The sequence below is a fragment of the Zosterops lateralis genome (assembly GCF_965231275.1).
Source record: "Zosterops lateralis genome assembly, chromosome: 31".
Taxonomy (NCBI): Eukaryota; Metazoa; Chordata; class Aves; order Passeriformes; family Zosteropidae; genus Zosterops; species Zosterops lateralis.
This window is the reverse complement of record NC_139791.1, coordinates 555,492-618,837: the sequence shown is the minus strand read 5'-3', so window position 1 is coordinate 618,837 and position 63,346 is coordinate 555,492. Positions and strand designations below refer to the sequence as shown.

The window sequence follows — 63,346 nt, the reverse complement described above, 5'->3', positions numbered from 1 at the left end:
AGAACGCCGTGCTCAGGGCGCAGCTGCAGCAGCGGGGCCTGGACGGGACCCCCGAGGGGACCCCCCAGTGACCCCTCCCCCACCCCCCAGCCCCTCCCCCACCCCCTTTTTCCCCTCCCCCACCCCCCCCTCAAACCCCTCCCCCACCCAATTTGTAATTAAGCTCATTGTAATTAATTAATTCGGAATTTTTTTTGTGGTCGTTTTGATTAAATTTTGATTTTTTTTTTTTTTGGTATTTGTTTGAGGGTGGGGGAGGGGCGGCTCTTTATTTTTATTATTTTTATTTTTATTTTTATTTCTCCTCCCCCTATTTTTTTTGGGGGGGGGGGGGTGGGGGAGGGGAGACTCTCTCAGGAGATGGAAATAAAAAAAAAAAACAAAACACGCAGAAAAAAAATCGGGGAAAAAAAAAAAAGGGAAAAAAAATGTGAATTTTTAAAGATTTTTTGGGTATTTTTTTGGGATTTTTTGAGGGGATTTTTTTGGGAGATTTTTGGGGGATTTTGTGGGAATTTTTTGGGGAGATTTTTGGGGAAATTTTTTTTGATATTTTGGGGGGATTTTTTTTTAATTTTGGGGGGATTTTTTGGGAGAATTTTTTTGGGAAATCTTTAGGACTTTTTGGGGGGTTATTTGGGGGATTTTTTGGGGAATTTTCTGGGGATTTTTTGGGGAATTTTTTTGGTATTTTTGGGGGAGATTTTGGGGATTTTTGGGGAATTTTGGGGGGGATTTTTGAGGGGATTTTTGGGGGGATTTTTTGGGGATTATTTGGGGGGAATTTTTTGGAATTTTTTTGATTTTTGGGGATATTTGGGAGGATTTTTTTGGAAATTTTTGGGGAATTTTTTGGGGATTTTTCGGGGAATTTTTGGGATTTTTGGGGGGATTTTTTTGGATTTCTTGGGGATTTTTGGGGGGGATTTTTTGGGAATTTTGGGGGATTTTTGGGGGAATTTTTTGGGAATTTTTGGGGATTTTGGGGGGATTTTTTTTGGGAGATTTTTTGGGGATTTTTTGGAAATTTTTAGGGGGATTTTTTTGGTTTTGAAAATTTTTGGGATTTTTAAAGGGATTTTTGGGAAATTTTTTGGGTTTTTTGAGGGGATTTTTTGGGGAAATTTTTGGGATTTTTTGGGGATTTTTTTGGGGGAAATCTTTAGGATTTTTGGGGGGATTATTTAGGGATTGTTTTGGAGATTTTGGGGCATTTTGGGGGGAATTTTTTTAAGGATTTTTGGGGGATTTTTGGGAGATTTTTTGGGAATTTTTGGGAGATTTTTTGGGGATTTTTTGGGGATTTTTTGGAAATTTTTGGGATTTTGGGAATTTTAAGGGATTTTTGTGGGATTTTTGGGGGGATTTTTGGGAATTTTTGTTTTGGAATTTTTTTGGAAATTTTTGGGAGATTTTTGGAAGATTTTTTGGAGATTTTTGGGGGATTTTTGGGGGATTTTTGGGGGATTTTTGGGGGATTTTGGGGGAATTTTGAGAATTTTTAGAATTTTTGGGAATTTTTGGGGAATTTTTGGGAAATGTTGATTTTTGGAATTTGGATTTGTTTTTTTGGGATTTTATTTTTTAGGGATTTTTTGGGGATTTTTTTGGGAATTTTTGGGGGATTTTTTTGGATTTTTTTGGGTTGGATATTTTGGGGTAATTTTTGGGAATTTTTGGATTGTTGTTTTGGAATTTTTTTTTGGAAATTTTAGGAAATTTTATAATTTGGGATTTTTGGGGGGAATTTTTTAGGAATTTTTTGGAAAATTTTTTTTTGGTGTTTCGGGAAAAGGGGGAGGGGGGGGGAGGGGGCGAGCCCTGACCCGAGGGGGGGGATGGGGGGGGACAAATGTCGCAATTGTCACCGTCAGCGGCGGCGACAGAGCGGCGCCAGTGCCACCCCCCCCTTGGGGACATTGTCACAGTGCCACCCCCCCTTGGGGACAGTGCCACCCCCCCCTTGGGGACATTGTCACAGTGCCACCCCCCCCTTGGGGACATTGTCACCCCCTTGGGGACAGTGCCACCCCCCCCGGGGGACAGTGTCACAGTGCCACCCCCCCTTGGGGACATTTGCACCCCTCTGGGGACATTGTCACAGTGTCACACCGTGTCACCCTCTTTGGGACATTGTCACCTCCTTGGGGACAGTGTCACCCCCACACTCCCCTGGTGTCCCCATCCCTGTCCCCTGTCCCTTTGCCTTGTCCCTGTTCTCTGTCCCTTGTCCCCGTCCCTGTCCCCGTCCCTTGTCCCCTGTCCCCGTCCCTGTCCTCATCCTCCTGTCCCCATTTCTGTCCCCATCCTTGTCCCATCCCTGTCTCTTGTCCCGTCCCTGTCCCCATGTCCCTGTCCCTTGTCACTGTCCCTCTGTCCCCGTCCCTTGTCCCCTGTCCCCTCTCCTGTCCTCATCCTCCTGTCCCCATTTCTGTCCCTGTCCCATGTCTGTCCCCATTTCTGTCTCGTTCCTTGTCCCTCTTCTCTGTCCCTTGTCCCCATCCCTGTCCCCATTCCTGTCCCCCTTCTTGTCCCCCTGTCCCTTGTCCCCTGTCCCTGTCCCTTGTCACTGTCCCTGTCCCCGCATCCGTGTCCCTTGTCACTGTCCCTCTGTCCCTCTTCTCTGTCCCTTGTCCCCATCCCTGTCCCTTGTCCCTGTCCCCACATCCGTGTCCCTTGTCACTGTCCCTCTGTCCCTCCCCTGTCCCCTCTCCTGTCTGTCCCTTGTCCCTGTCACTGTCCCTTGTCCCCATCCCCCTGTCCCTTGTCCCAACCCTGTCCCCATGTCCCTGTCCCTTGTCCCCAACCCCATCCCTGTCCTCATCCTTTTGTCCCCCTTCTTGTCCCTTGTCCCTGTCCCCACGTCCCCTGTCCCCACATCCCTTGTCCCTGTCACTGTCCCTCTGTCCCTTGTCCCCTCCCTGTCCCATTCCTGTCCCCTCTCCTGTCTGTCCCCTGTCCCTGTCCCCTGTCCCTGTCCCTCTGTCCCCATCCCTGTCCCATTGTCCCCTGTCCCCTCCTTGTCTCCCTCACCATCAGTGCCACCACTGCCACTGTCACCATCGGTGCCACATCAGTGTCACCATCACTGTCACATCAGTGTCACCATCAGTGCCACATTGGTGCCACATCATTGTCACCGCCAGTGCCACATCAATGCCACCGTCCCTGTCACATCAGTGCCACCATCAGTGCCACATCGGTGCCACCGTCCCTGTCCCCGCCGCTGTCCCCGGTGCCACCCTCGGTGTCCCCGCCGCTGTCGCCGCCGCTGCCACACCCGGGTCACCCCGGCGCCACCTCAAGGCCACCAGCGCGGCGCCACCGCCGCTGTCACCGCCCCCGGGGCCACCGTGTCCCCATCCCAGTGTCCCCAAGGCCACCGTGTGTCCCCCCCACAGTGTCCCCAAGGTCCCCGAGGCCACCGTGGCCCCGTTCCCGATGTCCCCGCAGTGTCACCCCCGTGTCCCCCAATGTCCCCCCCCCGTGTCCCCCTCCTCTGTCCCCACCTGTCCCTGCGCTGTCCCCTCTGTCCTCCCCTGTCCCTCTGTCCCCCCAGTGTCCCCTCCTCTGTTCCCGTGTCCCCCCCGTGTCCCCCCCGTTGTCCCCAATGTCCCCCTAATGTCCCCTCTGTCCCCGTGTCCCCCCAATGTCCCCAATGTCCCTTCTGTCCTCCCTCAACGTCCCCCTTCCTGTCCCCCTCCTCTGTCCCCAGTGTCCCCAATGTCCCCCCCGTGTCCCCCTCCTGTGTCCCCCCAATGTCCCCTCGCTGTCCCCGTGTCCCCGCGTGTCCCCTCTGTCCCTCCAGTCCCTGTGTCCCCCCCCGTGTCCCCCAATGTCCCCTCCTCTGTCTCCCCAATGTCCCCCCACTGTCCCCGTGTCCCCCCCCGTCCTCTCTGTCCCCCCCAATGTCCCCCCTCAACGTCCCCCTTCCTGTCCTCCTCCTCTGTCCCCACTGTCCCCTCTGTCCTCCCAATGTCCCCTCCCTGTCCCCCGGTCCCCTCTCTCCGTGTCCCCTTCCTCTGTCCCCGCGCTGTCCCTGTGTCCCCTTCAATGTCCCCCCCAATTACCCCCCCGTGTCCCCCCCGCTGTCCCCTCTGTCCCCTCGTCCCATCTCCCCATGTCCTCCCCTCTGTCCCCGTGTTCCTCTCAATGTCTCCCTCAATGTCCCCCTCAGTGTCTCCCAATGTCCCCCTCCTCTGTCCCCGTGTCCCCCTCAATGTCCCCCCCTCTGTCCTCACTGTCCCCAATGTCTCCCCGCTGTCCCCAATGTCCCCAATGTCCCTCCTGTCCCCCTCCTGTCCCCACTGTCCCCAATGTCCCCAATGTCTCCCCGCTGTCCCCAATGTCCCCAATGTCCCTCCTGTCCCCCTCCTGTCCCCACTGTCCCCAATGTCCCCAATGTCTCCCCGCTGTCCCCAATGTCCCCAATGTCCCTCCTGTCCCCCTCCTGTCCCCAATGTCCCCAATGTCCCCAATGTCCCTCCTGTCCCCCTCCTGTCCCCACTGTCCCCAATATCCCCCACAATGTCCCCTCTGTCCCCAATGTCCCCCTCCAATGTCCCTCCAATGTCCCCCCGTGTCCACCCCAATGTCACCTCAATGTCCCTCCCCGTCCCCCCAATGTCCCCTCAGTGTCCCCAATGTCCCCCCCACTGTCCCCACTGTCCCCACTGTCCCCACTGTCCCCACTGTCCCCAATGTCCCCCCCACGCTGTCCCCAATGTCCCCCCTCTGTCCACACTGTCCCCAATGTCCCCAATGTCCCCCCACTGTCCCCACTGTCCCCACTGTCCCCAATGTCCCCAATGCCCCCCCACTGTCCCCAATGTCCCCCCCACGCTGTCCCCAATGTCTCCCCTCTGTCCACACTGTCCCCAATGTCCCCATGTCCCCCCAATGTCCCCAATGTCCCCCCACTGTCCCCAATGTCCCCAATGTCCCCTCACTGTCCCCACTGTCCCCACTGTCCCCAATGTCCCCAATGCCCCCCCGCTGTCCCCCCTGTCCCCCCCCTCCCCGCGGTGGCGCCGCCGGGTCTGGCCCGGGGGTGACCTCGGGAAGGGACAACAAACACCGGCCGGGACACGGCGGGGACACCTGGGGACACCTGGGGGACACCTGGGGATACCTGGGGACACCTGGGGGAACCCCTGGACACACCTGGGGGACACCCTGGACACACCTGGGGGCACCTGGGGGACACCTGGACACACCTGAGCCCCTTTTGAGGGGTCCTGGACACACCTGAGCCCCCCCTGGACACACCTGAGCCCCTTTTGGGGGGTCCCGGACACACCTGAACCCCCCTGGACACACCTGGATCCCCCCAAACACACCTGAGCCCCTTTTTGGGGAGTCCCAGACACACCTGAGCCCATTTTGGGAGTCCCAGACACACCTGAACCCCCCCTGGACACACCTGAGTGACCCCTGGACACACCTGAGTCCATTTTGGGGGTCTCAGACACACCTGAGCCCCTTTTTGGGGGGTCCTGGACACACCTGAACCCCCCTGGACACACCTGAGTCCCTTGAGTCCCATTTTGGGGGGTCCTGGACACACCTGAACCCCCCTGGGGACACCTGAGTGACCCCAGGACACACCTGAGCCCCTCTTGGGGGGTCCCAGACACACCTGAGCCCCCCCTGGACACACCTGAGACCCCCGGCCACACCTGAGCCCATTTTGGGGGGTCCCGGACACACCTGAGCCCCCCCGGCCACACCTGAGCCCATTTTGGGGGTCCAAGACACACCTGAGCCCCTTTTGGGGGGTCCCGGACACACCTGAGCCCCCCCTGGACACACCTGAGCCCCCCCCATCCCTCCCCTCCCCCCCTCGGAATTGGCGGGAATCCCAAATTTGGCTTTTTTTCCACCCAATCCGGGAAAAGGGGGGCGTGGCCAGAGGTGGGTGGGCGTGGCCAGGTGTGAGAGGGCGGGGCCTGGGGGGGGATAAAGGTGCGGAGGGGCCGCGGCCCCCCCGGGAGGCGATGGGGGCGCTGCAGGTGCTGCTGGTGCTGCTGCTGCTGGTGCTGGGCCCCGGGACACGGGCAGCACACCTGGGACAGGTGAGGGGCACACCTGGGTTTGGGGGGGTTTATAGCTGGGACAGGTGAGGGGCACACCTGGGTTTGGGGGGGTTCACACCTGGATATAGGGGGGATTCACACCTGGATTTAGTGGGGTCACACCTGGGACAGGTGAGGGGCACACCTGGATATAGGGGGGGTTCACACCTGGGACAGGTGAGGGGCACACCTGGGTTTGGGGGGGTTTATAGCTGGGACAGGTGAGGGGCACACCTGGGTTTAGGGGGATACAGGTGATTCACACCTGGGTTTGGGGGGGTTCACACTTGGGACAGGTGAGGGTCACACCTGGATTAGGGTACACAGCTGGATTTGGGGTTCACACCTGGATTTGAGGGGGTTCACACCTGGGTTTAGGGGGGGATACAGGTGATTCACAGCTGGATTTGGAGGGTCACACCTGGGACAGGTGAGGGGCACACCTGGATTGGGGGGATACAGGTGATTCATACCTGGGTTTGGGGGTTCACACCTGGGACAGATGAGGGGCACACCTGGGTTTAGGGGAATACAGGTGATTCACACCTGGGACAGGTGAGGGGCACCTGGATTTGGGGGGTTCACACCTGGGACAGGTGAGGGGCACACCTGGATTGGGGAGGGTCACAGGTGGATTTGGGGGGGTCACACCTGGATTTTGGGAGGATATACCTGGATTTGGGGGTTTACACCTGGGACAGGGGCTGCACACCTGGGACAGGTGAGGGGCACACCTGGATTGGGGGGGTTCACACCTGGGACAGGTGAGGGACAACACAGCCGGGACAGGGGCAATACACCTGGGACAGGTGAGGATGGCACACCTGGATTGGGCTTCACAGGTGGATTTGGGGGGGTTCACAGCTGGATTTAGGGGGGGATTTACACCTGGGACAGGTGGGGATCACCTGGGTATGGGGGGTCGCACCTGGGACAGATGAGGGGCACACCTGGATTGGGGGGTTCACACCTGGGACAGGTGAGGGGCACACCTGGGTTTAGGGGGCATTTACACCTGGGACAGGTGAGGGGCACACCTGAATATAGGGGGGGTTCACACCTGGGACAGGTGAGGAGGGCACACCTGGGTTTGGGGGGGTTCACACCTGGGACAGGTGAGGGGCACACCTGGATTGGGCTTCACAGGTGGATTTGGGGGGGTTCACAGCTGGATTTAGGGGGGGATTTACACCTGGGACAGGTGGGGATCACCTGGGTATGGGGGGTCGCACCTGGGACAGGTGAGGATTGCACCTGGATTTGGGGGATTCACACCTGGATTTAGAGGGGATTTACACCTGGGACAGGTGAGGGACAACACGGCTGGGACAGGTGAGGGACACACCTGGATTTAGGGGGGTTCACAGGTGGATTTTGGGGGAGATTCATACCTGAGACAGGTGAGGATGGCACCTGGATTTGGGGGGGATTCACACCTGGGACAGGTGAAGGACAACACGGCTGGGATAGGTGCAGCACACCTGGGACAGGTGAGGGACACACCTGGGTTTGGGGGTTCACACCTGGATTTGGGGGGTCACACCTGGGACAGGTGAGGGGCACACCTGGATTTGGGATACACCTGGACTGGGGGGGGGGCCCACACCTGGATTTGGAGGATCCAGGTGACCTCATCCACATTTTGGATCACCCCAGGTGAGTCTTTGGGCTCCCAGGTGCATTTTGGGCTGTCCCAGGTGTATTTTGGGTGTCCCAGGTGTATTTTGGGGGGTCCCAGGTATATTTTGGGCTGTCCCAGGTGTATTTCGGGTGCCCCAGGTGAGTTTTGGGCTGTCCCAGTTGTGTTTTGGGGTCCCAGGTGAGTTTTGGGCTGTCCCAGGTGTATTTTGGGGGGTCCCAGGTGAGTTTTTTGGGTCCCAGGTGTATTTTGGGTACCCCAGGTGTGCTCACCCCCCTCTCTCCCCTCCCCCAGCCCCAGGTGGCCCCGGAGTCGCCGCTGGAGCCGAAATCCCCCACCTGGAGGGGGGATGGGCAGGTGAGTGACACCCCCAGGTGTGAGGGGACCCTCACCTGGGGCTGGGGGGGTCCAGGTGTCCCTTACCTGGGGCTGGGGGCTCCAGGTGTCCCTTACCTGGGACTGGGGGGGTCCTAGATAACCTGGAACTGACCCCCACCTCACCTGAGCCCCATTTCTCTCACCTGTAGCCCCATTTCTCACACCTGTCCCTGTTTCTGTCTCACCTGTGCCCATTTCTCTCACCTGTAGCTCACCTGGAGTCCCATTTCCCTCACCTGGGCCCTGTTTCTGTCTCACCTGTCCCTGTTTCTCTCACCTGTAGCTCACCTGGAGCCCCATTTCCCTCACCTGGGCCCTGTTTCTGTCTCACCTGTCCCTGTTCCTGTCTCACCTGTCCCCGTTTCTCTCACCTGCAGCTCACCTGGGCCCTGTTTATGTCTCACCTGTACCTGTTTCTCTCACCTGTAGCTCACCTGGGGCCCCATTTCTCACACCTGGGCCCTGTTTCTGTCTCACCTGTCCCTGTTCCTGTCTCACCTGTAGCTCACCTGGTCGCGCAGCCGCCGGCACAGCCCCCATTTCCCGCTCTGCTCCTTCTGCTGCGGCTGCTGCAACAACCGCGGCTGCGGCTTCTGCTGCCGCACCTGAGCTCACCTGGGCACACCTGGGATACACCTGTGCCTCACCTGAGCTCACCTGGGCACACCTGGGATACACCTGTGCCTCACCTGAGCACACCTGGGCACACCTGGGCACAGCTGAGAACATCTGAGTCTCACCTGAGGACACCTGGGCTCACCTGAGCCTCACCTGGGCACACCTGAGCTCACCTGTGCACACCTGAGAACATCTGAGCCTCACCTGGGCACACCTGGGCACACCTGAGACTCACCTGGGCTCACCTGAGCTCACCTGGGCACAGGTGAGCCTCACCTGGGCACACCTGAGACTCACCTGAGCCCCACCTGGGCACACCTGACCCCTCCTATTTATTACCTGGCCCCTCCCCCAGACATTAAAATTGTTTTTTTAATAAAAAATAAAAAGTCTCGTGTCATTTTGGGGGGTCTGGGGTCCCAGGTGGATTTTGGGGGTCCCAGGTGAATTTTGGGAGGTCCCAGGTGAATTTGGGGGGTCTCAGGTGGATTTGGGGGGGTCCCAGGTAGATTTTGGGGGGTCCCAGGTGAATTTGGGGGGTCCCAGGTGAATTTGGGGGGTCCCAGGTGGATTTTGGGTGTCTCAGGTGAATTTTGGGGGGTCCCAGGTGGATTTTGGGTGTCTCAGGTGAATTTTGGGGGGTCCCAGGTGGATTTTGGGTGTCTCAGGTGAATTTTGGGGGGTCCCAGGTGGATTTTGGGGGGTCCCAGGTGAATTTGGGGGGTCTCAGGTGAATTTGGGGGGGTCTCAGGTGGATTTTGGGGGGTCCCAGGTGAATTTTGGGGGGTCCCAGGTGGATTTTGGGGGTCCCAGGTGGATTTTGGGGGGTCCCAGGTGGATTTTGGGTGTCTCAGGTGAATTTTGGGGGGTCCCAGGTGAATTTGGGGGGTCTCAGGTGAATTTGGGGGGGTCTCAGGTGGATTTTGGGGGTCCCAGGTGGATTTTGGGGGGTCCCAGGTGAATTTTGGGGGGTCCCAGGTGGATTTTGGGAACATTTGAGGAATTTACACCATTTTTGCTGGTTTTTAACCCAAAATCCTTCAAGGGGAGGCCTCAAAATCCGGGAAAAAATTGGGAAAAATTTGCATCAAAGGGGTTTTATTTCCCCAAATTGGTTTTTTTTTTTTTCCCCAAAAACCGACTCTAATAACAATAATATTGTTAATATTAATATTAATATTAATATTAGTGCTGGACACAAAATTTATCTTTTTTCCCCCTCACAAACTCCTGCTCTGCCCCTTAAGCATAGAGGGGGGATAAAAAAAATTAAAAATAGCTTAAAATATAATAATAATAATGATAATAATAATAATAATAAATAATGGTGCTGGAAATAAAATTTGCCTTTTTTCTCCCCTCACAAACTCCAGCTCTGCCCCTCAAACATAGAGGGGGGACAAAAAAAAATTAAAAATAGCTTAAAATATAATAAAAATAATGATAATAATAATAATAATAATAAAAATAAAGCTGCTTTCCCTTCCAAAATTCACCAAGAAGGTGCAAAAATTTGGAGCTTTGGGGCTTTTTTTACGGAGAATTTTGACTTTTTTTGTGGAGGGATCTGAGGAGGATTTTGGGGGGGGGTTTTTGGGGAAAATTTCACAAACTTTGGGACAATTTTTGCGGGGGGATTTGGAGGGAACTTGGGGACACTCTGAGAGAAAACTTTGAGGTGATTTTTGGGCGAATTTAGAGGGATTTTGGGCAATTTTTGGAGATTTTTGGGTCCCTCCCCTCACGGCCCCTTCCCCTCCTTCTCCGGCCGCCATCTTGCAACAACGGCCCGGCCCGCGCTCGGCGCTGATTGGCTGCCGCCCGTCACGTGGGTGCGCGCTGATTGGCTGTTGCTTCCCGCCCTTTTTTCCGTTTCCCGCCCTTTTTGTTTTCCCGCCCTTTTCTCCCTCCCCTCACGTTTCCCGCCCTTTTTTATTCGCGTTTTTTCCGCCGTTTAAAATTCACTTTTTTTGCCCTTTTAAAGCTCTTTTTTTTTTTGCCCTTTTTAATTCACATTTTCTGCCCCTTTTTTACTCATTTTCTGCGCCTTTTTTACTCACATTTTCTGCCCTTTTAAAAATAATTTTCCGCCCTTTTTTACTCATTTTCTGCTTTTTAAATTCACAATTTTTGCCCTTTTTTACTCACATTTTTCTGCCCTTTTTTACTCATTTTCTGCCCTTTTTTTACTCATTTTCTGCCATTTTAAATTCACATTTTCTGCCCTTTTTTACTCACATTTTCTGCCCTTTTTACTCACAATTTTTTTACTTTTTTCAGCCCCATTTTTGGGCTCCTTTTCCTCATTTTTTGGGGTGTTTTTTCCCCCATTTTCCCCATTTCTCAGCCCCATTTTTGGGCTATTTTTCCTCATTTTTTTTGGCTATTTTTCCTCATTTTTGTGGCTATTTTTCCTCATTTTTGTGGCTGTTTTTCCTCATTTTTTGGGCTATTTTTCCTCATTTTTGGGGCTATTTTTCCTCATTTTTGGGGCTATTTTTCCTCATTTTTGGGGCTATTTTTCCTCATTTTTGTGGCTGTTTTTACTCATTTTTTGGGCTATTTTTCCTCATTTTTGGGGCTATTTTTCCTCATTTTTGGGGCTATTTTTCCTCATTTTTGTGGCTGTTTTTTCCTCATTTTTGGGCTATTTTTCCTCATTTTTGGGGCTGTTTTTACTCATTTTTGGGGCTATTTTTCCTCATTTTTGGGGCTATTTTTCCTCATTTTTGGGGCTATTTTTCCTCATTTTTTGGGCTATTTTTCCTCATTTTTGTGGCTGTTTTTACTCATTTTTTGTGGCTGTTTTCCCTCATTTTTGGGGCTATTTTTCCTCATTTTTTGGCTATTTTCCCTCATTTTTTGGGCTATTTTTCCTCATTTTTGTGGCTATTTTTCCTCATTTTTTTGGCTGTTTTTCCTCATTTTTGTGGCTATTTTTCCTCATTTTTGTGGCTGTTTTCCCTCATTTTTTTGGGCTATTTTTACTCATTTTTTTGGCTATTTTTACTCATTTTTTTGGCTATTTTCCTCATTTTTGGGGCTGTTTTTCCTCATTTTTGGGGCTATTTTTCCTCATTTTTGGGGCTATTTTTCCTCATTTTTGGGGCTATTTTTCCTCATTTTTGGGCTGTTTTTCAGCCCCATTTTTTGCCTTTCTCAGCCCCATTTTTGAGCTTCTTTTCCTCATTTTTTGCTGTTTTTCAGCCCCATTTTTTTTGTTTTCTCAGGCCTATTTTTAGGCCACTTTTGCTCATTTTTTCGCCATTTCTCAGCCCATTTTTGATCAATTTTTTTTTTGTTGTTTTTCAGCCCATTTTGGGGGTTTTCAACCCATTTTTTGAGCTCTTTTTCCTCATTTTTCCCCATTTCTCAGCCCCATTTTTGGGCTATTTTTCCACATTTTTGGGGCTCTTTTTACCTCCATTTTTTTGCTTTCTCAGCCCCATTTTTGGGCTCCTTTTCCTCATTTCCCCTCCCATTTTTCAGCCGCATTTTTGGGCTATTTTTCAACATTTTTTTCGCTGTTTTTCACCCCATTTTTTCCCATTTTTCCCCCATTTTTTCCCTTTTTTCATCCCCATTTTTTCCCTTTCTCACCCCAATTTTTAACCTTTTTTCCTCATTTTTTTCCCCCATTTCTTCCCTTTTTCATCCCCATTTTTCCCTTTTTCATCCTCATTTTTTTTCCTTTCTCACCCCAATTTTTGAGCTTTTTTCCTCATTTTTTTTCCCTTTTTCATCCTCATTTTTTCCCTTTTTTCATCCCCATTTTTCATCCCCATTTTTTCCCTTTTTCATCCCCATTTTTCATCCCCATTTTTTTCCTTTCTCACCCCAATTTTTCCCTTTTTCATCCCCATTTTTCCCCATTTTTTCCCCATTTTTTCCCTTTTTCATCCCCAATTTTTGACCTTTTTTCCTCATTTTTTCCCCATTTTTTTCCCTTTCTCACCCCAATTTTTGACCTTTTTTCCCCATTTTTCCCTTTTTCATCCCCATTTTTTCCCTTTTTCATCCCCATTTTCCCCCATTTTTCCCCATTTTTTCCCCATTTTACCCTTTTTCATCCTCATTTTTTCCCTTTTTCATCCCCATTTTTTTCCCATTTTCCCCCCAGTTTTTCCCTTTTTATTCCCTTTTCCATCCCCATTTTTCCCCATTTTTTTCCCCATTTTTCACCTTTTTCATCCCCATTTTTTCCCCATTTCTCACCCCAATTTTTCCGTTTTTCATCCCCATTTTTCCCCATTTTTTCCCTATTTTTTCCCCCTTTTTCATCCCCATTTTTTCCCTTTTTCATCCCCATTTTTTTGGGTTCTTTTTCCTCATTTTTTGGCCGTTTTTCATCCCCATTTTTTCCCTTTTTCATCCCCATTTTTTCCCTTTTTCATCCCCATTTTTTCCCTTTCTCACCCCAATTTTTCCCTTTTTCATCCCCATTTTTCATCCCCATTTTTTTCCCATTTCTCACCCCAATTTTTCCCCATTTTTTCCCCATTTTCTCCCCTTTTTCCCCATTTTTCCCCCCAAAAACCACCGAGACCCCCAGCCCACCAAGGCCTGATTTATTTTTGGATTTTTGGGGCGTCTCTGGGGGGTCTCAGTGCTCCCCCTGCCACCAGTGGTAGAGCTGGTCCGTCAGGATCCCCGTGTACGTCACCACCGCCGTGGCCCCCTGCTCGTACGCCGTCCTGGGGGCGAAAAAATTCAATTTTTTGGGTCATTTGGGGGAAATTTGGGGGTTCAGGGGTGCCTGGAGAGATTTGGGGGAGAAAATCACAATTTTTTGGGGGAAAAATCGCAATTTTTGGGTGAAAAATCCCAATTTTGGGGGAAAAATCCCAATTTTGGGGGAAAAAAATCCCAAGTTTGGGGGGAAAAATCCCAATTTTTGGGGAAAAATCCCAATTTGGGGTAGAAAAATCTTGATTTTGGGAGAGAAAAAATCTCAATTTTTGGGGGAAAAAAAATCCCAATTTTAGGGGGGAAAAATCACAATTTTTGGGGAAAAAATCCCAATTTGGGGGGAAAAAATCCCAATTTTTGGGAGAAAATCCCAATTTTGGGGGGGAAAAAAAATCCCCATTTTTGGGTCATTTTGGGGAATTTTGGGGGTTCAGGGGGTGCCTGGAGAGATTTGGGGAAAAAAATCCCAATTTTGGGGGAAAAATCACAATTTTGGGGCAAAAATCCCAATTTGGGGTAGAAAAGTCTTGATTTTGGGGGAGAAAACCCAATTTAGGGCGTGAAAACCCAAATTTTTGGGGAAAAAAAACCCAATTTTTTTGGGAAAAGAACAGTTTTGGGGAGAAAAGCCTGATTTTTGGGGGATTTTGGGGTGGATTTTGGGGCTCTTTGGGGTTGATTTTGAGGTGGATTTTGGGGCTCTTTGGGGCAAATTTTGGACTTTTTGGGGCAGATTTTGGGGCTCTATTTGGGGCTCTTTGCGATGAATTTTGGGGCTCTTTGGGGCAGTTTTTTGGGCTCTCAGGGCGGATTTTGGGCTGGATTTTGGGGCAGATTTTGGGGCTCTTTGGGGTGGATTTTGGGGCTCTTTGGGATGGATTTTGGAGCTCTCAGAGTGGATTTTGGGGTTGATTTTGGGGCTCTTTGGGGCAGATTTTGGGGAGAATTTTGGGGCTCTCAGGGTGGATTTTGGGGCAGAATTTGGGGCTCTTTGGGGCAAATTTTTGGGGCTCTTTGGGGCGAATTTTGGGACTCTTTGGGGTGAATTTTTGGGCTCTCAGAGTGGATTTTGGGGCAGATTTTGGGGTGAATTTTGGGGCTCTTTGGGGTGAATTTTGGGACTCTTTGTGATGGATTTTGGGGCAGAATTTGGGGCTCCTTGGGGCGGATTTTGGAGCTCTTTGGGTTTGATTTTGGGGCAGATTTTGGGGCAGATTTTGGGGCTCTTTGAGGTGGATTTTGGGATAAATTTTGGGGCAGAATTTGGGGCTCTTTGGGGCAGATTTTGAGGTGAATTTTGGGGCTCTTTGAGGCAAAGTTTTGGGCTCTCGGTGAATTTTGGGGTGAATTTTGGGATGGATTTTGGGGCTCTCTGGGATGAATTTTTGGGCTCTTAGGGTGGATTTTGGGGTGAATTTTGAGGCTCTTTGAGGCAGATTTTGGGACCCTTTGGGGCAGATTTTGGGGTGGATTTTTGGCCACTCTTTGGGATGAATTTGGGGTGGATTTTGAGGCTCTCAGAGTCGATTTTGGGGTGAATTTTTGGGCTCTTTGGGGCAGTTTTTTGGGCTCTTTTTGAGGCACATTTTGGGGTGAATTTTGAGGCTCTTTGGGGCAGATTTTGGGGCTCTTGGGGCAGATTTTGGGGTTCTTTGGGGTGGATTTTGGGGTGGATTTTGGGGCTCTTGGGGCAGATTTTGGGGTGGATTTTGGGTCTCTCAGAGTCAATTTTGGGGCTCTTTGGGGTGGATTTGGGGGCTGAATTTTAGGTCTTTTTGGGTTGAATTTTTGGGGCTCTCAGAGTCGATTTTGGGGTGAATTTTGGAACAGATTTTGGGGCTCTTTGGGTTGAATTTTTGGGGCTCTTGGGTTGAATTTTGGGGTAGATTTGGGACTCTTTGGGTTGAATTTTTGGGCTCTCAGGGTGAATTTTGAGGCCGATTTTGGGCTCGATTTTGACACGACCCCAAATTTGTGCTTGATTTTGGTGCGACCCCAATTTCAACCCAAACCCACCAACAAAAACAACATTTTTTTGGGTTTCCTCACCTGATCCTCTGCTGCGTCCGGGGCAGGTCCAGCCCCTCCAGGAGGGTCCCGGCGGCCGAACCCACCTGGCCCAGGTACCCCCGGAGCTGCCCCAGGGGCCCCGGCCCAGGAGCGGCCGCCGTGGGCGCCGCCGCCGAGCCTGAGGGGATTTGGGGGAAATTTGGGGGATTTTGGGGGGATTTGGGGGAGTTTGGGGGGGATTTTGGGGGTTTTGGGGGTTTGGGGGGATTTCAGGGGGATTTGGGGGGATTTTGGGGAGAATTTTGAGGGAATTGGGGGGGGATTTAGAGGAGATTTGGGGGGATTTAGAGGAGATTTTGGGGGATTTGGGGGGAAATTTGGAGTTTTGAGGGGATTTCAGGGCGATTTGGGGGATTTTGGGGGGAATTTTGGGGGATTTGGGGGATTTTTTGGGAATTTTGAGGGTTTTGGGAGGAATTTCGAGGGGAATTTGGGGGAAAATTGGGGTTTGGGGGATTTTGGGGGGAGATTTGGGGGGATTTGGGGGAGAATTTGGGGGATTTTGGGGTATTTCAGGGGGATTTGGGGGGATTTGGGGAGGGTTTTAGGGGGATTTGGGGTGAAATTTGGGGTTTTGGGGATGAGATTTGGGGAAGTTTGGGGGATTTTGGGGGGAATTTGGAGGGATTTAGAGGAGATTTGGGGGGATTTGGGGGAAATTTGGGGGAAAATTGGGGTTTGGGGAGGGTTTTGGGAGGATTTTGGGGGAGATTTTGGGGAAAATTTGGAAATTTGGGGATTTGGGGGGATTTGGGGAAATAGAGGGTTTGGGGGAAATTTGGGGATTTTGGGGATGAGATTTGAGGAGATTTTGGGGATATTTTGGGAATTTTTGGAGGATTTTGGGATTTGGGGGGATTTGGGGAGATTTGGGGTGAGATTTGGGGATTTTGGGGGAAATTTTGGGGGATTTTGGGGTTTTGGGGGAGATTTTGGGGGGGTTTAGGGTGAGATTTGGGGCATTTTGGGGAAGTTTGGGGGTGAATTTTGGGGGTTTGGGGAGGGTTTGGGGGATTTTGGGGGGAGATTTGGGGAGATTTTGGGGGTTTGGGGGAATTTTGGGGGGATTTTGGGAGGGTTTGGGGGATTTTGGGGGGATTTTTGGGGGTTTCGGGAGGAATTTGGGGGGAAATTTGGGTTTGGGGAGGGTTTTGGGGGGAATTTTGGGGGATTTGGGGGATTTGGGGGGATTTCAGGGGGATTTCAGGGGGATTTGGGGGGATTTTGGGGGAATTTCGGGGATTTTGGAAGAGATTTGGGGGGATTTGGGGGATTTGGGGGGAAATTTGGAGTTTTGAGAGGAGATTTGGGGAATTTGGAGGAATTTCGGGGGTTTGGGGAGGAATTTTAGGGGTTTTGGAGGAGATTTTAGGGGGGATTTTGGGGAGATTTGGGGAATATTTTTTGGGGTGTTTGGGGGGGATTTTGGGGCTGAGATTTTGGGGGGAATTTTGGGGAATTTTGGGGGTTTGGGAACATTTGGGGGAGATTTTGGGGGGTTTGGGGGGGTTTTGAGGGTCAGATTTGGGGATTTTTTTTTGGTTTTGGGGTGAGGTTCGGTGGGTTCTGGGGGATTTGGGGGAAACTGGGTGGATTTAGGGGAAATTTGGGGGGGTTTAGGGGAAATCTGGGATTTTTGGGGAGGATTTAGGGGCAATCTGGGGTATTTAAGGGGCATTTGGGGGATTTTGGGGAATTTTGAGGTGATTTAGGGGATTTTTTTGGGAATTTATGTGAAAATTGGGATTTTTTTGGGGAGGATTTAGGGGAAATTGGGGGGATTTAGGGGAAACTTGAGGTATTTAAGGAAAATTTTGGGGGGATTCAGGTGAATTTTGGGGGAATTTAGGGGAAAATTGGGATTTTTTGGGGGGAGATTTAAGGGAAATCTTGGAGAATTCGGGTTTTTTTAGGGGGATTTTTGGGCAGAACCAGATTTGGGGGGTTTGAGGTTGCTGGGAGGGGCTCAGGGACCCCCAAAATTTGTGGAAATTTCCCCAAAATTTGGATTTTTTTTGGGGAAGGGTCTCACCCCAGCAGAGCAGCAACAGCAACAACAGCGCCCCCAACAGGCGGGGCCGGGTCTGGGCCATGCTGGTCCTGGGGAGCCCAAAATTTCAGAATTTTACCCCAAAAATTCCAGAATTTTACACCCCAAAATTACAGGATTTGACCCCGAAAAATTTCTGGATTTTTACCCAAAAATTCTGGAATTTTTCCCAAAAATTCCGGATTTTTTTCCGCAAAAATTCTGGAATTTTTTTTTTTTTTTTTTTTTTTCCCCTTCCAAAAATTCTGGATTTTTTTTTTTTTGCAAAAATTTGGATTTTTCCTCCAAAATTCCAGAAATTTACCCTAAAAATTAAACTATTTTTTGCCCAAAAATTCCGGATTTTTTACGCAAAAATTCTGGATTTTTTTTTTGCAAAAAATTCTGGAATATTACCCCAAAAATTCTGGATTTTTCCCCAAAAATTCCACCATTTTGCCCCCAAAAATTCCGGGATTTCCACCCAAAATTCCACCATTTCCACCCCAAAAATTCCGGATTTTTTTCCCCCAAAAAATCTGGATTTTTTCCCCAAAAATTCCACGATTTTTCACCCCAAATTTGGATTTTTCCCCCAAAAAATTGTGATTTTCTCCCCCAAAATCCCTTCGGGGACCCCCAGAATTGGGAACTTTTTCCCAAAAAATTTGCATTTTCTTCCCCAAAATTTGCATTTTCCCCCCCAATTTTGCATTTTTCCTCCCCAAATTTTGATTTTTCCCCCCCAAAATTCCAAACTTTTTTCCCAAATTTTGAATTTTTCCCCCCAATTTTTGATTTTTTCCCCAAAATTTCGATTTTTTCCCCCAAATTCTGCATTTTCCCCCGTTTTTTGATTTTTTTTTCCCAAAACTCCAATTTTTTTCCCCAAATTTGGATTTTTTTCCCTCAAAATTCCAATTTTTTTCCCGAAATTCTGAATTTTCCCCCCCAATTTTTGATTTTTTCCCCCAAAATCCCAATTTTTTTCCCCCAAAATTCCAATTTTTCCCCAAAATTTCAGGGTTTTTTCCCAAAATTCCGATTTTTTCCCCCAAATTTGTCTCCCCCCTTGCCCACCTTTGGTCCCGGCGGCTCCTTTGCCCCTCCCCCCCCCCGGGCGGGTCCATTTATGGGGGAGGGGCGGGGGGAGGGTGGGGGAGGGGCGGGGGGAGGACAAAGTCCAGAAAAACAAACCCGGGGGGGGGGGAGGGGCAAAAATAGCCCCGAATTTGGGGAAAAGGTCCCTGAAAAATTGAGGAAAAAATTCAGAAAATTCTTTAAAAATTGGGGGGAAAGTCTTCAAATTACGTAAAATTTTTTGGGAAAAAAAAATCCTCAAATTTTGGGGAAAAAATTCCCCAAATTGGGGGGAAAAAAATTCCCCAAATTGGGGGGAAAAAATTTGTCAAATTGGGAGAAAAATTCCTCAAATTTGGGGAAAAAAATCCCCTCAAAATTGGGAGAAAATTCCCCAAAAATCCCCTCAAATTTTAGGGGAAAAATTCCTGAAATTTTGGGGGAAAAAATCCCCAAATTTTGGGAGAAAAATTCCCCAAATTTGGCCCCAAAATCCCCTTAAAAAATGGGAGGAAAATCCCCAAAATCTGATCAAAGTTTGGGCGGAAAATTGTTCAAATTTGGGGGAAAAAATTCCTCAAATTGACTCAAAATTTAGGGAAAAATTTCCCAAAATTGGGGGAAAAAATCCCCTCAAAATTGGGGGGAAATTCAGAAAATTTGGATAAAAAGTTCTCAAAAAATTGGGGGAAAATTCTTCAAATTATGTAAAATTTTTGGAAAAAAAAAAATCCTCAAATTTGGGGGAAAAAATTCCTCAAATTTGGGAAAAAATTCCCCAAATTGACTCAAATTTTGGAGGAAAAAAAATCCCCAAATTTGGCCAAAAATCCCCTAAAATTGGGGAGAAATTCCCCAAAATGACTCAAATTTTGCGGGAAAATTCTCAAATTTTGAGGGGAAAAAAAATCCCCCAAATCCACTCAAATTTTGGGGGAGAAAAATTCCTCATATCCTCTCAAATTTGGCCTTTCTGATCCATTTTGGGTCATTTCCATCCCATTTTGGGACCTTTTGATCCATTTTTGGGACATTCTGGTCCCACTTTGAGGTGTTTTGATCCCATTTTTGGGTGTTTTGATCCCATTTTGGGACCTTTTGATCCATTTTTGGGTGTTCTGGTTCCATTTTGAGACATTTCCACCCGTTTTTAGGGTATTTTGATCCCATTTCGGGGGTTTTGATCCCTTTTTTGAGTATTTTGATCCCATTTTGAGACAATTCCATCCCTTTTTGAGTTTTCCAATCCCATTTTAGGATGTTCTGATCCCATTTTGGGGTATTTTCATCCCATTTTGGGACTTTTTGATCCCATTTTGAGATGATTCTTCCCTTTTAGGACCATTCCCATCCCATTTTGGGACAATTTCAGCCCTTTTTGAGTATTTTGATCCCATTTTGGGACCTTTTGATCCATTTTTGGGACGTTTTGATCCATTTTTGGGACCTTTTGATCCATTTTAGGGTGTTCTGGTCCCATTTTGAGACAATTCCATCCCATTTTGAGGCATTTTAATCCCATTTTGAGACCATTTGACCCCATTTATGACCATTCTCACCCCATTTTGGGACAATTTCAGCCCTTTTTGTGTCTTCTAATCCAATTTTGGGGTCTTCTGATCCCATTTTGGGGTATTTTCATCCCATTTTGGGACATTTCCTCCCCATTTATGACCATTCCCACCCCTTTTTGACCCGTTTTGACCCATTTTAAGCCATTTTCACCCCTTTAAATCCACATTTTCCACTTTTTTTTTTGCTTTTTTTCCATCCAATTTTTATTTTCCCATCTCAGGGTCTCTCCCCTCAATCCTCCTGTGCCTTGGACGTCTCAGGGACCCCCCAAATTTCTCTGCTGGCAGCAGCTCCCCCCTCCCAGCGCCCCCTGAGCTCCTCCTGGGCCCTCCCGAGGCCTTGGGGGCCTTTGGCTCAAACTGTGGGACCTTTTGATCCATTTTTGGGACCTTTTGATCCATTTTGGGACCTTTTGATCCATTTTTGGGTGTTCTGATCCCATTTTGGGGCATTCTCATCCCGTTTTAGTTTGTTTTGGTCCCATTTGGGACATTCTGATCCCATTTTGGGATGTTTTGGTCCCATTTTGGGACCTTTTGACCCATTTTTGGGTGTTTTAGTCCCATTTTGGGGTATTTTCATCCCATTTTGGGACCTTTTGATCCCATTTTGGGACAATTCCACTCCTTTTATGACCATTCCCACCCCATTTTGGGTCTTCTCATCCCATTTTGGGGCATTTTGATCCCATTTTGAGACACTCTGAGCCCTTTTTGAGTCGTTTGATCCCATTTTGGGACAATTCCACCGCCTTTTGGGGCGTTTTGATCCCATTTTGGGTCTTCTAATCCCATTTTGAGATATTTTGATCCAATTTTGGGACGTTTCTATCCCATTTTGGGTCATTCTGATCCCATTTTGGACGTTCTGATCCCATTTTAGGGTGTTTTGATCCCATTTTGAGGCATTTTAATTCCATTTTGACCCATTTTGACCCATTTTAATCCACATTTTTTGCATTATTTTTTGCTTTTTTTCCATCCAATTTTTATTCCTCCATGTCAGGGTCTCTCCCCTCAATCCTCCTGTGCCTTGGGGCTCTCAGGGACCCCCTTTGACACCTCCGGGACCCCCCAGATCTGTCTGAGTGTTTGTGCTCCCCCCTCCCAGCGCCCCCTGAGCTCCTCCTGGTCTCGGCCGAGGCGTTTTGGTCAAATTTTGGGATGTTTTGATCCATTTTGGGTCTTCCAGTCCCATTTTGGGACCTTTTGATCCATTTTTGGGTCTTCTGATCCCATTTTGAGGCATTTTCATCCCATTTTGGGGTATTTTCATCCCATTTTAGCTTGTTTTGATCCCATTTTGGGACATTCTGGTCCCATTTTGGGACCTTTTGATCCCATTTTGAGGCATTTTCATCCCATTTTGAGTCTTCTGGTCCCATTTTGGGTCTTCTAATCCCATTTTGGGACCTTTTGATCCCGTTTTAGGACATTTCCACCCCATTTTGACCCATTTTAAGCCATTTTAACCCATTCAAATCCACATTTTCTGCCATTTTTTGCCTCTTTTCTCCAACCATTTTTATTTCTTTAATTTCAACAACTCCCTGTTCAATCCCCTCCATCCTTGGGGCTCTCAGGGACCCCCCTGGGGCTCTCAGGGACCCCCCAGATCATTCTGAGTGTTTGTGCTCCCCCTCCCAGCGCCCCCTGAGCTCCTCCTGGGCCCTCCCGAGGCCTTGGGGGCCTTTGGCTCAAACTGTGGGACCTTTTCATCCATTTTGGGACCTTTTGATCCATTTTGGGACCTTTTGATCCATTTTTGGGTGTTCTGATCCCATTTTGGGGCATTTTCATCTCATTTTAGTTTGTTTTGGTCCCATTTGGGACATTCTGATCCCATTTTGGGTGTTTTGGTCCCATTTTGGGGTATTTTCATCCCATTTTGGGTGTTTTGGTCCCATTTTGGGTGTTTTGGTCCCATTTTGAGGCATTTTCATCCCATTTTGGGGCACTCTGAGCCATTTTCAAGGGTTCTGATCCCATTTTGGGGTGTTTTGGTCCCATTTTGGGGCATTTTCATCCCGTTCTAGTTTGTTTTGGTCCCATTTTGGGACATTTTGATCCCATTTTGAGTCATTTTCATCCCGTTTTAAGCCATTTTAACCCATTTTGACCCATTTTAATCCACATTTTTTTGCTTTTTTCCATCCAATTTTTATTTCTTCAATTTCAACAACTCTCCCTTCAATCCTTGGACGTCTCAGGATCCTCCTTGGGGCTCTCAGGGACCCCCTTGGACACCTCCGGGACCCCCCAAATTTCTCTGATGGCAGCAGCTCCCCCCTCCCAGCGCCTCCTGAGCTCCTCGTGGTCTCGGCCGAGTCTTTTGCGCAGTTTCCTGGCGAAGGCGGCTCCGCGGGCGCGCAGATCGGCCGCGCTCAGCTCCAGCAGCGCCCGCGCCTCCGCCCCGTACTCGGAAATTCGGCTCTGCGCCTCCCTGTGCAGGTCACGGAGCTCCTGGAGGGTCGTGCTGGGGGAAAAAATGGGATTTTTTTAAAAAATTGGATTTTTCTAGGATTTTTTGGGGAAAAAATTGGAATTTTTTGGGTTTTTTTGGGGAAAAAATTGGATTTTTTGGGTTATTATGGGGAAAGAACGGGATTTTTTTGGTGATTTTAGGGAAAAAAATGGGATTTTTTGGGGAAAAAATGGGATTATTTTGGGGAATTTTTTTTTATTTTTTGGGGGGGAAAAATGGGATTTTTTGAGGAATTTTAGGGGGAAAATTGGATTTTTTGGTTTTTTTTTTTTTGAGAAAAAATGGGATTTTTTTAGGAATTATTTTGGGGAAAAATGGGATTTTTTTGGTGATTTTTTTTTGAGAAAAATGGGATTTTTTTGGGTGATTTTAGGGGAAAAAATGGGATTTTTTTGGGAAAAAAATTGGATTTTTTGGGGACTTTTTTGGGGGAAAAATGGGATTTTTTGGGGTTTTTTGGGGGGGAAAATAATGGGATTTTTTTTGGTTATTATAGGGGAAAAAATTGGAATTTTTCTTGGGAATTTTGGGGAAAAAAATGGGATTTTTTGGGTTATTATAGGGGAAAAAATGGGATTTTTTTGGTAATTTTCTCCCCAAATTTCACCATATTTTCCCCAATTTTTTGCTATTTTTTTCCTCCAATTTTTGACCTTTTTTTCCCTTTTTTTCCCCAGTTTTTCCCCTCACTGGCTTTTCTCTCCCGCCGCCACTGGGGGGCGCTCTCGGCCAATTCTTCATTTCCACCCCAATTTTCGTCATTTTTTCCCCCAAATTTCCACATTTTCACCGCCAATTTTCGATTTTTTTTCCTCCAACTTTCAAGTTTCGTTCTCCCATTTTTTGGGAAAATTTTCCCCAATTTTCACTATTTTTTCCCCTTTTTTTTTTGTATTTCCCCCCCTTTTTTTTGACATTTTTTCCCCCAAATTTTCCTTATTTTTATCCCAAATTTTCACTATTTTTTCCCCAAATTTTCCTTATTTTTATCTCAAATTTTTCGGTATTTTTTCCTCCAATTTTCGCTATTTTTTTTCCCCAATTTTTGACCGTTTTTCCCCCATTTTTTGAGTTCTTTTCCCCCATTTTTTGACCTTTTTTCCCCCTTTTTTTTTTTTTTTTTTTCCCCAATTTTTTTCCCTTTTTCCCCCGAATTTTTCACTCACTGTATTTTGACCACCAGGGGATTTTCTTTAATCCTCTCGGTGGCGTTCCAGTTTTCCCTATTTTTTCCCCAATATTTTGTATTTTTTCCCCCATTTTTTTGCTATTTCCCCCCAATTTTTTGACATTTTCACTCCCAATTTTCGACATTTTCCCCTCCAATTTTTTTTTGTATTTTTCACCCATTTTTTGACCTTTTTCCCCATTTTTTGACTTATTTTTTCCCTCACTGGCTTTTCTCTCCCGCAGCCACTGGGGGGCGCTCTCGCCCAATTCACTTTAATTTTCGTTATTTTTTTTTTACCCAATATTTTGTATTTCCCCCCTTTTTTTTTGCTATTTTCCCCCCAATTTTGGACCTTTTCCACTCCAATTTTTTTTTTTGTATTTTTCACCCATTTTTAAAAGTTTTTTCCGTCCATTTTTTGACCTTTTTTCCCCAAATTTTGACCTTTTTTCCCCCAATTTTCACTATTTTTTTCCCGTTTTTTTTCTATTTCCCCCGAAATTTTCTCCATTTTCTGACTCACTGTATTTTGACCACGAGGGGATTTTCTCTGATCCTGTTTGTGGCGTTCCCGGCCGCCTCCCCCAGGAGCCCCAGGAGCCCCCAGAGCCTGGCGGGGGTCCCTGGAGGGGCCGTGGGGGGCGGATCCGCCCCACAGACTGAAAAAGGAAAAAAAAAATTAAATTTTAAAATTAAAAAATGGGATTCTTACACCCAAAAATGGGGTTTGGCGGAAAAAAAAAAAATGGGATTTTTACACCCAAAAATGGATTTTTTACAACCAAAAATGAGATTTCTTGGAAAAAAAAAATGGATTTTTTTACTCAAAATATGGGATTTGTGCTAAAAAATGAGATTTAAACTGAAAAAATGGGATTTATTACTCAAAAAAGGGATTTATTGTAAAAAATGGGATTTATAGTTTAAAAATGGGTTTTATAGTTAAAAAAATGGGATTCAAACCCCAAAAATTGGATTTATTACCCAAAAATTTGGTTTAGACCCCAAAAATGGGATTTTTACACCCAAAATGAGATTTATTACCCAGAAATGGGATTTATCCTAAAAAAAGGGGATTTATTAATGAAAAATGGGATTTTTACACCCAAAAATGGGATTTGTCCGAAAAAAAAATGGGATTTGTGCTTAAAAAAAAAATAAATAAATGAAAGAGAAAATAAAATTATAAAATAAAATAAAGCAGAACAAAAAGAAAATATTAAATAAACTTTAAAAATATAATATAAAATAAAATATAAAGTACAATAGAATGTAAATGAAATGAAATAAAGAGTATAATATAATATAATATAATATAATATAAGTGAAATGAAATGAAATATAAAAAAAGAAATGAAATAAAATAATAAATAAAAAAATAAAAATTAAAATAAACTAAGAAAATAAATTAAAAAATAAATTAAATAAAATACAAAAGAAAAGAAAAGAAAAGAAATGAAATAAAATATAGTAGAGTACATGAAATAAAATAAAATAAAATTAAATTAAAAAAATAAATTTAATAAAATAACAAACAAAAAATAAATAAAATTAAATAAAAAATAAAATAAGAAATATAAAATAAAATAAAATAACATAAATCAAAACAAAACAAAAAAAATCCCCCAAAAAACCCTCAAAAATTTCCCTTAAAATCCCCTAAAATTTGAATTTTTCTTGATTTTCCCAAACCCCCCGAGTTTCTCCCCAAAAGGGCGACGCCGTCACCGACCTGCCCCCAGCGCCAGCAGCGCCAGCAGCGACACCAAAACACGCATGGCCCGGCCTGGGGGGAGAAAACACAGAAAATGTCAATAAAAACCCCTAAAATCACCCCAAAAATGACACCAAAACACGCATGGCCCGGCCTGGGGGGAGAAAACACAGAAAATGTCAATAAAAACCCCTAAAATGGCACCAAAACACCCAAAAAAGGGCCCTAAATGGGCCTAAATGGCACCAAAATGTCACTAAATGTCACCAAAATGTCACTTAATGGCTTCAAAATGAACCGAAATGGGTCCAAAATTGTCCCAAATGGCACCAAAAACCCCAAAAATGTCACTAAATGTCACCAGGACCAGCATGGCCAGGCCTGGATGGAGAAAAAATGGCAAAAAATGTCAATTAAAACCCCAAAAATGGCACCAAAACACCCAAAAATGTCAATAAATGGCACAAAAACCCCCAAAAATGTCACTAAATGGGCCCAAAATGGGCCCAAAATGGATCCAAAATGGCCCAAAATGGCCCCAAAGTGTCAGTAAATGGCCCCAAAATGGTCCAAATGTCACTAAATGGCACCAAATGGTCCCAACGTGGCCCCAAATGTCACCAAATGGCCCAAAAAATGGCACAAAACCACCCCAAAATGGCCCCAAAACACCCAAAAAATGTCACTAAATGTCACCAGGACCCGCATGGCCAGGCCTGGAATGGGATAAAAACCCCAAAAATGTCAATAAATGGCACCAAAAATGGCACTAAATGTCATCAAAAACCTCAGAAATGGCCCCAAAATGGCCCCAAATGGCCCTAAAATGTCACCAAATGGTCCCGAAGTGTCACAAAATGGCCCCAAATGGCCCAAAATAGCCCCAAAATGTCACCAAAAGTCACAGAATGGCCCCAAAATGTCACCAAGTGGTCCCAAAATGCCCCAAAATGTCACCAAATGTGCCCAAAATGTCCCACGATGTAAAAAAAAAGTCCCCAAATTGTCACAAAATTGTCCCCAAATGTCCCAAATCATGCCCAGACCGTCCGAAATCTCTGAAAATTGTCCCCAAATTGTCCCCAAATCCCCTCAAAATGTCCCAAAATTGTCCCCAAATGTCCAAAACTGTCCCAAAATTGTCCCCAAGCCCCTGAAATTGTCCTCAAATCCCCAAATCGAGCCCAGACAGCCCCAAATGTCCCAAAAATTGTCCCCAAATGCCCCCAAACCCCCCAAAATTGTCCCCAAATGCCCCCAAATTACCCCAAAAATTGTCCCCCAAACCCCTGGAATGGCCCAAAATGTCCCCAAAAATTGTCCCCAACCCCCCAAAATTGTCCCCAAAATGTCATCAAAACATCTGAAATTGTCCCCAACCCTCCGAAATTGTCCCTAAATCACTCCCAAATGTCCCCAAAGTGTCCCCAAACGTCAAAAAATACCCCAAAGTGCCCCCAAACGACCCAAAATTGTCCCCAAATAGTCCCCAAACCCCCAAATTGTCCCCAAGTCACCAAATTGTCCCCAAATGTCCCCAAATGTCTGAAATTGTGCCCAAATTGCCCCAAAATTGTCCCCAAATGTCCCAAAATTGTCCCCAAATTGTCCCCAAAAGTCCCCAAATGACCCCAAATCCCCCAAAATTGTCCCAAAATGACCCGAAATTGTCCCCAAACCCCCTAAAACTGTCCCCAAACCCCCTCAAAATTGTCCCCAAATTGTCCTCAACCACCTGAATTGTCAAAAAATGCCCCAAAATGTCAAAAAATGACCCAAAATCGTCCCCAAATTGTCCCCAAATCCCCAAAATTGTCCCAGATTGTCCCCAGACCCCCCAAAATGTCAAAAAATGTCCCAAAATTGTCCCCAAATTGTCCCAAAATGACCCAAATCGTCCCCAAAACCCCAAAATTGTCCCAAAACGACCCAAAATTGTCCCAAAATGACCCCAACCCTCCAAAATTGCCCCAAATGTCCCCAAATCCTCCCCAGCCCCCCCCAAATGTCCCAAAATGTCCCAAAAATGATCCAAAATTGCCCCAAATTTGTCCCCAAATTGTCCCCAAATGTCCCAAAATGTCAAAAAATGACCCAAAATTGTCCCCAAATTGTCCCCAAATGTCCCAAAAATGTCCCCAAATCATCCCCAGACCCCCCAAAATGTGTCAAAAAATGTCCCAAAATGACAAAAAAATGATCCAATATGTCAAAAAAAATGACCCAAAATCGTCCCCAAACCCCCAAAATCGTCCCCAAAATTGTCCCCTCCCCCCCTGACCTGTTGTGTCCCCTCGGGCTCCGGCCCCTCCCCCCCCCAAGGGCCCTTTGGGGTCCCCTAAATACCCCCCGGGGTGGGGGAGGGGCGGGGGCGGGGCCTGGGCTGACCTTTGTCCCGCCCCTCCCCCCACCCCTCCCCCCGCCCCTCCCCCACCCCACAAAACACAAAAAAATTGTGGGAAAAAATCTCAAAAAAATCCCAAAAATTAATGAAAAAAAAAATCAAAAAAATCCACAAATTTTGGAGGGGAAAAAACACCAAAAAAAAAATCCCCCAAAAATGGTGGGAAAAAACCCAAAAAAACCCCAAAATTTGGTGGGAAAAAAAAAACAAACCCAAAAAAACCTCAAAAAATTAGTGGGAAAAAAACCCAAAAAAACCCCAAAAAATTGGTGGAAAAAAAACCCCAAAAATTGGTGGGAAAATCCCAAAAAAATCCCCAAAATTGGTGGGGAAAAAACCAAAAAATCCCCAAATTTTGGAGGGAAAAAAACCAAAAAAACCTCAAAAAAAATGTGGGAAAAAACCCCCAAAAATTGGTGGGAAAAAACCAAAAAAAAACCCAAAAAAACCCCCCAAATTTTGGAGGGAAAAAACCCCAAAAAACCCCAAAAATTGGTGGGAAAAAGCCCCAAAAAACCCTCAAAAATTGGTGGGAAAAACACCAAAAAATCCCAAAAAATTAGTGGGAACAAACAAAAAAAAACACCCCAAAATTTGGTGGGAAAAAAACAAAAAAACACGCCAAAAATGGGTGGAAAAAACCAAAAAAATCCCCAAAATTTGGTGGGAAAAAACCCCAAAAAACCCCCCAAAAAATTGGTGGGAAAAAACCCCAAAAAAATCCAAAAATTGGGGGAAAAAAAGCCCTAAAAATCCCCTCCCCCACCCCCTAAAACCCCCAAAAATTTGGCGGGAAAAGACCCCAAAAAAATCCCCCAAAATCCCCAAAAAACCCCAAAATTTTGGCGGGAAAAGACCCCCCAAAAAAATCCCAAAAAACCCCCAAAAATTTGGGGAAAAAAAGACCAAAAAAAATCCCCAAAAACCCCCAAAAATTTGGGGAAAAAAAAGACCAAAAAAAATCCCCAAAAACCCCCAAAAATTTGGGAAAAGAATCCCCCAAAATTCCCAAAATTTTGGCGGGAAAAGAGTCCTAAAAAATCCCCTCCCCCAATTCCCAAAAACCCCAAAAATTTGGGAAAAAAAATCCCCCAAATCCCCAAAATTTGGGGAAAAAAAGGCCAAAAAAATCCTCCAAAAATCCCCAAAATTTTGGCGGGAAAAGAGTCCTAAAAAATCCCCTCCCCCAATTCCCAAAAACCCCAAAAATCTGGGAAAAAAATCCCCAAAATCCCCCAAAACCCCCAAAATTTAGAGGAAAAAAAGCCCCCAAAAAATCCCCTCCCCCACCCCCCAAATCCCCAAAATTTTGAGATTTTTTGGGTTTTTTTCCCGCCAAAATTTTGGGTTTTTTTGGGGGGTGGGGGAGGGGATTTTTTGGCTTTTTTCCCGCCAAAATTTTTGGGTTTTTTGGGGGATTTTTTGGGGGTTTTTTTCCCCAAAATTTTGGAATTTTTTTGGGTTTTGGGGGGAGGGTCAAGACCTCTCCCCTACCCCCCAAATCTACAAAATTTTGGGGATTTTTTTTGGTTTTTTCCCACCAATTTTTGGGGTTTTTTTTTGGTTTTTCCCACCAATTTTTTGGGGGTTTTTTTTGGGATTTTCCCGCCAAAATTTTGGGGCTTTTTCCGGGTGGGGGAGGGGATTTTTGGGGTCTTTTCCCGCCAAAATTTTGGTGGTTTTGGGGGGTTTTGGGGGAGGGGATTTTGGGGGTGGGGGAGGGGCAGGAAAACTCCCCCCTCGCCCCTCCCCCACCTTTATCCCCAAAATTTTGGGGTAAAAAAGCCAAAAAAATTCCAAAATTTTTGGGATTTTTGGGGATTTTGGGGGGTGGGGGAGGGGCGGGGGGTGGGGGGAGGGGCAGGAAACTCCCCCCCGCCCCTCCCCCACCCCCCTGGAGGCCACGCCCACTTTGGACTTGGGACACGACGTGGCCAAAAATGGGTGGGGGAGGGGCAAAGGTCCGAAGGGTGGGGGAGGGGTGGGGGAGGGGAGAAGAAAAATTTAAAAAAAAAAAAAAAGGGAAAAAAAAAGAAAAAAAACTAATTAAAAAAACTCGAATTTCACCCAAAATTGTGATTTTTTTCTCCTAAGTTGTGATTTTTCCTCCAAAATTTGGGATTTTTCCCAAAATTGTGATTTTTTTTTCCCCTAAAATTGTCATTTTTACCCAAAACTGTGATTTTTTTTTCTCCTAAATTGGGATATTTTTCTAAAATTGGGATTTTCCCCAAAAAATTTTGATGTTTTTACCCAAATTTAAGTTTTTTTCCCCTAAAATTGTGATCTTTTCCCCCCAAATTTTGTACTTTTTCCCCAATTTTGTAATTTTTTCCCCAAAATTTCTGATTTTCCCCCCAGAAAAAAAGAGCCAAGAGCCCAAAATTCTCGAGCAGTTCCTTTATTGAAGGAGGAGCCTCAAATTTCCCCAAATTTTGGGGTTTTTTTGGGGTCAAAACCTCCAAAATTCGTCATTTTTGGGACCCCAAAGTCGATCCCGTGATGGGGGAGGGGAGGGAAAATTTTTGGGAATTTTTGGGGATTTTTTGGGAATTTTTGGGGATTTCTTGAGGGTTTTTGGGGGGATTTTTTGGGGATTTTTTGGGAATTTTTGGGGAATTTTTTGGGGATTTTTTGGGGATTTTTCGAGGGTTATTTGGGGGGATTTTTTGGGGATTTTTTGGGGATTTTTTGGGGAATTTTTGGGGGATTTTTTGAGGGTTTTTTGGGGGGGTTTTGGGGGTTTTTTGGGGATTTTTCGAGGGGTTTTTGGGGGGATTTTTCGAGGGTTTTTTGGAGGAATTTTTGGGGATTTTTCGAGGTTTTTTTGAATTTTTCAAGGATTTTTGGGGGTGAATTTTGGGAATTTTTGGAAGAATTTTGGAGGGAATTTTGAGGATTTTTTTGGGATTTTTTGGGATTTTTTCGAGGGTTTTTTTGGGGGAAATTTTGAGGATTTTGGGGGAAATTTTTCAAGGATTTTTGGGGAGAATTTTTTTGGAAAATTTTAGGGATTTTTTGGGGAATTTTTTGAGGATTTTTGGGAGGGAATTTCGGGAGGATTTTGGGGGAAATTTTGGGATTTTTTGGGCGAATTTTGGGAATTTTTTGGGGTTTTTTGGGGGGGAAATTTTGAGGATTTTAGGGGGAATTTTGGGGGATTTTTGGGGAGTTTTTTGAGGGATTTTTGAGAGAATTTTGGGGGGAATTTTGGGGGATTTTTTTGGAATTTTTCGAGGGTTCTTTTGGGAATTTTTTGGGGGAATTTTTGGGGGATTTTTTGGGGGGAAATTTTGAGGATTTGGGGGGAAATTTTGAGAAATTTTTTGGTGAATTTTTTGGGAATTTTTAGGGAATTTTTTGAGGAACTTTGGGTGAATTTTTGGGAGAATATTTTGGGAATTTTGGGGGAATTTCTTGGGGATTTTTTGGGGAATTTTTTGAGGAATTTTGGGGAATTTTTCGATGTTTTTTGGGGAATTTTTAAAGGAAATTTTGGGTAATTTTTGGGTTTTTTTTCCTTCTATATTTTCACGGGTTGGGGAGGGGCTGCCGGCAGCTGGGGGAGGAGGAGGAGGAAGATTCAAATCTTCAGTCCACGGTGAGGCCGAAGGCTCAGGAGGAAGAGGAGGAGGAGGAGGATTCTCTGTCCACGATGAGGCCGAAGGCTCAACAGGAGGAAGAAACCAAATCTGATGAGGCCGAAGACCACGAGGAGGAGGAGGATCTTCAGTCCACGATGAGGCCGAAGGCTCAGGAGGAAGAGGAGACCAAGACCAACGAGGCCGAAGATTCAGCAGGAGGAAGAGGAGGAGACCAAATCCAATGAGGCCGAAGGCTCAAGAAGGGCCTCGTCCCACAGCGAGGAGGAGCAGGAGGAGGAGGAGGAGGATGAAGGCCTCTCTCTCATGTCCCGGCGAGGACGGTGAGGATGATGAGGATGATGAAGGTCAGTATGAAGATGATGATGATGACGATGATCCTCATCCGATGGTGAGGCCAAAGCCGCAGTGGAATTTCTCCTTCCTGTGGTTGACGATGATGGTGACAACGACGATGACGATGACGATGATGACAATGAAGATGACGACGATGACGACAATGATGACGATCATCCGATGGTGAGGCCGAAGCCGCAGTGGAATTGCTCCTTCCTGTGGTTGACGATGATGGTGACAACGACGATGACAATGACGATGATGACAATGAAGATGATGACAATGATGATGACGACGATGATGACGATGATGATGATCATCCGATGGTGAGGCTGAATCCACAATGGAATTTCTCCTTCCTGTGGTTGATGATGACAATGACAATGATGAAGACGACGATGACGATGACAATGACCATGACCATGACAATGACGATGACGATGAAGATGAAGATGATGACGATGATGAGGCTCATCCAATGGTGAGGCCGAATCCACAACGGAATTTCTCCTTCCTGTGGTTGATGATGACGATGACGATGACAATGACAATGACAATGATGACAATGAAGATGATGAAGATGATGAAGATGAAGATGATGATGAGGCTCATCCGATGGTGAGGCCGAAGCCGCAGTGGAATTTCTCCTTCCTGTGGTTGACGATGACAATGACAATGATAATGATGACAATGACAATGACAATGATGATGATGATGAAGATGAAGATGACAATGACGATAAAGATGATGACGATGATGAAGATGATGATGACGATGATGAGGCTCATCCGATGGTGAGGCCGAAGCCGCAGTGGAATTTCTCCTTCCTGTGGTTGATGATGACGATGATGATGACAACGATAACGATGACGATGATGAAGATGATGACGATGATGATGATCAGCCGATGGTGAGGCCGAAGCCGCAGTGGAATTTCTCCTTCCTGTGGTTGATGATGACGATGATGATGACAACGATAACGATGACGATGATGAAGATGATGACGATGATGATGATCAGCCGATGGTGAGGCCGAAGCCGCAGTGGAATTTCTCCTTCCTGTGGTTGACGATGATGATGACAATGATGAAGATGATGAAGATGATGAAGATGAGGATGAAGAGGCTCAGCCGATGGTGAGGCCGAAGCCGCAGTGGAATTTCTCCTTCCTGTGGCTGACGATGACGATAATGAAAGTCAATATGACAATGACGATGATGAAGGTCAGGTTGATGACAATGATGACGACGATGAAGATGATGATGAAGATGACGATGATGATGATCAGCCGATGGTGAGGCCGAAGCCGCAGTGGAATTTCTCCTTCCTGTGGTTGACGATGACGATGACAACGATGACGACGATAACGATGACAATGATGATGAAGATGACGATGACGATGAGGCTCAGCCGATGGTGAGGCCGAAGCCGCAGTGGAATTTCTCCTTCCTGTGGTTGATAAAGGCTCCCAGGGCCAGGGTGAGGGGGAGGGGCGGCAGCTTCTTCTCCAGCACCGCCCCCACCTGCCACGAGCTGTCCACGGAACCTGCGGAATTCCGGGAAATTTTGGGAATTTTCACAAATTTTTGGGGAATTTTCACAAATTTTTGGGAATTTTCACGAATTTTTTTGGAATTTTTTCCAGATTTTGGGGGGAATTTTCACTATTTTTTGGGATTTTTCCTGATTTTTTTAAGGATTTTTTCCCTAATTTTTGGGAATTTTCCCAAAATTTTTTTGAATTTTCCCGATTTTTTTGGGAATTTTTCCGGATTTTTGGGGGAATTTTCACGATTTTTTTGGGGGGATTTTTCCTGATTTTTTTTTTTTTAAGGGATTTTTCCCAATTTTTTTTCGAGAAATTGTCCCAAATTTTTAGGCATTTTTCCCAATTTTTGGGGGGAATTTTTCCCATTTTTTTGGGGAGAATTTTTCCCAATTTTTGGGGGGGAATTTTCCCAATTTTTTTTTGATTTTTCCAGGTTTTTCCTCCCAACTTTGGGACCTTTCTGAAAATTTGTTTTGCATTTTTCCAAATTTTGGGAATTTTCCTAATTTTTTTTTAATTTTCCTGAACATTTGGGGATTTTTTTCTATTTTTTTTTTTTTAATTTTCTTGATTTTTTTCAGAATTTTTCCTGATTTTTTTGGGAATTTTCCTAAATTTTGGGGGGGATTTTTTCACTTTTTTTTTTTTTTATTATTATTTTTTCATGATTTTTCATGATTTTTTGGGATTTTTTCACCATTTTTGGGGGGATTTTTTCACGAATTTTTGGGGGGATTTTTTCACCACTTTTTGAGAATTTTGGGGGATTTTTTTACAATTTTTTAGGAATTTTTTTGGGATTTTTTCACAATTTTTGGGGGGATTTTTTCACCATTTTGGGGGATTTTTTCATGATTTTTTTTTTGAATTTTGGGGGGATTTTTTCACGATTTTTAGAAGATTTTTGGGGAATTTTTTTTCATTATTTTTTGGGGATTTTTTCTCTATTTTTTTTTTTTATTTTTTCACAATTTTTTGGGAATTTTTGGGGGATTTTTTACAAGTTTTTGGAGGATTTTTTTGGAATTTTTTGAGATTTTTTTTGGGATTTTTGGGGGGATTTTTTCACAATTTTTGGGGCATTTTTTTCATTATTTTTGGGGGGATTTTTCAAAATTTTGGGGGAATTTTTTTCATGATTTTTTTTGGATTTTTTTTCACGATTTTTCGGGGGAATTTTCCACCATTTTTGGGGGGATTTTTTTCACTATTTTTTCAGAATTTTGGGGGGATTTTTTCACGATTTTGTGGAAAATTTTTCGCCATTTTTGGGGATTTTTTCACGATTTTTTGGGAATTTTGGGGGGATTTTTTAACAATTTTTTTGAGGATTTTTTTGGAATTTTTTGAGATTTTTTTTCACGATTTTTTGGGGAATTTTGGGGGGATTTTTTTACAATTTTTTGGGGAGATTATTTCGGTAAACTTTTTTATTTCTTCATAATTTTCTACAAATTTTTTCCCCATTTTTTTACAATTTTTTTCCCCATTTTTCACCAATTTTTTCCCCATTTTTAAACAATTTTTTTCCCCATTTTTCACCAATTTTTTCCCCATTTTTCCATCAATTCCCCCCCCTTTTTTTTTTTAAATTTTTCCCACATTTTAACCCCAATCCCCCCCCTTTCAGAACCACATTTTGGGATAAATTTGGGTTAAATTTGGGTTAAATTTGTGTGATTTTGGGTCATTTTCTCACCCCTGAAGAGCAGGTTCCCCCGGGGCAGCTCCAGCTGGTACCCGAAGGCGACACTCGAGTCCTGGAGCCTCGTGCTGGCCTCAAACTCCACCCCCACCTGCAGCTGGAAACACCTGGGGGTCACACCTGGACCAGCTTTGGGGAATTTCCCCGTTTTTGGCCATTTTTCCCATTTTTTAAAGTGAATTTTTACCAATTTTTACCAATTTTTGGCGATTTTTTACCATTTTTTACCAATTTTTCTGTGATTTTTCCCCATTTTTGGATCCCCATCCACCCCCACCTGCAGCTGGACACACCTGGGCTCACACCTGGACCAGTTTTGGGGAATTTCCCCATTTCTGGCCATTTTTGCCATTTTTTAAAGCGATTTTTTACTATTTTTTAGCCATTTTTTACCATTTTTTAATGATTTTTACCCTTTTTTTACAAATTTTTTCCCCAATTTAGAGGAAATTCGTCCCCCACCTGCAGCTGGACACACCTGGGGTCACACCTGGACCAGTTTTGGGGAATTTCCCCATTTTTGGCCATTTTCCCCATTTTTTAAAGCGAATTTTTACCATTTTTTGGTGATTTTTTACCATTTTTTGATGATTTTTTACCATTTTTGATGATTTTTTACCATTTTTTCCCATTTTTGGAGCCCCATCCACCCCCACCTGCAGCTGGACACACCTGGGGGTCACACCTGGACCAGTTTTGGGGAATTTTCCCCATTTTTGACCATTTTTCCCATTTTTTAAAGCGATTTTTTACCATTTTTTAGCCATTTTTTACCATTTTTTGATGATTTTTTACCATTTTTGATGATTTTTTACCATTTTTTCCCATTTTTGGATCCCCATTCAGCCCCACCTGCAGCTGGAAACACCTGGGGTCACACCTGGACCAGGTTTGGGGAATTTCCCCATTTTTGGCCATTTTTGCCATTTTTTAAAGCGAATTTTTACCATTTTTTAGCCATTTTTTACCAATTTTTTACCATTTTTTAGCAATTTTTTCCCCAATTTAGGGGAAATTCGTCCCCCACCTGCAGCTGGACACACCTGGGCTCACATCTGGACCACGCCCACAGCCCAATTGGCTCCTCAGGTGTGTTTTTGTGTCCCCCAGGTGAGTTTTTGGTGTCCCCAGGTGAGTTTTTAGTCTCCCCAGGTGTGTTTTTTAACCCCCCCAGGTGTATTTTATCCCCCTCAGGTGAATTCTGGGGCTCCCCAGGTGTATTTTTGGGCCCCCCAGGTGAGTTTTTAGCCCCCCTAAATATGTTTTTAGTCTCCCCAGGTGTGTTTTTACCCCCCCAGGTGCATTTTCAGCCCCGTCAGGTGTCTTTTATCCCCCCCAGGTGGATTTTATCCCCCCCAGGTGTATTTTTGTGCCCCCAGGTGTATTTTTGAGTCCCCCCCAGGTATATTTTTGGCCCCCCAGGTGTGTTTTGAGTCCCCCCAGGTGTATTTTGGGCCCCTCAGGTGTATTTTTAACCCCCCCAGGTGTGTTTTGGGGTTACCTGTTCACTGGCTCTGTGGTAGTAGGTCAGGTGAGCCCCGGCCTGGCCCAACGTCACCGTCCCGATCCACGACGGGGCTGGGGGGGAAATGTGGGGTCACCTGGGGCAGGTGAGGCCTCACCTGAGGGTTTGGGGTCACCTGGGCAGGTTTGGGGTCACCTGGAGGGGTTTGGGGTCACCTGGGGAGGGTTTGGGGTCATTTCAGGGGGGTTTGGGGTCACCTGGAGGGTTTGGGGTCACCTGGGGCAGGTGAGGCCTCACCTGGGGGTTTGGGGTCACCTGGGGGGGTTTGGGGTCACCTGGGGGGGTTTGGGGTCACCTGGGGGGTTTGGGGTCACCTGGGGCAGGTTTGGGGTCACCTGGAGGGGTTTGGGGTCACCTGGGGGGTTTGGGGTCACCTGGGGCAGGTTTGGGGTCACCTGGAGGGGTTTGGGGTCACCTGGGGGGTTTGGGGTCACCTGGGCAGGTTTGGGGTCACCTGGGGGGGTTTGGGGTCACCTGGGGGGGGTTTGGGGTCACCTGGGCAGGTTTGGGGTCACCTGGGGGGGTTTGGGGTCACCTGGGCAGGTTTGGGGTCACCTGGGGGGGGTTGGGGTCACCTGGGGGGGGTTTGGGGTCACCTGGGCAGGTTTGGGGTCACCTGGGGGGGTTTGGGGTCACCTGGGCAGGTTTGGGGTCACCTGGGGGGGGTTGGGGTCACCTGGGCAGGTTTGGGGTCACCTGGGCAGGTTTGGGGTCACCTGGGGGGGGTTTGGGGTCACCTGTGGATTTTTTGGGCTCTCACCTGAGGGGATTTTGGAGTCTCACCTGTGGATTTTTGGGGTGTCTCACCTGTCCAGGTTTTGGGATTTCTCTACAGGATTTTTGGGCTCTCTGGTCTGGATTTTTGGGATGGATTTTGGACTCTCACCTGTATATTTTGGGCTCTCACCTGGATGGATTTTGGCTCTCACCTGAGGATATTTTGGGATGGATTTAGGGGTCTCACCTGTGGATTTTTTGGGCTCTCACCTGAGGGTTTTTGGGGCTCTCACCTGGATGGATTTTTGGGCTCTCTGGTCTGGATTTTTGGGATGGATTTTGGACTCTCACCTGTATATTTTGGGCTCTCACCTGAGGGGATTTTGGGTCTCACCTGAGGATATTTTGGGATGGATTTTGGGGTCTCACCTGTGGATTTTTTGGGCTCTCACCTGAGGGTTTTTGGGGTCTCACCTGGATGGATTTTTGGGGTCTCTGGTCTGGATTTTTGGGATGGATTTTGGACTCTCACCTGTATATTTTGGGCTCTCACCTGGATGGATTTTTGGCTCTCACCTGTGAGTTTCTGGGTCTCACCTGAGGGGATTTTTGGGGTGCCTGTACAGGATTTTTGGGCTCTCACCTCTATATTTTGGGCTCTCACCTGGATGGATTTTGGGTCTCACCTGAGGATATTTTGGGATGGATTTTGGACTCTCACCTGTGGATTTTTTGGGCTCTCACCTGGATGGATTTTTGGGGTCTCTGGTCTGGATTTTTGGGATGGATTTTGGGGCCTCACCTGTGGATTTTTGGGCTCTCACCTGAGGGGATTTTGGGCTCTCACCTGGATGGATTTTTGGGGTCTCTGGTCTGGATTTTTGGGATGGATTTTGGACTCTCACCTGTGGATTTGGGGTGTCTCACCTGGATGGATTTTTGGGCTCTCACCTGAACAGGTTTTGGACTCTCACCTGCATAAATTTTGGGATTTCTCTACAGGATTTTTGGGTGTCTCACCTGGATGGATTTTTGGCTCTCACCTGGATGGATTTTTGGGATGGATTTTGGGCTCTCATCTGTGTATTTTGGGCTCTTACCTGTGGATTTTTTGGGTCTCACCTGAGAATATTTTGGGGTGTCTCACCTGTATATTTTGGGCTCTCACCTGAGGGATATTTTGGGTCTCACCTGTGGATTTTTGGGTCTCACCTGAGGGGATTTTTGGGCTCTCACCTGGATGGATTTTTGGGGTCTCTGGTCCGGATTTTTGGGATGGATTTTGGGCTCTCACCTGAGGGATTTTTTGGGTCTCACCTGTGGATTTTTGGGGCTCTCACCTGTGGATATTTGGGGCTCTCACCTGAGTACCTGCCGGCCAGGGAGAGCACAGCCCCCTCCTCCCCCGGGCGTCGGTGATAAACCAGCTCCGCCCCCAGCGCCAGGTGAGCTGTGACACTCTGCAGGTAATGGGCCACCAGGATACCTGGGGGAATTACAGGTAATTAGAGAGATTTTGGGGAAATTTGGGAGAATTTGGGGGATTTTGGGGGAATCTGGGGGATTTCAAAAAATTTGGGGGAATTTGGGGAGAATTTTGGGGACATTTCGGGGAATTTTGGGGAAATTTGGGAGAAAAATTGGAGAAATTTGGGGGAAAAATTGGGGAATTTGGGGGGGAAATTGGGGAATTTGGGAGAATTTGGGAAAATTTAGGAAAATTCGGGAGAATTTGGGGGAATTCGGGAGAAAAATTGGGGAAATTTCAGGGAAAAATTGGGGAAATTTGGGGGAAAAATTGGGGAATTTGGGGGATTTGGGGAAATTTGGGGGAAAAATCAGGAGAAAAATTGAAGAATTTGGGAGAATTTGGGAGACAAATTGGGGAATTTGGGGGAAAAATTGGGGAAATTTGGGAGAATTTGGGGGAATTTGGGAAAATTGGGGAATTTTGGGAGATTTCGGGAGAATTTGGGGGAAAAACTGAGAGTTTTGGGCTTTTTGGGATCATTTTTGGGGGGATTTTGTAATTCTAGGGGGATTTTTAAAGGGATTTTTGGGGTCATTTTTGGGGAATTTTTGGGGTCATTTTTTGGGGAATTTTTGGGGTAATTTTGGGGCGGATTTTTTGGGTCACTTTGGGCTTTTTTTTGGGAGGATTTTTAGGGTTTCTTGAGGTAATTTTGGGTGATTTTTGGGGTTTTCTGGGGTAATTTTGGGGCTTTTTTTGGGTCATTTTGGGGCGAATTTTTTTGGTCATTTTTGGAGTTTTTATGGGGGAAATTTTTAGGGTTTCTTGAGGTAATTTTTGGGTGATTTTTGGGGTTTCTGGGGTCAGTTTTTGGAGGTTTTGGGCTCATTTTTGGCGGAATTTTTTGGGTAATTTGGGGTAATTTTGGGGGGGTTTTTTGGGTCATTTTGGGGATTTTTGGGTCATTTTTGGGTGCTTTTTTGGGATAATTTTTGGGAATTTCTGGGGTCATTTTTGGGGTCGTTTGGGGGATTTTTGGGGGGATTTTTAGGTCATTTTTGGGGGCTTTTTTGGGATAATTTTTGGGAATTTCTGGGGTCATTTTTGGGGTCGTTTTGGGGTTTTGGGGGGGAATTTTTGGGTCATTTTTGGGACAATTTTTGTGGATTTCTGGGGTCATTTTTGGGGGGTCCCAGAGATTATTTTGAGGTCATTTTTGGGATAATTTTTGGTGGTTTTTAGGGTGATTTTGGGGTCAAACCTGATCCCATGAGGATGTCGGGGTTGCCCAGGGTGAGCGCGGCCGTGAAATCCCCTCCCCGATATTCCCCGTCCACCTGCCAGTTCACAAACTTGGACTGCTGGGTCTGGGGGGAAATAAAAAAAAAAAACACAATTTTTAGGGAAAAAATCGTGATTTTGGGGAAAAATTTCAATTTTGGGGGAAAAGCTCCGAGTTTGGGGAAAAAAATCACAATTTTGGGGGAAAAAATTCTGATTTTTGGGGAAAAAATTCTGAAAATTCCCTTAAAAAAATCCCCAAAAATCCTCAAAATTCCCCCTAAAATTCTGCAAAAAATCCCCAAATTTCCCTTAAAAGATTCCCAAAATCCTTCAAAAAATCCCCAAAAATCCTCCCTAAAATTCTCCCTAAAATTCAAAAAAAAAATCCCCAAAATTCCCCCTAAAATTCCCAAAAAAACCCCAAAAACTGCTCAAAAATCCCCCAAAATTCCCAAAAAAATCCCTCTAAAATTCCTCCTAAAATTCAAAAAATCTCAAAAAAAACCCCAAAAGTTCCTCAAAAAATCACCAAAAAAATCCCCAAAAATCCCAAAAAAACCCCCAAAATCCTCCAAAAAATTCCCAAAATTCCCCCTAAAATCCTCCAAAAAATCCCCAAAATCCTTCAAAAAATCTCCCAAAAATCCCCAAATTTCCCCCAAAAATCCTCCAAAAAATCCCTAAAATTCCTCAAAAAATCCCAAAAAAAATCCCCAAAATACCTCAAAAAATCCCCAAAAAAATCCCTAAAATTCCTCAAAAAATCCTCCAAAAAAATCCCTAAAATTCCTCAAAAAATCCCCAAAAAAATCCCTAAAATTCCTCAAAAAATCCTCCAAAAAATCCCCACAATTCCTCAAAAAATCCCCAAATTTCCCCCAAAAATCCTCCAAAAAATCCCCAAAATTCCTCAAAAAAATCCGCCAAAAAATCCCCAAAATTCCCTCAAAAAATCCGCCAAAAAATCCCCAAAATTCCTCAAAAAATCCTCCAAAAAATCCCCAAAATCCCTCAAAAAATCCCCCAAAAATCCCCAAAAAATCCCCAAAAACCCCCTAAAATTAAAAAAAAAAATTTCCAAAAAAATTCCAAAAATTCCCCCAAAACCCCAAAAATTCCCAAAATTCCCAAAAATTCCCCCAAAATCCCAATTTTTTTTTACCTGGAAGGCGATTTTGGATCGGATCCTGGAGGTGACCTGGTGAACCACCTGGGCATTGAGGCTCCCACTGTTGTCCATGTCCCCAACCAGGACTGGAAATGCCTGAAAATTTTGAAAAATTTGGGAATTTTTGGGAATTTCAGGAAATTTTGGGAATTTTTGGGGATTTTTGGGGAATTTTTGGGGAATTTTTGGGGATTTTTTGGGAATTTTTTGGGAATTTTTTGTGAAATTTGGGGGATTTTTCTGGGATTTTTGGGGGGATTTTTTTTGGAATTTTAGGAGGAATTTTGGGGATTTGGGGAGAAATTTGGAGGAATTTTTTGGGATTTTTCCCCAAGTGTGAAAATTCCCAATTCCCCAAAATCCTCAATTCTTAAAATCATCCAAATTTGAAAATATCAAAGTTAAATTTCGATTCCCCAGAATTTTGAGTCCCAAAATCCCCAAATTCTTCAATTCCTAAAATCTCCCAAATTCCAAAATTAATTTTTGACTCCCCAAATCCCCCAAAATTTTGACTCCCAAAATCCCAAATCCTCCAATCCAAAACCACCAAATTCTCTAAAAATTCCCCGAAAATTCCCCCAAAATTCCTCCAAACCCCCCAAAATCCCCCCAAATTTTCCCCAACATTCCCCCAAAAATTGGGATTTTTTCCCCCCAAAACCCCCCAAATTCCCCACCAAACCCCCAAAATTTCCCCAAATTCCCCCCAAATTTCCCCCAAATCCCCCAAATTCCCCAAAATTTCCTCCAAAATCCCCCAAAATTCCTCCCAAATCCCCCCAAATCATCCAAATTTTCCCCCAAAATCTGCCAAAATCTCCCCCCAAAATCCCTCCAAAATTCCCCCAAATCCCTCCCAAAATTTCCTCAAAATTCCCCAAATTTTCCCCAAAATTCCCGCAAAATTGTGACTTTTTCCCCCAAAACTTCCCCCAAAATCTCCCAAATTTCCCCCCAAATTCCTCCCAAAACCCCCAAAATCCCCCCAAAATTTCCCAAAATTGGGATTTTTTCCCCAAAATTTCACCCAAAACTCCCCAAATTTTCCCAAATTCCCTCCAAATCCCCCCAAAATCCCCCAAATTTTCCACAAACCCCCCAAATTTCCCCCAAAATATTCCAAAATTCCCCCCAAAATTGGGATTTTTCCCTGAAAATCCCCCCCAAAACCTCCCAAATTTCCCCCCAAAATTCTCCAAGAATTGCCAAAATTCCCCCAAATTTCCCAAACTCCCCCAAATCCCCTCAAATCTCCCAAATTTTCCACAACATTCCCCCCAAAATTGGGATTTTTCCCTGAAAATCCCCCCAAATTCCCCCCGAAACTCCTCAAAATCCTCCAAAAATTCCCCAAATCCCCCCAAATTTCCCCCAAATTTCTAAAATTCCCCAAATCCCCCCAAAACCTCCCAAATTTTCCCCAAAAATTGGGATTTTTCCCCCAAAATCCCCCCCAAAAACCCCCAAATTTCCCCACAAAATTCCCCAAAAATTCCCAAAATTTGGGAAATGTCTAAAATCCCCCAAATTTTCCCAAATTTCCCCCAAATTTCCCAATTTCTGACCTCGGTGGGGCTCAGGTGTTTGGTGCCCACGTAGGTGGCCCCAAAGTGATAATTGGACTCCCCCAAAGTGCTCAGGGCAACCGTGTGATTCACCTGCAAAAAAACAGCCAAAAACTGACCCAAAATATCCCCAAAATATCCCCAAAATATCCTCAAAATATCACCAAAATATTCCCAAATTAGTCCCAAAATAGGCCCAAAATAGGCCCAAAATAGCCCCAAAATTGACCCAAAATATTCCCAAAAATGGCCCAAAATAGGCCCAAAAATAGGCCAAAAATAGCCCCAAAATATCCCCAAAATAGGCCCAAAATTGTCCTAAAAAACACCCCAAAATAGGCCCAAAAATAGTCCAAAATAGACCCAAAATTGTCCCAAAAATAGTCCAAAAATAGTCCCAAAATAGTCCAAAAATAGTCCCAAAATAGTCCCAACATATCCTCAAAATTTCCCCAAAATAGTCCTAAAAAACACCCCAAAATAGACCCAAAATTGTCCAAAAAATATCCCCAAATTATCCCCAAAATATCCTCAAAATTGTCCCAAAATAGTCCAAAAATAGTCCCAAAATAGGCCCAAAATAGGCCCAAAAATAGTCCCAAAATTGGCCCGAAATAGTCCCCAAAAATCCCCAAAATTGTCCAAAAAATATCCCCAAATTATCCCCAAAATAGTCCCAAAATAGACCCAAAATATTCCCAAAATTGTTGCAAAATATCCTCAAAATTTCCCCAAAATAGTCCAAAAATAGTCCCAAAATAGGCCCAAAATAGTCCCCAAATAGCCCCAAAATAGGCCCAAAAATAGTCCCAAAAATAGTCCAAAAATAGTCCAAAAATAGTCCAAAATAGACCCAAAATAGTCCCAAAATAGGCCCAAAACAGGCCCAAAATAGGCCCAAAAATAGTCCCAAAATTGGCCCGAAATAGTCCCAAAAATAGTCCCAAAATTGGCCCGAAATAGTCCCCAAAAATCCCCAAAATATCCTCAAAATAGTCCCAAAATAGACCCAAAATATTCCCCAAAAAATTCCAGTAAAAATATAAAAATTCCAAGAAAATTCCAAGAAAATTGACCCCAAAAAGCCCCAAATAATCCAAAAAAATCCCAAAAAAATCCCAAAAAAACCCTCGAAAATTTCCCAAAAAATCCCTCCAAAAATAATAATAAAAAAATCAAAAAATCTCCCCCAAAAAATAAAAAAAGCAAAAAAAATCCCAAAAAAATCCCAAAAAAATCCCCAAAAAAACCCCCAAAAAATCCCCCCAAAAATAAAAAAGTAAAAAAAAAAAAATCCTCAAAACTCCCCAAAATTAAAAAAAAATCCCCAAAAAATCCCCCCAAAATCCCCCCAAAAAATCCCCCAAAATTCCCAAAAAATCCCCCCAAAATTAAAAAAAACCTTAAAAATCCCCAAAAATACAAAAAAAACCCCCCAAAAATATTTAAAATTCCACAAAAACACCCAAAACCCCCCAAAAAATCCCCAAAAATTCCCAAAAAAATCCAAAAAATTTCAAAAAAAATCCCCCCAAAATAATCTCAAAAAAAATTTAAAAATCCCCCCCAAGAAATTCCAAAAAATCTAAAAAAAACCCCCAAAAAATCCCCAAAAAATCCCCCCAAAATTCCCAAAAAAATCCCCCCAAAATTCCCAAAAAAATCCCCCCAAAATTTAAAAAAATTATTTAAAATTCCAAAAAAAATACAAAAAAAAAAATCCCCAAAAAATATTTTTAAAAATTCCACAAAAACACCCAAAAAACCCCAAAAAATCCCCAAAAAAATCCCAAAAAAAATCCCCCAAAAATTTCAAAAAAACCCCAAAAATTTTTCCAAAAAAATCCCTCCAAAATAATCTCAAAAAAAATTTAAAATCCCCCCAAAAATTCCAAAAGAATCTAAAAAAAAACCCCAAAAAATCCCCAAAAAATCCAAATAAATCCCCCAAAAAATCCCAAAAAGATCCCCCAAAAAAATCCTTGAAAACGACTCAGGAACTCGCTAAAATTCCCAAAAAATTCCCAAAAAATTCCCAAAAAATCCCCCAAACATCCTCAAAAAGTCCCCAAAAATGTCCAAAAAAAATCCCAAAAAATCCCCCCAAATCACCCCAAAATCCCAAAAAAAAACCCCAAAAAATAAAAAAAAGCAAAAAAAATCCCAAAAAAATTCCCAAAAACTCCCCAAAGTTCCAAAAAAATTCCCAAAAAATCCTCCCCAAAAAATCACCAAAAAAAATCCAAAATCCCCCCAGAATTCCCCAAAAAATTCCCCAAAAAATTCCCCAAAAAATACCCAATAAAACACCCCAAAATTCGCCAAAAAAATCCCCGAAAATTCAAAAAAACTCCCAAAAATATCCCCCAAAATTCCCAATAAAACACCTCAAAATTGGCCAAAAAATCCTCAAAAATTAAAAAAAAAATCCCCAAAAAATCCCCAAAAAAACCTTCAAAAAATCTAAAAAAAAATTCCTTAAAAATCCAAAAAAAATCCAAAAAAATCAAAAAAACCCCCCCCAAAATCAAAATAAAATTCCTTAAAAATCCAAAAAAAATCCAAAAGAAATAAATAAAAAAAAAAACCAACAAAAATCAAAATAAAATTCCTTAAAAATCCAAAAAAAAAAAAAACCCCAAAAAATCTAAAAAAAATTCCTTAAAAATCCAAAAAAAACCAAAAAAAAAATCCAAAAAAAACCCTCAAAAATCAAAATAAAATTCCTTAAATATCCAAAAAAAAAATCCAAAAAAAAATCCAAAAAAAATCAAAATAAAACCCAAAAATATCCCCCAAAATGACTCAGGAATTTCCCAAAATTCCCCAAAATTCCTGAAAATTCCCAAAATTCCCAAAAATTCCCGAAAATTCCCCAAAAATTCCCCAATTTCCTCACCTGGAAGTGGTTGCTGAGGCCTTTGTTGACCGTGAGCTTCACCCCCTCCATCTGCACCGGGAACAGCTCTGGGAAAAAACGGGAATTTTGGGGGAAAAATTTGGGAATTTTTGGAGAAATTTGGGAATTTTGGGGGAAATTTGGGAATTTGGGGGAAAATTTGGGAATTTTGGGGGGATTTTGGAGGGGAATTTGGGAAAAATGGGAATTTTGGGGGAAAATTGGGGGGGAAATTGAGAATTTCGGGGAATTTTGGGAGGAAAATTGGGGAAAAATGGGAATTTTGGGGAAATTTTGGGGAAAATTGGGGATTTTTGGGGAAATTTGGGGATTTTGGGGGAATTTTTGGGAATTTTGGGGAATTTTAGGGGGATTTTGGGGGGAATTTAGGGAGAAAATTGAGGGATTTGGGGAATTTTGGGGGGAAATCTGGGAATTTTTGGGGAAAATTGGGGATTTTGGGGGAAAATTTGGGAATTTTGGGAGATTTTGGGGGAATTTCAGGAGATTTTGGGAGATTTTTGATTGAAAAATCAGGAAATTTGGGGGGAAAAATTGGGGATTTTGGGGAGATTTTGAGGGAATTTTTGGGAAAAATTCGGGGGAATTTTTTGGGGGAAAATTGGGGAATTTTGGGGGATTTGCGGGGAATTCTGGGGGAAAAATTCAGGAAATTTGGGAAAATTTGGGAAATTTGGGGGAAAATTGGGGATTTTGGGGAAAATTGGGAATTTTGGGGAAATTTGGGGGGAATTTGGGGGGATTTTTGATGGAAAATTGGGATAAAAAAGGGAATTATGGGGGAAATTGGGAAAAATTGGGAATTTTGGGGAGGAAATTGGGGGAATTTTGGGGGGAAAATTGGGGGAATTTTGGGGGAATTTGGGTGGGGAAATCAAGAATTCGGGGAATTTGAGGGGAAATTCGGGAATTTTGGGGAAAAATGGGAATTTTGGAGGATTTTGGGGAAAACGGGGAATTTGGAGTGACTTTTGATGGGAAAATTGGGAATTTCAGGGGGATTTTGGGGTCATTTTTGATCGATTTTTGGTCATTTTTGAACCTTTTTTGGGGGGAATTTTGGGGTTGTTTTTAGACCTTTTCTGGGCCATTTTCGGGCAGATTTTGGGGCTTTTTTGGGTAATTTTTGGGGTGATTTCAGGGCATTTTTGGGGGATTTTGGGGTAGTTTTTGGCGTCATTTTCAGGGTGATTTTGGGGTTTTTTTGGCTCATATTTGGGGTAATTTTGGTGCCATTTTTTGGGTGATTTTGGGCTTTTTTGGTGTCATTTTTGAGGCCATTTTTGGGCTGATTTTGGGGCTTTTTGGAGGAATTTCGGGTCATTTTTGGAGCCATTTTTGGGGGATTTTTGAATCATTTTTGGAGGATTTTTGGGGCCATTTTTGGGATAATTTCAGGTCATTTTTGGGGGATTTTTGGGTCATTTTTAGGGCCTTTTTTGGATAATTTCAGGTCATTTTTTGGGTGACTTTGGGCCATTTTGAGGCCATTTTTGGGGCGAGTTCAGGGCTTTTGTAGGGTCATATTTGGGGCTTTTTTGGGTCATTTTTGGGCTGATTTTTGGTCATTTCTAGGGCCATTTTTGGGATGACTTTGGCCCTTTTTAGGGTCATTTCTGGGGTGATTTTGGGCTTTTTTGGGGTCATTTTGAGGCCATTTTTGGGCTGATTTTGGGGCTTTTTGGAGGGATTTCAGGGTCATTTTTTGGGCCATTTTTGGGGCTATTTTGGGGCTTTTTTAGGGTCATTTTCAGGATAATTTCGGTGTCATTTTTAGGGCCATTTTTGGGATAATTTCGGGTCATTTTTGGGTGATTTTTAGGACCATTTTCAGGATAATTTCGGGTCATTTGGGGGGCTTTTTTGGGTCATTTTTTGGGAGATTTTGGGGTCATTTTTAGGGTCATTTTTGGGCCTATTTCGAGTCACTTTTTAGGGCCATTTTCAGGATAAACCGAGTCATTTTTGGGGAGATTTTGGGGTCATTTCAGGGCTTTTTAGGGTCATTTTTGGTGCCAATTTTGGGGTGATTTGGGGGGATTTTGGGGTCATTTTTGGGGTCATTTTCAGGATAATTTCAGGCCATTTTTGTGCGATTTTTAGAACCATTTTTGGCGTCATTTCTGGTCTTTTTTAGGGTCATTTTTGGGGTGATTTGGGGGCTCTTTGGGGCCATTTTTGGGCTTATTTTGGGGCTTTTTTGGTGCCATTTTCAGGGTGATTTTGAGGTTTTTTTGGCTCATATTTGGTGTCATTTTGGTGCCATTTTTGGGGTGATTTTGGGCTTTTTGGGGGATTTCAGGGCCATTTTTTGGCTGATTTCGGGTGGTTTTTTGGGAATTTTGGTGTCATTTTTTGGGCTATTTTTGGGTTGATTTCGGGACTTTTTGAGGGCATTTTTGGGGGATTTTTGAGTCATTTTTTGGGGTGATTTGGGCCTTTTTTAGGCCCATTTTCAAGCTGATTTTTAGGTGATTTCTGGGTGATTTTCGGGTCATTTTGGGCCGATTTTTCTCACCTTTACACCTGCGGTGACACTCCTCGAAGGCTCCGGGGTTGGGCAGGGGGTCCCCGCCGGGCTCGGGGGGGCGGGAGGGGGGGAGGGGCGCCCCTCCCCCACCCCCCAACCCACTGACGGGGGGGGGCCCCCCAAACCCCGGGGGGGGCACCGGGAGCAGCGGGGGAGGGGGAGGGGGAGACCCGGCCGCCCAAACGTTGCCCATGATGAAGAAAATCTGCAAAAATATTTAAAAAAATTAAAATTTTTCGCCTTTTCAACCTCATTTTTCACCCCGAAAATTCGCGTTTTTTCCTCAAATCGCTCCCCCCACAAGGCCGACCCTTCCCCTCCCGGAATATTCAAGGAATGACCCCAAAATGGCCCAAAAAACCCCAAAATTCGCCCCAAAATCACCGCCCCCCCCTCACGCAGAACTCACGCGGCGGCGGACGGAGAGCGCCCAGCTCTGGCCACGCCCCCTCGCGCTGCCATTGGCTGCCGCTTCCCGCCCGCGCGCTTCTATTGGTCGATTTCCTCTTAGTCCCGCCCACGCGCGCTTCCCATTGGTCGACGCCTCACGGTTGAGTTCCTGTCCCGCCTCACGGGGGTCAGGGGCGGCGTAAGCCCCGCCCTTTTTGGGACAGCGCGCTCTCTGATTGGTTATTTTGGCGAATTGCCCCGCCCACCGCGCGCTCCTATTGGTCGAGGCAGCGCGGGGCGCGCAAAACCATAGAGGCGCCAAGGGCGCGCGGGGCGGAGCGGCCGCCTCAGGGCGCCGCCATCTTGGGGAGGCCGGCGCTGGAGGACCGTCGTCATGGCAACGGGAAAAAGGGCGGGAAAGGCGCTTTTATCGCCGCTATCGCGATAGAGGCGGCGTCATTTTTTGTCCCCCCCACCTTAAGCGGCGATTTTGAGCTTTTGGCGGGAGTTTTATCAAGGTTGGTGACGTCACGGCGATGGGTGACGTCATGGGTGGGGAGCATGCGTCGAAGAGGGTGGTGGTGACGTCAGCGGACGGGGGTGGTGGTGACGTCATCGGCCCAGGAGATTTTTTTAAAGGGGATTTTTGGGGGTTTTTCCAGGATTTTTTTATTTTTTGTGGAAAGTTTTTGAGGATTTTTAGAGAATTTTTGGAGAGATTTTTTGGAGGATTTTTGGGGGGAATTTTTGGGATTTTTTGGGGGATTTTTTAGGAATTTTTATTGGATTTGTGAATTTTTTGTGAATTTTGGGGGGGGATTTTTTGAGGATTTTTAGCGGATTTTTTAGTGGATTTTTGGGGGGATTTTTTGGCAGATTTTAGGGGGATTTTTTCAGGATTTTTTAGTGGATTTTCAAGGATTGTGGGGACATTTTAGGGGATTTTTGAATGATTTTTTGGGGGATTTTGGGGGTCGTTTCCAGTTCTTTTGGGACGACACTTCCTCACCTTTTTCCTTCTCCATTCTCGCGACTTTTTAACCCTTTCCCGACCGTTTTCTCCCAACTCTTGACCAATTCCAACCAGATTTTTGAGGACTTTTCAGCTGATTTATTGTCTCATCTCCCTCTCAACCTCCCCAAAAACCCCCAAACCGCCCCAAAGACCCCTCCCAGCGCCTCCCTGACCGCCCCGGACGAAAAATAAAACACCAGGGGGTCGAGGGCGGCGTTGAGGCCACTGAGCAGGGTGGCGTAGACGCGCCAGCCGGGGCTGCGGCCCTGCCAAAACCCCACCAGGTGCGACACGTTGTACGGGGCGAAACAAAGGCCAAAAATGACCATGGTGGCCACGGCCAGACCCACGGCCCGGCGCCGTTTGGCCGCCGGAAGAGCCGGACGGGCCAGGAGGGCTCGGACGAAGCCGACGTAGCAGAAAACGGTGACGGAGAAAGGGGCCAGGAAAAGGACGAAGAAGAACTCGAGGCGCAGCGGGAGGACGAAGCGGAGCTGGGCGGCCGAGAAATCGTCGTAGCAGCGGTGGGGGAGGGGGCTTCGGGGGGGTTTTTTGGGGGGTTTTATGGGGGGTTTGGGGGTGGGGTTGGGGGCAGTGGGGGAGGTTTTGGGGGGTTTGGGGTTGGGGGGCTTGGGGTTAATGGGGGTGGGGGGTTTGGAGGATTTGGGGTTGGGGGGTTTGGGGTCATTGGGGTTGGTCTTGGGGCCATTGGGGTCAATTGGGGTGGTCTTGGGGTTAATGGGGGTGGGGGGTTTGGAGGATTTGGGGTTGGAGGGCTTGGGGTCATTGGGGTTGGTCTTGGGGTCAACAGAGTCGAGGATCATGGGAAGTCCAGGGTTGGAGGTCTTGGGGTCATTGGGGTCAATGGGGTCAATAGGGGTGGTCTTGGGGTCAATGGAGTTGGTGGTCTTGGGGTTAATGGGGTTGGGGGTCTTGGAGAGGTTGGGGTTGGTCTTGGGGTTAATGGGGTTGGGGGGCTTGGAGAATTTGGGGTTGGTGTCAATGAGTTTGAGGGGCTTGGGGAGGTCGGGGGTGGTCTTGGGGTCAATGGGGTCAATGGGGTCAATGGGGTTGGTCTTGGGGTCAATGGGGTTGGGGGTCTTGGAGGATTTGGGGTTGGGGGTCTTGGGGTCAATGGGGTTGAGGTGTTTGGGGTCAGAGGTCCTGAGTTTGAGGGGCTTGGGGAGGTTGGGGTTGGTCTTGGGGCCATTGGGGTCAATGGGGTCAATGGGGTCAATGGGGTTGGTTTTGGGGTCAGTGGGGTCAATGGGGTCAATGGGGTCAATGGGGTTGGTCTTGGGGTCAATGGGGTTGGGGGGCTTGAAGAGGTTGGGGTTGGGGTCAATGAGTTTGAGGGTCTTGGGGTATTTGGGGTTGGGGGTCTTGGGGAGTTTAGGTTCGGATCTTTTGGGTCTTTTGGGGATTTTGGGGTGGGAGGTCCTTGGGTTGATGCGGTTGGGGGTCTTGGGGTCAATGGGGTCAATGGGGTCAATGGGGTTGACCTTGGGGTCAACGGCGTTGACCTTGAGTTTAAGGGCGCTGAAGGTCTTGGGGTCAACGGGATTGACCTTGTGGCCAAGGGGGTTGGTCATTGGGTCAAGGGGGTCGAAATCCTCGTGGTCAATGGGGTTGAAGGTCTTGGGGTCAATGGAGTTGGTCATGGGGTCAAGGGGGTCAAGGGGGTCAATGGGGTTGACCTTGAGTTTAAGGGCCTTGAAGGTCTTGGGGTCAACAAGGTCGAAATCCTTGTGGTCAGTGGGGTTGGTCATGGGGTCAATGGGGTCAAGGGGGTCAATGGGGTTGGCCATGGGGTCAACGAGTTCAACGGTGTTGGCCATGGGGTCAATGGGGTCAAGGGGGTCAACGGGGTTGGCCATGGGGTCAAGGGGGTCAATGGGATTGACCTTGTGGCCAATGGGGTTGGCCATGGGGTCAATGGGGTCAATGGGGTTGACCTTGTGGCCAATGGGGTTGGCCATGGGGTCAAGGGGGTCAATGGGGTTGACCTTGTGGCCAATGGGGTTGGCCATGGGGTCAACAAGGTTGAGGGTCATGGGGTCAAAGGGGTCAAGGGGGTCAAAATCCTCATGGTCAACGGGATTGAAGGTCAAGGGGTCAACATGGTCAAAGTCCTTGCGGTCAACGGCGTTGGCCATGGGGTCAACGGGGTCAATGGGGTTGGCCATGGGGTCAACAAGGTTGAGGGTCATGGGGTCAAGGGGGTCGAAGTCCTTGCGGTCAAGGGGGTTGAAGGTCTTGGGGTCAATGGGGTTGGCCATGGGGTCAATGGGGTCAATGGGGTTGGCCATGGGGTCAACAAGGTTGAAGGTCAAGGGGTCAAGGGGGTCGAAGTCCTTGCGGTCAAGGGGGTTGAAGGTCTTGGGGTCAATGGGGTTGGTCAAGGGGTCAACGGGGTCAACGGGGTCAAGGGGGTTGGCCATGGGGTCAACAAGGTTGAGGGTCAAGGGGTCAACAAAGTCAAAGTCCTTGCGGTCAACGGCGTCGGCCGTGGGGTCAACAAGGCCGAAATCCTCGTGGCCAACAGGACTGACCCCCCAGCGCTCACCGTGGCCACCCCACTGACCACCGTGGCCACTCCCATTCCCCCCCTCACCCTCGTCCCCCCGCGGCGTGAACTCGGCCACGAACACCACGGAGCAGTGACCGCAGGCCAGCAGCCAGATGACCGCGCTGACCGCCAGGACCCTGCCCGGCCTCCTGGGGCCCTGCACGCGCAGCGGGAAGGCCACGCCCAGGTACCTGTGCACGCTCAGCGCCGCCAGGAAGAGGCTGCTCAGGTACATGCTGGAGTAGAAACAGAAATTGGTGACCGGGCACAGCGCGGCCGGCAGCGGCCACTCCAGCCCCGCCGCCGCCTCGGCCATCTTGAAGGGCAGGAAGAGCAGCAGCAGCAGGTCGGCCGAGGTCAGGTTGAGCAGCAGGAGGTCGGCCGTGGTCAGCGAGGTCCGGCCGGGCTCGGACGGCGCCGGACGGCGCCGCGATTTGGCGGCCAGGGCGGCCAGAGTGAAGGCGTTGGCCGGGAAGCCGACGGCGAAGGTCAGGACGTAGACGGTCAGCACCAGCGTGGACGACATGGTGGGGGTGGACCGAGGGTCACCTGGTGGTCACCAGGTGGTCCCAGAAGGGTCCCAGGTCACCTGGTGGTCTGAGAGGGTCACCTGGTGGTCCCAGGAGGTCACAAGGTGGCCAAAGAGTGTCCCCAGGTGGTCTCAGGTGGTCCCAGGAGGTCACAAGGTGGCCAAAGAGTGTCCCCAGGTGGTCTCAGGTGTCCCCAGGTGGTCCTGGGAGGTCCCCAGGTGGCCCAGGTGGTTCTTGGGTGGTCCAAGGGGTCACCTGGTGGTCTGAGAGGGTCTCCAGGTGGTTCTCGGGTGGTCAAAGAGGGTCTCAGGTGGTCCCAGGAGGTTCCAGGAGGTCACAAGGTGGCCAAAGAGGTCTCCAGGTGGTCACCAGGTGTCTCAGGTGGTCACAAGGTGGTCAAAGAGGTCCTCAGATGGTCCCAGGTGGCCAAGGATGTCTCCCAGGTGGTCCCCAGGTGTCTCGGGTGGTCACAAGGTGGCCAAAGAGTGTCCCCAGGTGGCCCTGGAGGTCCCCAGGTGGCCCAGGTGGTCCCCAGGTGGTCCTAGAAGGTCCCCAGGTAGTCACAAGGTGGCCAAAGAGTGTCCCCGGGTGGTCCCAGGTGGTCCCAGGTGACCCAGGTGGTTCTCGGGTGGTCAAAGAGGGTCTAAGGTGGTCCCAGGAGGTTCCCTGGTGGCCAAAGATGTCCCCCAGGTGGTCCCCAGGTGTCTCAGAAGAAGCCCAGAAGGTCCCCAGGTGGTCCAGAAAGTCACAAGGTGGCCCAAGATGTTCCCAGGTGTCCCCAGGTGTCCCCAGGTGGCCTGGAATGTCCCCAGGTGGTCAAAGAGGTGGCCCAGGTGACTAAAGAGGTCCCCAGATGGTCCAAATGTCCCCAGGTGTCCCAAAAATGTCCCAAATTGTCCCCAAAAATGTCCCAAGGTGTCCTCAAAGTGTCCCCAGGTGTCCCAGAAGGTCTCCAGATGTCCCAAGATGTCCCAAATTGTCCCCAAAGTGTCCCCAGGTCTCCTCAAACTTGTCCCCAGAATGTCCCCGGGTGTCCCAAAAATGTCCCCAAATCACCCCAGACCCCACCCAAGGTGTCCCCAAATGTCCCCAAACGTCCCCAAATGTCCCAGAAATGTCCCCAAACTGTCCACAAGGTGTCCCCAGGTGTCCCCAAATGACCCAGAAATGTCCCCAAGGTGCCCCAAATTGTACCCAGGTGTCCCAAAGTGTCCCCAAATGTCCCCAAATGTCCCCAAATGACCCAGACCACACCCAAAGTGTCCCAAAAATGTCCCCAAGTGTCCCCAAATTGTCCCCAGGTGTCCCCAAGTGTCCCCAAATCACCCCAGACCCCACCCAAGGTGTCCCAAATGTCCCAAAAAATGTCCCCAAAGTGTCTCCAAGTGTCCCCAAATGTCCCCAGATCACCCCAGACCCCCCCAAAGTGTCCCCAAAGTGTCCCAAAAATGTCCCCAAATGTCCCCAGACTGTCCACAAGGTGTCCCCAGATGTCCCCAAAATGTCCCCAAATGTCCCCAGACCACACCCAAAGTGTCCCCAAAATGTCCCCAAGTGTCCCCAAATTGTGCCCAGGTGTCCCCAGATGTCCCCAAGTGTCCCAAAAATGTCCCCAAAGGGCCCCAGGTGTCCCCAAATGTCCCCAAACCATCTCTGACCCCGCCCGAGGTGTCCCCAAATGTCCCAAAGTGTCCCCAAAGTGTCTCCAGGTGTCCCCAAACCACCCCAGATGTCTCTGGGTGTCCCCAAATGTCCCAAGACGTCCAAAAGTGTCCCAAAAATGTCCCCAAATGTCCCCATATTGTGCCCAAACGTCCCCAAATGTCCCAAAAATGTCCCCAAAGTGCCCCCAAGTGTCCCAAATGTCCCCAAGCCACCCCAGACCCCGCCCAAAGTGCCCCCAAAACGTCCCAAGATGTCCCCAAAGTGTCCCCAAGTGTCCCTAAATGTCCCCAAATCACCCCTGACCCCACCCCAGGTGTCCCAAAAATGTCCCCAAACGTCCCCAAATGTCCCCAAAGTGTCCCCAAAGTGTCCCCAAGTGTCCCCAGATGTCCCCAAGGTGTCCCTAAAGGTCCCCAAATGTCCCCAAACCCCCCCCCCCGCCCCTCCCCCACCCCTTACCTGCCTCGGCCTCCCGAATTTTTCTCCCCAAATTTGGGGGTGGGGGAGGGGCGGAGATGGGTGGGGGAGGGGCAGGAATGACCCCCCTGAGGGTGGGGGAGGGGCGGAGGTGACCTCTGAGGGTGGGGGAGGGGCAGCTCAGGGTGGGGGAGGGGCAGGAGTGACCCCCCCGAGGGTGGGGGAGGGGCAGAGATGACCCCCCTGGGGTGGGGGAGGGGCAGAGGTGCCCCCGGTGCAGCCTCGGGGTGTCCCCGCTCGAGGGGGGGGGGTGGGGGAGGGGCGGGAGGATCCGGAGGAAGTTTCGGGCGTTTCCTGCACCCGCCCCTCCCCCACCCGACACCCCAAAAACCGCCGGGATGGGGAATCGCCCGCCCCTCCCCCACCCGACCCAAAAAACGCCCAAATTTGGACCCAAATACGGGGTGGGGGAGGGGCGTGGGAAAGAGATTTGGGCCCCTCCCCCACCCTGAGCCCGCCCCTCCCCCACCCGACCTAAAAAAAGCCCAAATTTGGACCCAAATAAAGGGTGGGGGAGGGGTCAGGGTGTGTTTCCCACGCCCCTCCCCCACTTTAATCTCCCGCCCCTCCCCCACCCGACCCAAAAAACCCCAAATTTGGACCCAAATAAAGGTGGGGGAGGGGCGTGGGAAAGAAATCTGGGCCCCTCCCCCACCCTGAATCCGCCCCTCCCCCGCTTTGACTTCCCGCCCCTCCCCCACCCCAAAAAAAGCCCCAAATTTGACCCAAATAAAGGGTGGGGGAGGGGCAGGGAGGGAGGAGGGTGGGGGAGGGGCGTGGGAAACCCCTCCCCCCTTTGATCTTGCCCCTCCCCCACCCGGAGTCAAAATTTTTTTTGGGGAAAAAATAAAAAATGGGTCAAAAATCACCTTAAATTTTTTTTTTTTTTTTAAATCAGTTTAAAAATCGTTAAAAATCAGTTAAAAATCCCTTTAAAATAATAAATTTTTTTTCTTAAAAGAGTAATTCAAAAAATATTTTTAAATCCCTTAAAAATCAGTTTGAAATTCGTTTAAAATCACTCAAAAATTCCTTTAAAATAACATAAAAAATTTCTTAAAATAATAATTTAAAAAATCCTTTAAAATCCCTCAAAAGTCCCTTAAAAATCCCTCAAAAATCCCTTTAAAATTCCATTTAAAATCCCTTAAAAATCTCCTTTAAAATCCCTTAAAAATTCCATTTAAAATCCCACAAAAATCCCATTAAAAATCCCATTAAAATCCCTTAAAAATCCCATTAAAATCCCTTTAAAAATCCCTTAAAAATTCCTAAAAAATTCCCTTCAAAATCCTTTTAAAATCCTCTAAAAATCCCTCAAAATTTCCCTTTAAAATCCCCTTCAAAATCCCAATAAAAATCCCTTCAAATTTCCTTTAAAATTCCTTTATTTTGGCAAAGTTTGGCACATCCGGGGGCGGATTCGGGGAAGGATTTTTGGGGCTGAATTTGGCAAAATTTGGGGTCCCCGGGTGGGGATTTGGGCCTGAATTTTGGGGTCCTTGGGGTCAAGATTTTGGGCTGATTTTGGCCAAATTTGGGGTTCCCTGGGTTGGGATTTTGGGGTTTTCTGGATCCCAATTTTGGGCTGAATTTGGCAAAATTTGGGGTCCCGGGTCAGGATTTTGGGTCCCATTTGGGGCAGAATTTTGGGGTCACCTGGGTCCCATTTGGGGCTGAATTTGGCAAAAATTGGGGCAGATTTTGGGGAGATTTTGGCAAAATTTGGGGTCCCGGGTCAGGATTTTGGGTCCCATTTGGGGCAGAATTTTGGGGTTTCCTGGGTCCCGTTTTGGGCTGAATTTGGCAAAAATTGGGGCAGATTTTGGGGTCAATTTGGGGTTCCCCGGGTCAAGATTTTGGGCAGAATTTGGCAAAATTTTGGGGTTCCCCAGGTCAGGATTTTGGGTCCCATTTAGGGCTGAATTTTGGGTTGATTTTGGCAAATTTTGGGGTCCCGGGTCTGGATTTGGGGCTGAATTTTGGGGTTCCCTGGGTCAGGATTTTGGGCTGAATTTGGCAAAATTTGGGGTCCCCTGGGTCAGGATTTGGGGCAGATTTTGGGGTCCCCTGGGTCAGGATTTGGGGCAGATTTTGGGGTCCCCCGGGTCCCATTTGGGGCTGAATTTTGGGCTGAATTTGGGTTTTTTTGGGGTCCCATCAGGGCTGGATTTGGGTCCTTTGGGGTCAGAATTTTGGGCTGAATTTGGCAAAATTCGGGGTTTGATTTGGGGCAGATTTTGGGGTTTCCCGGGTCAGAATTTTGGGCTGATTTTGGCCAAATTTGGGGTCCCCAGGTGGGGATTTGGGGCAGATTTTGGGGTCCCCTGGGTCGCGATTTTGGGCAGAATTTGGCAAAATTTGGGGTACCCCGGGTCAGGATTTTGGGGCACATTTGGGGCAGATTTTGGGGTCCCCCGGGTCCCATTTGGGGCTGAATTTTGGGCTGATTTTGGCAGATTTTGGGGTCCCCGGGTGGGATTTTGGGGTTCAGAGGAGGCGCCCCCCCCCCGAGTGGACACTGAAATATTCGGGGTGGGGGAGGGGCGGGGGCGGGGCCCCTTTGGGTGGGGGAGGGGCCCAAAGTCCCGCCCCTCCCCCCACCGGCGTCTCCTCCACCTGCGGCCGCACCTGGGGGGGGGAGGGGAGAGATTTTGGGGGGATTTGGGGGGAGTTTTGGGGTCCCCCCAAACCCCAAAATAGAAATTTTGGAATCTTCCCCCCAATTTTTGGATTTTTCCCCTCAGTTTTTGGGGTTTTCCCCCCAATTTTTGGAGTTTCCCCCTCGAATTTTGGATTTTTCCCCCCAATTTTTGGATTTTTCCCCCAATTTATGGATTTTTTTCCCTCAATTTTGATGTTTTCCCCCCAAATTTTGGATCCCCCCCCACCCCCAGGAACCGAAATTTGGGAATTTTCACCAATGTTTGGAAATTTCCTCCCAATTTTCAGAATTTTTCCCCCAATTTGGGATCCCCCCCCACCCCCAGGAACCCAAATTTGGGAATTTCCTCCCAATTTTTGGATTTTTTTCCCCAAACTTTGAACCTTTTCCCCTCATTTTTGGGGTATTTCCCCCAGTTTTGGGGGATTATTTTCCACTTTCCCAATTTTTTTGGCAATTTTTGCTGGTTTTTACCCAATTTCCGCTATTTTTTCATTATTTTATCCCAAATTTCGATTTTTTTCACCCCAAATCTTTCCCCCATCACTTTCCCAATTTTTTCCTCGACTTCCCTCCATTTTTGTCATTTTTCTCCCTTTTTTCCCCCCATTTTTCCCCATTTTTTACCCGTTTTTTCTCATTTTTTTCACCATTTTTTCTCCTTTTTTTTTCATTTTTTCACCATTTTTTCCCTTTTTTTCCCAAAATTTTGATTTTTCACCCCAAATTTCGTGTCCCCCTCACCTGCCCTGTCCCTGGGGTGGGGATGGAGAAGAGCTCGGTGAACTTGGGGACCTTTCACCCCATTTTTCCCCCATTTTTTCCCCATTTTCCTCCCAAATTTCGTGATTTTTTCCCGTTTTCGCAATTTTTCCCAAATTTCATGTTTTTCACCCCAATTTTTGAACCTTTTCCCTTCATTCTTTGGAGTGTTTTCCCCCAAATTTTGGGAATTATTTTGCTCTTTTTTTTCTGATTTTTTCCCCATTTTTCCCCATTTTTTCCCCATTTTTCACTATTTTTTCACGATTTTTCCCAAATTTCATGTTTTTCACCCCAAATTTTGGGTTTTTTTCCCCCAAACTCTTCCCCCATTTTTTCCATGACTTCCCTCATCTTTAGTGAATTTTTTCCCCATTTTTCCCCATTTTTTCCCCATTTTTTCCCCATTTTTTCACCATTTTTTACCCAATTTTCGCCATTTTTTCACCGTTTTTTCCCAAATTTTCGCAATTTTTCCCCAAATTTGTTGTCCCCTCACCTGCTGTCCCGTGCCCGGGGTGGGGATGGAGAAGAGCTCGGTGAAGTTGGGGACGCTGTCGCTGATGAAGGTGACGTTCCCGTAGCCCCCCGGGGTGGGGGAGGGGCCGGGGGGGGCTTTGGGGAGCCGCCCCTCCCCCACCCCCGGCTCGGAGCCGATTTGGGACGTTCGGACGTGGAAGGGAAAATTCTTGTTGGCGGCCGAGGGCCGGGTCAGGACCTAAAATAAAAAATTCGGGGTGAAAAATGGGATTTTTTTGGAAAAATTGGAAAAAAAATTGGGATTTTTTGGTGAAAAAATGGGATTTTTTGGTGAAAAAATGGGATTTTTAGGGGCATTTTTGGGGAAAAAATGGGAATTTTAGAGGGAAAATTGGGATTTTTGTGAGGGGATTTTTTTGGGGGGATTTTTTTGGGATTCTTTTGAATTTTTTCGGATTTTTTTTTTAAATTTTTTTTTTAAATTTTTTTGGATTTTTTTGGGATTTTTTTTAAATTTTTTCGGATTTTTTTTTATTTTTTTGAATTTTTTCTGGATTTTTTTCGACTTTTTTCGGAATTTTCTTTTGGATTTTTTTTTTTTAATTTTTTTCGGTTTTTTTTTGAAATTTTTTCGATTTTTTTTCCAAATTTTTTGGGATTTTTTTCGAATTCTTTTCAGATTTTTTTTTTTGCATTTTTGGAGGGGAAAAAAAAGGCTTTTTTTTTCAGGGAGAGAAGAATTGGGATTTCTGGGAAAATTTTGGAAAAAAATTGGGGATTTTGGGGAAAAAATGGGATTTTTAGGGCAAAAAATGGGATTTTTTTGAGGGATTTTTGGAGCAAAAATTGGGGGAAGATTTGGGTTTTTTGGGGGATTTTTTGGGATTTTTTTGGTGAAAAAATGGGATTTTTTGGGGGGAAAAAATGGGATTTTTCGTTGCATTTTAGGGGAAAAAATGGGAAATTTAGAGGAAAAATCGGGATTTTTGGGAGGGGATTTTTTTGAGAATTTTGGAGGAAATTTTGGGATTTTTTGGGGGGAATTTCGGGGGAAAAAATTGGGATTTTCATGGGAAAAATTGGGATTTTGGGGCAGATTTTGAGCAGATTTTGAGCCAATTTTGAGCCATTTTGGGCCATTTTGGGCTTGTTTGAATCGGGTTTTTTTGGGGGATTTTTGGGGAATTTTTTGGGGTGTTTTTGGGGCCGGGGGGAATTTGGGGATTTTTTTGAAGAAAAATTGAAATTTTTTTTGAGGAAAAATCAGAATTTTGGGTGGATTTTGGGACAATTTTGGGCTCAATTGAATTGGGATTTTTTTTTAGGAAAAATCAGAATTTTTTGAGGAAAAATGGGAATTTTTTGAGGAAAAATGTGAATTTTTTTGAGGAAAAATCAGAATTTTTGGCCGATTTTGGGGCCAATTTTGGGGCGATTTGGGCCATTTTGGGCTCGTTCGAATCGGGATTTTTTTGGGGATTTTTTGGGATGTTTTTGGGGCTCAGGGGAATTTGGGGAGGGGTCTCCCTGACCAGGAAGACGCCGTGGGCGTAGAGGTGGGTCCCCAGCTGGATCCCGTTGACGATTTTCTCTCGAGCCCATTTGGGGATCCCGAAATTGGCCACGAGCGCCGAGACCGGAACCGCCAGGAACCTGCCCCCAAAAAAACCAAAATATCCCCAGGTGAGACCCCAAAAATCCACCCAAAAATATCCCAAAAATCCCCCCAAAATCTCCCCCAAAAATAGCCGTGTGAGACCCCAAAAATCCCCCCCAAAAATCCCCCCAAAAATACCCTAAAAACCCAAAAATCCCCCCCAAAAACAACCCCAAAATCCCCCCAAAAAACACCCGGGTGAGACCCCAAAAATCCACCCAAAAATCCCCCCAAAATTGCCCCAAAAATCCCCCAAAATCCCCCCAAAAAACACCCGGGTGAGACCCCAAAAACAACCCCAAAAATCCTCAAAAATTGCCCCAAAATCCCCCAAAATCCCCCCCAAAAACAACCCCAAAATCCCCCCAAAAACACCCGGGTGAGACCCCAAAAATCCACCCAAAAATACCCCAAAATTGCCCCAAAAATTCCCCAAAATCCCCCCTAAAAACATCTGCGTGAGACCCCAAAAACCACCCCAAAAATCCCCCAAAATCCCCCCCAAAAACAACCCCAAAATCCCCCCAAAAACACCCGGGTGAGACCCCAAAAATCCACCCAAAAATACCCCCAAAATTGCCCCAAAAATTCCCCAAAATTCCCCCTAAAAACAGCCGAGTGAGACCCCAAAAATCCACCCAAAAATCCTCCCAAAATTGCCCCAAAAATTCCCCAAAATCCCCCCAAAAAACACCCGGGTGAGACCCCAAAAATACCCCAAAAATCCTCCAAAATTCCCCCAAAAATTCCCCAAAATCCCCCCTAAAAACAGCCGGGTGAGACCCCAAAAACAACCCCAAAAATCCTCAAAAATTCCCCCAAAAATCCCCCAAAATCCCCCAAAATCCCCCCTGAAAACAGCCGGGTGAGACCTCAAAAAACAACCCCAAACATACCCAAAAAATTCTCCCAAAAATTCCCCAAAATCCCCCCAAAAACACCCGGGTGAGACCCCAAAAACAACCCCAAAAATTTCCCAAAAAACATCCCCAGGTGAGACCCCAAAAATCCCGAAAAATCCCCCCAAAATTCCCCCCCAAACGAACTAATTTTTTCCTGATTTTCCCCAAATTTCCCCCTATTTTTGTCAAATTTTCACTGATTTTCCCCAAATTTTTACCATTTTTCCCCATTTTTTGCCCCCAGGTGTATTTTAGGTGTCCCCAGGTGTCCCCAGGTGACCCAAATCCCCAATTTCCCCAATTTTTTTCCCTATTTTCCCAATTTTTTCCCCTATTTTCTTCAAATTTCCCCCTATTTTTGTCAATTTTTCACCGATTTTTGTCAAATTTTCACCAATTTTCGTCAAATTTTCACCGAATTTCCCCATTTTTTCCCTCATATTTTCCCCAAATTTTCACTGATTTTCGTCAAATTTTCACCGATTTTCCCCCAGTTTTCTCCCACTGTCCCAGGTGTATTTCAGGTGTATTTTAGGTGTCCCCAGGTGCCCCAATCCCCAAATTTTCATCATTTTCCCCATATTTTCCCCATTTTTCTCTCTATTTTCCTCATTTTTTCACCAATTTTCATCAAATTTTCACCGATTTTCGTCAAATTTTCACCGATTTTCCCCCAGTTTTTGTCCATTGTCCCAGGTGTCCCCAGCTGTCCCAATCCCCAAATTTCCATCATTTTCCCCCCTATTTTCCCCATTTTTGCCCCTATTTTCATCAAATTTTCACCAAATTTTCACCAATTTTCCCCCCGATTTTGGTCAAATTTCCCCCTATTTTTGTCAAATTTTCTCCGATTTTCCCCCAGTTTTCTCCCGCTGTCCCAGGTGTATTTCAGGTGTCCCCAGGTGCCCCAATCCCCAAATTTTCATAATTTTCCCCATATTTTCCCCATTTCCCCCCATATTTTGTCCATTTTTCTTCCTATTTTCATTAAATTTCCACCGATTTTCATCAAATTTTCACCGATTTCCCCCAATTTTTCACTGATTTCCCCCCAGTTTCCACTCATTGTCCCAGGTGTCCCCAGGTGTCCCAAATCCCCCAATCTCCCCCAAATTTTCCCCATTTTTCCCCCTATTTTCATCATATTTTCACCAATTTTCCCCCTGATTTTGGTCAAATTTCCACCTATTTTTGTCAAATTTTCACCAATTTTCCCCATTTTTTCCCCCATATTTTCCCCAAATTTTCTCTGATTTTCCCCCAGTTTTCTCCCACTGCCCCAGGTGTATTTCAGGTGTATTTCAGGTGTATTTCAGGTGTATTCAGGTGTATTCAGGCACCCACCAGAAGGTGCAGAGGCCGAGGAAGGGCAGGTAGAAGTGGCGGCGCTCGGGGACGGAGCTCAGCTGTGCCCAGGTGTCCCAATTTGCCCCAATTTCCCCAATTTTTTTTCCAATTTTTGCTGTTTTTCCTCATTTTCTATCCCCAGGTGTGTTTTAGGTGTCCCCAGGTGTCTCAAATCCCAAATTTCCCCATTTTTCCCCATATTTTCCCCATGTTTTCCTCATTTTTCCCTCTATTTTCCTCATTTTTTCACCGATTTTCATCAAATTTTCACCGATTTTCCCCAAATTTTCTCTATTTTTCCCCATTTCCAGCCCCCCAGGTGTATTCAGGCACCCACCAGAAGGTGCAGAGGCCGAGGAAGGGCAGGTAGAAGTGGCGGCGCTCAGGGACGGAGCTCAGCTGTGCCCAGGTGTCCCAAATCCCAAAATTTCCCCCAATTTTTCCCCATTTTTTGTCCCCAGGTGTATTTCAGGTGTCCCCAGGTGTGTCCAGGTGTCTCAAATCCCAAATTTTCCCCATTTTTTCCCCATTTTTCCCCCCTATTCTCCCATCTTTTCCCATATTTTCCTCATTTTCTCCCCAATTTT

The 63,346-nt window shown here is 46.2% G+C and overlaps 4 protein-coding genes and 2 long non-coding RNA genes across 6 annotated transcripts in view; 2 read left to right on the top strand and 4 right to left on the bottom strand.

Moving 5' to 3' along the window:
• Positions 1-5,994: 5,994 nt before the first annotated feature.
• On the top strand, positions 5,995-8,693 carry LOC310920584. The gene is made up of 3 exons (XR_014592012.1): positions 5,995-6,074; positions 8,008-8,070; positions 8,596-8,693. It is a non-coding gene; the product is annotated as an uncharacterized lncRNA (long non-coding RNA).
• A 4,569-nt stretch (positions 8,694-13,262) lies between these two features.
• APOC2 (apolipoprotein C2) lies at positions 13,263-18,612 on the bottom strand. Its single transcript, XM_083880857.1, has 4 exons — positions 18,578-18,612; positions 17,501-17,568; positions 15,448-15,586; positions 13,263-13,403 (listed from the first exon to the last, which is right to left on the bottom strand). The coding sequence occupies exons 2-4, from the start codon at positions 17,559-17,561 to the stop codon at positions 13,313-13,315; spliced, it is 291 nt and encodes a 96-aa protein (XP_083736983.1). The 5' UTR covers positions 17,562-17,568; positions 18,578-18,612; the 3' UTR covers positions 13,263-13,312.
• Positions 18,613-21,328: 2,716 nt separating this feature from the next.
• On the top strand, positions 21,329-21,660 carry LOC310920833. Its single transcript, XR_014592048.1, has 3 exons — positions 21,329-21,417; positions 21,523-21,541; positions 21,583-21,660. It is a non-coding gene; the product is annotated as an uncharacterized lncRNA (long non-coding RNA).
• A 681-nt stretch (positions 21,661-22,341) lies between these two features.
• On the bottom strand, positions 22,342-27,863 carry LOC310920725 (uncharacterized protein; the record flags this gene model as incomplete). Its single annotated transcript, XM_083880784.1, has 4 exons — positions 27,803-27,863; positions 25,540-25,593; positions 24,331-24,466; positions 22,342-22,627 (listed from the first exon to the last, which is right to left on the bottom strand). The coding sequence occupies exons 2-4, from the start codon at positions 25,583-25,585 to the stop codon at positions 22,342-22,344; spliced, it is 468 nt and encodes a 155-aa protein (XP_083736910.1). The 5' UTR covers positions 25,586-25,593; positions 27,803-27,863.
• Positions 27,864-33,161: 5,298 nt separating this feature from the next.
• TOMM40 (translocase of outer mitochondrial membrane 40) lies at positions 33,162-48,692 on the bottom strand. The gene is made up of 9 exons (XM_083880673.1): positions 48,289-48,692; positions 45,750-45,817; positions 42,851-42,943; positions 41,277-41,378; positions 40,092-40,197; positions 38,723-38,845; positions 36,619-36,695; positions 35,112-35,214; positions 33,162-33,409 (listed from the first exon to the last, which is right to left on the bottom strand). Exons 1-9 carry the CDS (start codon positions 48,491-48,493, stop codon positions 33,270-33,272), a joined length of 1,017 nt encoding a protein of 338 aa, XP_083736799.1. The 5' UTR covers positions 48,494-48,692; the 3' UTR covers positions 33,162-33,269.
• A 10,056-nt stretch (positions 48,693-58,748) lies between these two features.
• TMEM145 (transmembrane protein 145) overlaps positions 58,749-63,346 on the bottom strand; it is a gene marked incomplete at its 5' end in the record, with an annotated part of 17,137 nt that continues 12,539 nt past the window's right edge. The window contains 2 exon segments of the mRNA XM_083880783.1: positions 58,749-59,091; positions 60,386-60,506. Of these exon segments, the coding sequence (XP_083736909.1) occupies positions 58,786-59,091; positions 60,386-60,506 (427 nt within the window). The 3' untranslated portion in view covers positions 58,749-58,785.

Excerpts from the sequence above, each read along its gene's own strand:
- APOC2 (XM_083880857.1), bottom strand. The coding sequence starts at position 17,561 with ATGGCCCAGACCCGGCCCCGCCTGTTGGGGGCGCTGTTGTTGCTGTTG. Across the intron at positions 15,587-17,500 it reads GCTGTTGCTGCTCTGCTGGG|GCTCGGCGGCGGCGCCCACG; the intron begins GTGAGACCCTTC and ends AAATCCCCTCAG. Across the intron at positions 13,404-15,447 it reads CGGACGCAGCAGAGGATCAG|GACGGCGTACGAGCAGGGGG; the intron begins GTGAGGAAACCC and ends TTTCGCCCCCAG.
- TOMM40 (XM_083880673.1), bottom strand. The coding sequence starts at position 48,493 with ATGGGCAACGTTTGGGCGGCCGGGTCTCCCCCTCCCCCTCCCCCGCTG. Across the intron at positions 42,944-45,749 it reads GCCTCAGCAACCACTTCCAG|GTGAATCACACGGTTGCCCT; the intron begins GTGAGGAAATTG and ends GTTTTTTTGCAG. Across the intron at positions 40,198-41,276 it reads GATCCAAAATCGCCTTCCAG|ACCCAGCAGTCCAAGTTTGT; the intron begins GTAAAAAAAAAT and ends ATTTCCCCCCAG.